Genomic DNA, 72089 nt, shown 5'->3' with positions numbered 1-72089 from the left:
TTACATTGATTATGTAAGATATCAATACATTTAGGACAGCAATTCAAAGCCTGATATTTGTACTTCTATGACTAAGAAAAAGGCTTTTAAAGGTTTTAATAATAAAAAATTCAATAAAAATGAAAACAAAACTTTTTTAACATTATTCTTAAACTGGTGGCCTTCTTCCTCCGCTTAGTTCTTCAGTTTACAAGGTCCGTTATCTAAATAGGGATTACGCACAGCGACAGCGCAACTGGCTTTTAAAGGGGATGATAGCTGAGTCTCTCATTGGTTTACTGCACGTTACGCCCAAAACACACCCATTACTCATTAGGAAAATATGTACAACCCTTTTCGACCCTGCGCTCGGCGCACAAACCATTTTTCCCGTTGTTAAAATAGCAAAAGTGGCATCGGACATGCCCATTTAGACCGTGCGCTTCAGACGATGCGCTAAGATCGTTAAAATAGGGCCCTAAAACTGTGGCATTCAAAACAAAAACAAAACTCCAAATCTGCCAGTATTCTGCTTGGGGAAGAATTCTTGCAAAACTTTAACTATAGATTCTTCAGCCTAAATATTATAGATACAGTACTTAAATCAGTGCTGGTTTTGGATTATGATTAACTAACAATGACATCTTTAAAAATAAACTCTCTGAGAGGTGCTGTATACGGGGCAGGTTTTGCTTTCTGATATTTCTGAAAATAAACCGAGAGAAGCTGACCAAACTATGTTTTGACTATCTCAAGAATGAAAAAGTATACACAGCAGTTTTATCCCATCTAAAGTGGTAAAAAATGTATATTTTGTAAAGTATTCGTTTTTTTTATTAATGTAACAAACGTGTACAGTATGTCTTTATTCAGACAGCTGTGTATATTTGTGTTTCAGGTGTAATATGTTCTGCGCTGTATTGATTTGTTTGCTTGCAGACTGAATGAATGAACTTGTATTGATTTCAGCCATTGCTCAATCAGTGTGACGGTGTGAGAGAGTGTGTGTGTCTCTAACAGTCCAAAACAAATCAATATAAAACAGGATGAATGTTTCATGGGAAAGAGATTAACTGCCTGCCACTATAATTGACACAAACACACACTTTCCCAGCGTCACCGAGAAGATAAACTATCACGGATATTTTGCAATCTGGAGCGTTCAATCATTCTTCTACATGGTCAATTTTTCGGCAATAAATATATGAAACATTTGCACAAGATGCACAAGTTACCCAAGTTACACATTTCTTTTGACAAATGGACCACAAGTCATAAGTCGCATGGGTATACTGTATTTTAGCAATAGCCAACAATACATTGTATGGGTCAAAATTATCGATTTTTTAATGCAAAATATCATTTGGATATTAATTAAAGATCAAGTTTGATGAAAATATTTTGTAAATTTACTACCATACATATATCATAAAATGTATCTATTATTAGTAATATATCTTGCTAAGGGTGATTTTCTCGATATTTAGATGTTTTGTGGCCTCGAGATTTTCAAATAGTTGTATCTCAACCAAATATTGCCTTATTTTAACAAGCATCAATATAAAGCTCATTTATTCAACTTTCAGATAATATATAAATCATCTAATTAAAAAAATCAGGGTCACAAATATCTTATAATTGTTTTTATTATACATAACATGAAGCTGTTTCCCCTTCATGTTGAGATAATATTACCAGCTCAATAACCCTTTCAATAATATGATCTTAAATTACACAATTTGGTAATAATGGGTGATAAAAATAAAGTCTAATGCATGAAACATTACCACATTAAATAATCCTTATATTTTAAACGTATACTGTACGACTGAGTCTAATAAAGTCTCATATTATTACAGTATGTTGGGCTAACAATAAATAAAAGTATAGCATGCAGCCATGCACAAACCCACACTGGGTTAATGAATTATTGAATATGAAGTATTGCATTTGTATTTGTATCCTATTTTTTACTCCAGGCCAGAAAATATTTATTTAAAGAGACAGAAACCAGCCTTCAGAAAATCTTTACAAAATCATTATAACCAATAACAGTTCACACATACAGAATGTGACAGCACATATTTCTGCTAGAGTCATATCAAATCATCTCAGTTAGATTTTTTTTAATCAATTGTTGCTGTGAATCTTTTTACATTATATTGCACATGCAATCTTCAAAATTTTATTTCAAACATATTCTCATGGGGATTAAAGCGATATGGCGTGTGTGTGTGTATGGTGTGGGAATGGGTCGAACGTTAACTCTCTAGTGAGTTTCTCACAGTATGTTGCCTATGGCAACAGCCGAAGAAATCATAGCAATGAGAAATGCAATATTTAGACACATTCATAAAACATTCACACAAACAAGCTTTGACAAGTTATTTGGTCATTTCATTTAACACACTTTATCGAACCATTATATAATAGCCAGTTCCGGTACTCGAATCTGATTGGATGAGAGGCTGTGGATGAAGTTTGGAGGTGTTGAAAAGTATTGGCTGGTATGGATTCAGATCAGAAAGCTGTGATTTTCGGAGAACTTTGATCGAATCATAGCTGCGCCAATATGGCCATAATGCATTCCAGCTCATGTGATATTTACAACAAAATCAGAGCGTTTTAATCAACAAAGCATGTGATATCAATATATAATCCATAAAAAAGGTCAGATGCTTACAGTCTAGAAAGGAGTTTATATTTAACTCAAACTTGAAAAAAGTTTAAATGAAAAAATGTAATTATTTTGCATAAGAATAAATATCTACAGCAGTGGTCTGCAACATGGTGCCCGCGGGCTATTAATTATAAATAGCCTCAATTTTAATATTTATCTTATACATATTTTTTATAAAAGCTCGGCTTCTTTTATGTATGTTAATATTTTAAACAATCATAAAACATATCAACAAGTAAAATAAAATTTCTAAACTTTTTTTGAGTAGACTATATTAAAAGTAGACTTTCCGATTGTTTTATCCATTTTGGTAGCCCTTGCTCACAAAAAGGTGGGAGACCCCTGACTTACAGAATATGCAATATTACGGTATTAAAGTAAAATAAAATAAAAATAATTATAAAGCATGAGAAAGCATTTTTGCAACATAGAAATTGGAATTTTGAGGGGGAATTTAAAATAGCATTCACCTTCTTTAGGCAAAATATACAGTACAGTGCTCAAGTCTTAGGCCCCTACCACCAGACTTGGTGTTTTAGAAGTTTTAATGTCCATCCATATTTATTTATTTATCTATTTTATTAACTCTTTCCCCGCCATTGACGAGATATCTCGTCAATTAAGAGAAAACGCTTCCCCGCCAATGACGAGATTTTCCGTCTTTCCGCAATACCGCTATTATCCACCAGGTGGCGCCCTTCCGCAACTTTTTAAAACCGGAAGTATTGCCCTATGGCAAGCTGCTGCATGTCTGTGTCTGTTTTAAAGATCGCTCTGAATGGGATCTCTATGAAAAGTCCGTCACAAATATGGAATTATTTTTGATTTTTGCTCAAAATATGGTGTTTTTGCAAAAACCTACCCATATTCAAAAGCTGATTGCAAAAGAACCACTAAAGGTAGGATGAAACGTTTTTTTTTGTTTGAAAGCAGAGGGTCTGTTCTTTCATTTGGTATATTGTATGTTTATTTATTTAAAGAAGAACATTTTCTGGAAGGCATTAAACTTTGGTGAAAATCATGAAAAACGCTGGCGCTGGCTGGCAACTTTTTTTAAAAACGCTGGCGGTGAAAGAGTTAAGATACGAACAGAAAATACAGGAAATATGTACAAAAAAATAAAAAATCATTTTCAGGACTAAATGTCTTCTTTAGGCATCGTCGATGTTTAGTGTGACCTCTCTTGATCATCTTGAACGTTTTTGAGCAGAAGTTAAAAAATGAATTACTTTAAAATTAGAAATTAGGATTTAATTTTATTTAGGTTTAAGAGATGCTGCAGTATCCTGCTATTGCTCAAGTGGAATGGAAGTTTACCCTTAAAACTTGACACATTAGTTTACATTTTGCAATTTTTAATACTACACATTTCCTGTATTTTCTGGTTGTATTCTATTAAAGAGACTGAGAAACAATTTTATATTATCACTATAACATTGCAAAAACAACAAATCTAATTCTGGCATGGTGGCCTAAGACTTTTGCACAGTACTGTACATTCAGTTTTTCTCTTTCGATTTCATAGTAAAATATGACATGTTTTTGGCAGATTTCATGAGATACATCCAGATAATGAGAGCGTTCCTGGTGTTGCGTCAGTTGCGGTGTAGACACAGTGTCAAAATCTCACGCACATTCACACAGTAGTATGATTTTTCCTCGTACATGTACAGGTTGGCACTCCGTATCTGAGAATCCCAACAGGCGTCCTGTCATCTCACACAAACTATCTCCTGTCCTGACAGCTTCACCCTGTACAATCTGGCAACCCATCATTGTGGCTCTGTGAGGGTTTAATTAGGGGATGGGTGAATATCTGGCAACTAGTAGATCTGAAACCTCTTGAGCAGAGAGAGGTGTCTAAACACACACAGTGTACATACACACATTCATATATAAATAGGTAAGCTAGATCAGTAAGCTGTTTGAAGACCCTTGTGTGAAACTGAGAATTGTTTATGCAAATTTATTTATAAACATCACTGTTTACATATTAAAGGGACCATTTCACAAGACTTTTTAAGATGTCAAATAAACCTTTTGTGTCCCCAGAGTACATATGTGAAGTTTTAGCCCAAAATACCATATAGATGCAAAATGTGCCATTTTGGGTGTGTAATTTAACATGCAAATGAGCTGATCTCTGCACTAAATGGCAGTGGTGTGGTTGAATAATGCAGATTAAGGGGCGGTATTATCCCCTTCTGACATCACAAGGGGGGGCTTAATTTCAATGACCTATTTTTTCATGCTTGTGGAGAATGGTTTACCAAAACTAAGTTACTGGGTTGATCTTTTTTACATTTTCTAGGTTGATAGAAGCACTGGGGACCCAATTATAGCACTTAAACATGGAAAAAGTCAGATTTTCATAGTATGTCCCCTTTAATGTCTTCTATCATGCTGTCACTGTTTCACACTGATACTAGGGGTAACTCTCTGTTGGATTATGTCTAAGAACACCTGCTGTAAAATCACTTCAACGCAGCCTATCGTGACTTCTTGCTTTCATATCCAAAGTACAAACACATGCTCTCCTCAACTCAAACTATTGTAATGCCTGAGGGTTCTTAAACCTGTTCTTTTATTTCATCAGTTTCTCTCTCTCAGTCTCTCCATCACTGACCTACATACAATCCAGACATTAATACTGCATACTGTATAGCCACCTGACACACATGCATGCACGCACACACAAAGAATGTAAAGCTTGCACGATATGACGATTTCAGACTAATCCATCAAAGCACAAAAAATAGTTTTATCAGTTTCACCTAGTAAATCATAGGAAAAGAAGACAAAGTGATTGTTGACATAGAGTACTGTAAAAAAAAGTTGATAAGGTTTTGAATCTTGATCTTGCGGCACATTTTCTTAAAAAATGCGATGGAATATGCAGGATATTTATGCAACTTTATGCGATGAAATTGCGGGAACTCGCAAAAACGGTGGGAACTTGCAAAAGCCCAAATATTTTGCGCACAAAAATCTGCAATTTTTGCTGCAAAAATGCGGCATTTTTGAAAAATGCGGCCCCCGCATAAATATGTGGATTTTGGCGGATTATGCGTTGAATCATGTGATCACATAATTGCGTTTTACTGGAAGGACTGACTAAATACCGAAACAAATATGAACAATCGGGGAAATTTAGCAGGTGTCATACTGCCCTAGATTCTTTAGCTTTGCACCTCACTGCAAAAAATGACTTTCTTGGGGTCTTGTTTTCAGTAGAAATATCTAAAAATTCTTAGATCAAGATGTATTTTCTTGATGAGCTAATGACCTAAGAAAATAAGTCTATTTTATAAACAAAATGTATCAAATTTAAGCGAATTTGTACTTAAAAAAGCAAAAAAATCTGCCAATGGAATAAAAAATTTTTTTTGTCGAATTTATCTTGTCCACACTGCAATATTTTTGTCTTGTTTTCAGTAAAAATATCTTAAAATTCTTAAATTAAGATGCTTTTTCTTGATAAGCAAAACAACCCAAGAAAATAAATCTAGTTTTTAGACCAAAAATATCAAATTTAAATGATTTTCTCCATAAAACAAGCAAAAAAATCTGCCAATGGGGTAAGCAAATTTTTCATGATTTTTTCTTGAATTTAGTGTTCAAGAAAAATTTTCAAGATTTTTAGATATTTTTACTGAAAACAAGACAAAAATACTAAGTAAGAAAGTCATTTTTTTTTTTGCAGTGCTGTCTTATAAAGTGTTTTAGATAAAAGCATCTCTAAAGTGTTTTGCCACTGATATTTATTTGCTAATAGATTTGAAATGTGATAAAATTCTGGGATAATGGCCATGGTTAAGAAACCTTTACTAAATTTGAATAACAGTTTAAAGACAGTATAAGAGTTTCATAATGAGAGACTCATCTTTGCCTTTACCTTAATGTAATGCAAATGCAGCATTCCAGCAACAGAAAGAAAAGCAATCAGTGCTTTATTTAAGTTCTGAAGAAATCTTGAATCTGTGTATGCTGAATTATGGACAAATGAAAATGATTGAGCTTTCTTTATAAAAAGATATAAAGAAAAACATCACACAAAAGTGCTGTTGTGCAGAATTGACTTCAGGTAATCACATATATTCAATACAAAAGTGTGACTGCAAATGTGATTTCAGTCCAAGAAACTGACATTTTAGACAAAATGTTATATGAAATACCAGCACTCATGGAAGGTCAGCTGTCTAAAAATTATAGTGGTTGTGACTGTAGAACATGACATCATATTCGATTTCCGAAAATGGCCCTCAAACAAGGTCCAGAATATCAGAAGTACAAATAGAAAGCCATTTAAAAATGTTAATAATGTTAGAATTCCAGAAAGAATCCCAGAATTCCAGAAAGAATTCCAGACACAATTCAAAAATTTCAAAAAGAATTCCAGAATTCCAGGAAGAATTCCAGAAAGACTTCCAGAATTCCACAAATAATTCCAAAAAAGAATTCAAGAAAGAGAAAAGAGAGAAAAGAGAGAGAGAAAGAAAGAAAGAGAGCATGTGGGGAAATACGTTTCAAAAGTGAATATAAAGGGGAAGCTCTGGAGGACTAAAGGGTAGGAGGAAAATTGGGCAAAATTGGTGTTGGAGGAGTAAGAGTGCTGTAATATGATGGAGAGAGAGCGAATGCTAAAAATAGAGAAAGACAAAGGAAGTGAGTGTCTTATGTAGGGCAGGATTGACGAATGAAAAGGAAGGAGACAGAGCTGATTCCAAAAAGATAAATCCACTTTCCAATTCCCAGACGTCATTCCTTACAATGTAATGATCTTTATGTTTTCTCCCCCAGATGTAATAACTACATTGTTCAGAGAGCAAGAAATATATTTCGCAGGGATATTTTTTGCCATGTCATGTCTCATGAGGGAGTAAAAGCAAGAGTTGAAAATACCGGGGGGCAAAAATAGATCTAGAACATTCCGGATCATTACATGGGTGCCAGCACACAGCCACTGTTAGTAGCGGTCCCATTTTCCCCATAAATAACAGACGTGAGTGATTGAGAGTCATGTCAGGTGTGTTTTGGACGTTTCTTAGCACTGTCAGGGTTTTACATGATCCTGACAAGGTGATTGGCCTCATTAGGATCTCATTAGATGTGTGACGTTCCCGAGAGGCAGTCGCTGCATCTTCTAATCACCAAGGTCAAATACGACACACTTAGATTGTGTAGCACAGCTGATGATTGACAGCTCAGAATTGAATAGTTCACCTAAAAATAAAAATCCTGCCATCATTTACCCTTATGTTGAGTTTATTTATTCAGTTGAACACAAAAGGAGATATTTTGAAAAATGATGGTAAGCACATAGTTGACGGTACCCATTGACTTCCATAGTATTTGTTTTTCCTATGGAAGTCAATGGGTATCGTCAATTGTGCGCCTACCTTCATGTAGTAAAAAAATCTTCTCGTGTTCAACAATATAATTTTTCACCATTTGTTTATATTATAGTCAGCATTAGTTATTTGTTAATTTTAGTCCTGTGTGCTTTTACTAATGTTAATTGATGCCTTGGAAATAAATGCAGTAGTATGTCTTTGCATTGTTAGTTAATCCATTAACCAATGTTAACAAATACAACCTTACTTTTTGTAGTGTTCCCAGATTATGAGTCTGATCATGTAAGGGTTAATGTATAGGTATGTATAGGCTGCCTGTAAATTATTCCACTTATTACACAACTATTTGCCAAGTAAGTAAGTAAGGTAAGGAGCATTAAATATTGATTTGAAATATTTTATTAGCTAATTTTTAACGAATGCAGATCTTCCGTGATGAAAACCTGTTTATTTTTGGTTTTAAGATAAGACAAAATATAATAATATTATATAATATAATTTAATGTTATTAAAAGACATATTGATATTTAATTTTGTGTAATATTAAACTGTTTCTGTCAAAAAAAAAAGATTTACAGCATCCGGGTTACCATTGAGCGGTTGTTATCTGACCTGGAATAAAAAAAACTGCAAATGTTGCGACTGGCAAATCAGAATCAAGCATTCCAATGAAACGTGTAATAATAAAAAATATTATCCATAAATAATATTATAATAGTATTTATATCTGTACCACAAATAGTGTTCGGATAACGTTACAGATTGCAGCTTTACATACAGCTTTTTGGGTTTTTTCACATTTGGAAGGCAGAAGGAAGCCTGCTGCAACAACCGATTAAAATGATAAATGCGCTTTGATAAGCTGTAAACATCTGCGTTAGTCTTTATAAGTTCACAGCAAACTAACTTCATTTGAAATATTACATGCAGCTCTACATATGTCAGTGGATTTGGGAGTATCAGAGCGATAAGGGGTCTGCTAAATGTGACCTGAAGTGACTTATAAAAAATAAAGTTGAGAATTATAGGACAATAGCACATTCGGCCACCAATCAGAAAGCATACTCAGTTATGTCTGCTGTTGTTCGAAGGAAAAACTTAAAGATGCACAAAGGTTTGTTTAAATTTAGGATTAGGGGAGAAAAAATATTATTAGATCAGTTTAAATTTAAGTCAATGAAAAGTTGCCACCATCATTAACAAATAAATGAGCTGGCTGGTATGATAATCAGGTCTGTTTTTATGTTTGTATATCGATCTCTCTATTGATGTGTTTATTTAGAGTGATAAAGTCTAAATGTGTGTGAAATTGTATGCTGGTATTTGTTTATGTAGTGTGTGTAAGTGTGGTGAGCTCTGAGATTAGTTTTTAACGGCAGGATTGATCATCTTTTCAAAGGTCAAGACTCAAAACAGACACTGTTGTAGTTGTGAGCTTTCTCTTTTGCTCTTTCGAGAGTGAGAGAACATGTTGTCCTGTTTTGTGCTGTCCCTCGCTCTTTTCAGTGCTTTCAAATAGTTTTGCCGTGATTTTAACGGAAGCGTGTTAACTTTACCTAGGTCACCACTTCTCAGGATGTCTGTCAAACTGTAATTAGAGATATTTTGAAATCTGAGGAAGGAAATGAAGCTCCTGACAGCCACGGCTGAACCTGTAATTGATCTAATTGAGGAAATGCTTCCCACTGGAACAAATATAGGTTGATGTCTAACAAGGATGTAACCACATATTCGTATCAAGTATTAAATTAGGGTTCATCCTGAAAACCCGATTTATGTCAACCACTAACATTAGGGGATGTCCTTTTTAGTGTCTATGGTTACAGTTTTGACCCTGATCTCTACAATTTTTTTTTTTTAAAGGGGACATTTCACAAGACTTTTTAAAGATGAAAAATAAATATTTTAGCTCAAAATGACATATATATATATATATATATATAATTTATTATAACATGTTAAAACTGTTACTTTGTATGTGTGAGCAAAAATGGGCCGTTTTGGGTCCTTTAAAATGCAAATGAGCTGATCTCTGCACTAAATGGCAGTGGCATGGTTGGATAGTGCAGATTAAGAGGCGGTATTATCTCATTCTGACATCACAAGGGGAGCCAAATTTCAATAACCCATTTTTTACATGCTTGCAGAGAATGGTTTACCAAAACTAAGTTACTGGGTTGATCGTTTTCAAATTTTCTAGGTTGATAGAAGCACTGGGGACCCAATTATAGCACTTAAACATGAAAAAAGTCTGATTTTCATGATATGTCCCCTTTAAATCAGTGATGCCTTGGTTGTTTAAAAGGATCACTAAATCTTAGAAACCAATAGGGGTGTCACGATTCTCAAAATCCTCGATTCGATTACATTTCCAATTCTGAGGACACGATTCGATTTGATACTTTTTTTTGAAAGCACAAAAAATGCTATGCCATTTTTAGACTAGACTTTGAAATATTATATCTGACTTTGAACCCGGAGCCGCCCTTGTTAGTCGTGCTGCCAGTGGAAAAATATGTGACCAGTCACGGAAAGTAGGGACACAAGTCGGATCTGGGCATTTTGAGTTATTCACAGATTCTGAAAGTGCAGTTTCTAAGCTTTCCAACGATGTGTAACACATGGAAATCTGATAAGATTTGGAGAAGTTGTGGCCATTTGAATATAGGAACTCAGAAATACTCAAACCGAGAAAATCGAGACGAAAGGGACTCTTCTTTTCAGCTGGGGGAGACAATAGGGCTCATTTACATCTCATTTAGCTAAGCCATGCCCCCTGTAAAACCCTTTTTGAGATGTTCTAGCATCATATGTAGTATTTTATGACCAAATGACAACCCGCAAAAATAAACATGACTCTTTTACCTTTGTGGGGATCACAAGTCGAATCCAGTCTGTTTCAGATTATCCAATGTCCATATTTGTCCACAAATGCGTATAATCCGTGAAATATAGATTGTTTACATCAGATTTCGCATGAATGTCTGGTAATACAATATAATATATAATCTGAAGGCTATTTAAATCGTAACATGTAAGGGTATATGAGCTTACATTCCGTTAAACACATGAACCCGCCTTCAAAGTTTGTATTTAAAATAGGGAAGTAGTATAATAGATCATCCAAACAGCGCCGTCGAAAACGTGACATCCTTTAGAGAGGTTACCAATGGCTCGCTCGTTCCTCCATCAGCCAATGACTTCATGGAAAATATTGATAGACAAAACATGTAGCCAATTATATGAAGAATACAACTATATCTGTGTAACTTCTGTGTGTTTGGACTCATGCTGCGCTGCAAGAACTGACATACAGATGACGTCAAAGTACCGCGAGAGCGAGTCGAAATTAAACTACTCCGTAAGATTTCTTGAAGAGCTCTCGCGGTACTTTGACGTCATCCGACTGCGGCGCCGCATAAAGTCAGTGACGCGGCTGACGTACGATGCGGCTGACTGTTATTTGTTCCGCCCCAGCTTCTTTTATTTTTCTTTTGTTTTGTGCGCCCGAGCTTTACAGTCTGGGGAGACGCAGGCTATAAGTTTGAAAAAAAAAAAAACTTAGCAAACATGTCTGAGGAACAGGGCAGCGCGTCACTACAGTCACGTGACTTCACGCTCGAGCCGGAAGAGAAGACAATGCTGAATAAAGTCGTAATTCTGCTATTTTTGGACCAAACTGTATTTTCGATGCATCAACACAATCTTACTGACCCACTGATGTCACATGGACTACTTTGATGATGTTTTAATTAACTTTCTGGACATGGAAACCATACATAGATTTTCAATGAAGGGGAAAGCTCTCGGACTAAATCTAACGATAAAACATCTTAAACTGTGTTCCGAAGATGAACGGAGGTCTTCCGAGTTTAGAACGACATAAGGGTGAGTCATTAATTACATTATTTTCATTTTTGGGGGAACTATCCTTATTTAGTAGTCACGCTGTTCCCTTTGTGGGCGGAGGCGAAAACACAAGCTTATACAGTATGTAAATATACACACAGACAATGACGCCCCCCGCTGCACGCTAGAATCTCCGGAAAAACAGGCCTATTTTAACAGCAAAATGTACGCTTTTAAATATACAAAAACTGCTATCTCAAACATGGAGAGGCTTCTTCGTGATCTCAACTAACAGATTCTGCAATAAAACGAAAATCACAAATTTCGAAAAAAAAACTTTGTTTCTCATTTTCTCGAAACTTGTGCTGCCGACTTGAGTCCCTGGTTTCCGTGACGGGTCACATATGGTACACCCACATACCTGATAAAACTATACTTCCTGTCAGATGAACATTCCTGTTAGTACTTTGCACCTTAAAAACTTGCTTTTATTACCGTCAGACGAGTAAGTCACGAGTACCCCAATAAGTCATGTTTAAATGCTGTTTTCATAACTCTTAAGCGTGTAATGTTGCTGTTAGAGCATAAATTATACCTGCAAAAGTTCACTGCCAGGCGATATATTTTCTTTAACAGAAGTTACCTTTCAGCCTACACCAAACGGTCGGTGTGGACTACAGCCCTCTACTTCCCGATTGAATGACATCAATAAAACAGTTTTTGACAAAACTCCGCCCACAAGAATACGTCAGTCGCCAGCTAAGCTGCTATTGAATCACAATACACTAAACAAACTACACAATCAGAACTCGTTACGTATTTCTAAAGGAGGGACTTCACAGAACAAGGAAGACATCAGCCTGTTTTGAGGACAGTGAAAACCGCGATATAAAGATAAGTAAATTGTGTGAAAAATACAGTGTTTTTTACACGTGAAACAGAAACATGTTATATTGTGCACTGTAAACACAGTCAAAGCTTCAAAAACACAGAAAAAACGGCAACTTTAATTAAACCAACCCCCCCCAAAGCGCTTATGATGTTCCCTTTAAAATGACACCTATATACAGTATTCTGTAGAGAATAATGCATACTTTCTATAATAAACAACGGTTTGTATACCATATCTGAATATAACCCATGCCTGTGTCTGTCTGAGTCACTGACCACACAATCCATTTGTAATGTCTTTCCATATCTGTTTCTGGTTTTTAATCAGTGTTCCCATTAGCAAGAAAGCCACCCGGTTTTAATGTGATCTCTCTTTGAATGTCTGGTTAAACAGAAGAACATTAATCTTCAGACGTCTTTTAGAAGGAGAGACACACTTTGTGGTTAAGTATGTATGTCTGTGGGTGACCAATTAAGCATGGCATCAAACAGACCTTCATTACATAATGTCAGACGTTACACTTTTACCAAACAATCAGAGAGAGAGAGAGAGAGCGCGAGAGAGCGAGAGAGAAAAACAGAAAAAATGGGGAATAGAAAAAACAGAAAATGGGGAATACACCACACCCTTAGGATGCCCTGCACACAAATAACACAAGCATGTACACACACAAACACATTGTATAATAATGTAACACAAAGGGTTCACTAACACACATGGACTTACAAACCGATGTAAGAGGAAAAACAGCACAGCACATATTTGTGCTCAAGAGAAATGTAATTCAGCCTCCTTTATTCACTCCATTAAAGCAACCTATATGCAGTTTCTCAGCTTGATCAATGCTGCTTACACTGGGTACAAAAACACACACGCATAAAGATATTTTATGACAGCTAATGTACATAAAACTGCCTGCTGAGATGAAACCAATTAGATTTTGTTCCCACGAGAAACATTCCCACCCTGGAGATTGCCACACACACACACAAACAAGCCAAAATGTACAGTATAAATATAATAGCAGAGAGACAAGCCCTATTTCCTGTGTGGAGTTTTCTGCCAGTATCAAATAAACTGCAACAGCGCAGAAAGATCAGAGATACTTCGTACCCAGAGAACTCATATTGATATTTCTGCTGGGAAAAATCGGTTTTACAGCCACAGACAAAGATCATTACAATTTTCCCATATCAAGGTGAGAAATCAGGGGGCCGAACAGGTACAAATAAAACGATAGCCATCATTACTGAGAAGTTCATTGCCATGGTTACCAACCTCACGAGGGTTATAAAGTTACAATGCCTATACATTTTAAATGATATCAGTGAAAAATGTACTATACAAGAACATTTCGATCAACAAGTTAACAAGACCCAAACCTGTTCTGTGCCATGTTAAATCTATACTCCTCTAGACATTGCAGATGAATTTCAGATGGTGTTGCGGCCTTTAAAAAAAGGTTTTAATGGGTGGTCACACTATACTTTGAGCATGGACAAAACATTTTTTGGACATTACCGCAAATATGGGCGGGGAACAGTTTGTCAATGGCTTCGTCCATTTGTGCTTTTAGAATTAGAAAGGTCATGCCGTGACGTACCAGTTTTTCTTGGTCACATACACTCACCTAAAAGATTATTAGGAACACCATACTAATACTGTGTTTGACCCCCTTTCACCTTCAGAACTGCCTTAATTCTACATGGCATTGATTCAACAAGGTGCTGAAACCATTCTTTAGAAATGTTGGACCATATTGATAGGATAGCATCTTGCAGTTGATGGAGTTGCACATCCAGGGCACGAAGCTCCCGTTCCACAACATCCCAAAGATGCTAAATTGGGTTGAGATCTGGTGACTGTGGGGGCCATTTTAGTACAGTGAACTCATTGTCATGTTCAAGAAACCAATTTGAAATGATTCCAGCTTTGTGACATGGTGCATTATCCTACTGGAAGTAGCCATCAGATGATGGGTACATGCATGGTAGTCATAAAGGGATGGACATGGTCAGAAACAATGCTCAGGTAGGATGTGGCATTTAATTGATGCCCAATTGGCACCAAGGGATCTAAAGTGTGCCAAGAAAACATCCCCCACAACATAACACCACAACCACTAGCCTGCGCAGTGGTAACAAGGCATTATGGATCCATGTTCTCATTCTGTTTACGCCAAATTCTGACTCGAGAAATCGAGACTCATCAGACCAGGCAAAATTTTTCCAGTCTTCAACTGTCCAATTTTGGTGAGCTCGTGCAAATTGTTGGCTCTTTTTCCTATTCGTAGTGCAGATGAGGGGGGTCTTCTGCTGTTGTAGCCCATCCGCCTCAAGGTTGTGCGTGTTGTGGCTTCACAAATGCTTTGCTGCATACCTCAGTTGTAACGAGTGGTTATTTCAGTCAAAGTTGTTCTTCTATCAGCTTGAATCAGTCGGCCCATTCTCCTCTGACCTCTAGCATCAACAAGGAATTTTTGCCCACAAGACTGCCGCATACTGGATGTTTTTCCCTTTTCACACCATTCTTTGTAAACCCTAGAAATAGTTGTGCATGAAAATCCCAGTAACTGAGCAATTTATGAAATACTTAGAACGGCTGTCTGGCACCAACAACCATGCCACGCTCAAAATTGCTTAAATCACCTTTCTTTCCCATTCTGACATTCAGTTTGAAGTTCAGGAGATTGTATTGACCAGGACCACACCCCTAAAGCAACTGCCATGTGATTTGTTGATTAGATAATTGCATTAATGAGAAATTGAACAGGTGTTCCTAATAATCCTTTAGGTGAGTGTATGTCCACGTGATACGAATTCACAGGTCAGAGTTCACCACCCTTGAACTTTGGTACGCAGCGAAATCTGGTCTGACGCAAGTTATTGGAACGAAAATAGTAGTGTGACCGCGCTTAAGCCTCAGATTGACAGATGCATATTGCATACTGGAAAATATAGCACTTCTGAAAATCTCATTTGTGTTTCCTGTTTATCTATTTGCCAAGACCACTGCACCATAATTTGAATACTTTTGTTTCAGATGGTGTTGCGGCCTTTACAAGCAGGAATCGGATCAAATCGATTATACCTTCATATATTTTTTGAGTGTTTTTTTGCACATGAAACAAATTCGCAGGTTAGAGTTCACCACACTTGAACTTTGGTTCGCAGTGAAATCCGGTCTGGCGCAAGTTATTGGAACGAAAATTGTAGTGTGACCACCCATAAGCCTTAGCATACTGCGAAATATAGTTCTTCTGAAAATCTCATTGTGTTTTCTGCATATCTATTTGCCAAGACCACTGCACCATTATTTGAATGCTTTTGTTTCCCAAATGTTTACAATAGCATTCTGGATTTACCCGCCCCTAAATTGCACGTACCTGTTGTTGGTTGCTTTACATGCTGATGGTCTAAAAGATTTGCCTCCTGACGCACAGCAGGATTTGTAAAGCACAAAATGTTTTCAAGTACACCACAGGAAATCCCAGCAGGAACACAGACCTTCTGCAGTATACAAGGTCTTCTGTGGGAAACAAGGTTGTTATTATTCCCTACGTGTTGTTCAACATTGACATATTCACCTTGAATTTATAGTTAAATTCTTCATTGGGTATCAATCAAATGTACATTTTAGCTTTATTATTATACAATAAATATCAATAGACAATCTAATGAGCATGTGTGTTGCTGAGCAACAAAAACCCAAGTCATTTTTTAATTAATTGAATCAATGCATTTGCTGCCAAATGTTTAAAAGGTGTTTACACAAAACATTTTGGCAAGAAGTTAGCAGGCTAGCTCAATCAAGAAAACTAATAACCACCAGACTAATTTAATTAAGCACATTAGCTTTGTGGCTAGTTGTGGTCATTTTTTTAAAAAATGTGTTAAATGCATTTTCAGAAACCTTGAATTTAAAATTTCCAACAAAATTAATCTCTGTTACACAGCTTAATTAGATAAATGCACAGTCTTCCTCACACAATAAAGTTTATCCTTCTGCAAGAGCCATAAAGGCATTGGTTTACTTAGTTGAACTAATTCTTTCTTTACAACTCATTAGAAAAACATTAACCGTCTAAAGAAAAAGAAATTGCGATTGCATTGACAAGCGATGCAACCAATTTTCAACCAAACTGTGACATACACCCATAAACCTCTTCATGATTACACTCAGCATTGTGCTCCTTAAATAAGTCACGTTAATATTTAATCTTATTTTTAAACTCCTCAATATATTATCCTAACTGTGGGTATCCTGAATTTCTCAAACAGGTTGAAACCATTACTGAAATAAAGGCATATAAATTTCACATAATGACTTCCACACACCAATCAATAATGCATAGTCCTAGAATAATGCTGCTATTGATAATATAAATCTTACAAACTGACCACATCTTACAATCACTTCCTCTTTCTTTGTGCACGCACACAGGGCCTTCAAAACGTATCAGGACACTTTTAAGACCCACTTTTAGCCCTGGAGAATCCAAGAACCCTTCTCTTAGCATCTATTAACATAGGCCAAATTTGACCCGTGGGTTCTCCAGGGTTAAGAAGTGCTTTGTAGGAAGTTGGCTCCTCCCCTTTTAAAGTATAGCTCAAAGCCTGTAATGTGATTAGAAGCTGAATGATGTCATAAAAATTATTGATCCATATACGCTGTGAGAGACTGTAATTATGCATTTTGAATGTATATATATTTTTTAATGTAAATTTTGTCAATGTTTTGGAGCAAACTCTTTTAGATGTCGGTAAGGTCAACATATTCATATAGCAAAATACTTTTGATAGAAAAATGTATTATAACCAAGAGGTATCTGCAATCAAACACTAAAATAACTTAGTTAAATAGTTAAAGGGGACATTTTTTTAAGATGTAAAATAAATATTTGGCTTCCCTAGAATACTTAGTGTAGTTCTAGCTCAAAATACCATATAGATAATTTAATATAGCATGTTAAAATTTTACACTTTTTTAGGTTGATACAAGCACTGTGGACCCAATTTTAGCACTTAAACATGGAAAAGGTCAAGATGTTTATTGTCCCCTTTAACCAAGGAATTAACTTCTGATCAACTGGTCGCAAAGTATTTTAGCCAAAATGAATACCCTAGTAGTCTAAGCCAAAAAAGTACTTACATTTATAGTATTGAAGATTTTGAGGATCCCTTTGACTGTCACTGGACCCTAGCAGCCACATAACAACTCCCAAACAACCACACAAAACACCTCAGCATTGTGGCAGATGTTTGCATACTGTACAGTAAGTAGGAAGCACTCACATTTACCTCAGATACAAATGTGATTTCTTTAGTTTGTTTTAGTCGACTAGTTTGTGTGGTTTTCGTCGCTTTAACTAAACGTTTCAACGCAAATGTAATCTGACTGTTTTGACGCCTCGCATACTTCGACCAATTAGCTCGTTCGCTCTCCTCAAATTTCCCACGCGCTCTACATGTCACATCCGGTTGCACCTTGGACAGCTCCCGCTCGCTCAGCCTCAATCTTTTCTCCTCACGCTACGAGATACACTCAAACTTTCGGGTGTTTTCAGACATTAGAGCTCGTTTCCTCGTGAAACCGACATACGATAATCGGGAGTCGACACTCGGGAGGCACGAGACGACGTTCTGTGCGCGAAATGACCGGAGACGGCGCGAGACCCATTTCTGTTTCTCTATCATTCCGTTGCTGAGAGAAAGAGAGAGAGAGAGAGAAAAGTGAGAGACTGGGAGACCGGGGACAGCACCAGCGAGCGGGTCTTAACGAGCCACCGGACCGGATCTGCATGCAAAGGCGAGCCCGAGCGAGCGGAGGCGCGAGATGCAGCGCGTGAACAAGCTCCTGAGTCTCATCGTTCTAGTGCTGATGGGCACGGAACTCACGCAAGTAGGTCTATCGCCATCTTTACCTCCCACACACACATCTAACAGAGATAAGACTGCGGTGAATTAGCGACATTTGTATGCATAAAGAAAATTATAGAGACCAGAGATACGTACAGTCCAGTGGTATGTGTCTTTGGTGCGCGCACACCATACAAGCAAAACAATCTGTGCGCATCCAAGTAGCAAGCAAAGCCGATGATTTACATATTTATCAACACAGACCTTATGCATTAAAGAAATCGTTAAGCAAAGTCAATGCATTTATGTTACAAGTACAGTATGTAGCCCCCCAATATTGACTTTACATTGTTTTTGTTTGTGAATCAAGAGACCTCATGCTGTTCCTGTGATCTTGACATTTACTCGTCTTTATTCAAAACCCATTTAATTTAGCATTAAAAGCTCTACCCCTGGACATTTCAGATATATGAGTGTGTTATAAAACAGAAAACATTACATCTGAGGTCAATAAAAGATGTGGAGTGCACTGCTCTACAGTCTGTACCAATCAAACAATTCATTCATTCAAGTTTAATTCCCAAGGTCTCTGAGACCCAAACATTAATACTGCAATATTTGATTTTGACATTTAAAAACTGTTGGCGGTTGATGTTTTGTTTATAATTTGTTTATAGGAAAAGCCATGAAGCATCAAACTATTATTTAAATGTCAAGTGTGTCTCTTAAACATATTTTTGGCCTTAGGGTCTCTTTTAGAGAGCTTCAGTGTCATTTACTGTTAATAGTTATAATAGATGCACTTGACTTTAGGGTAGATGCCATTTTTCAATTATGCGTTAATCAAAATGGCTCAAAGTTTATGTATTATGTCATAAACCTTCGTAATGCTTATTTAACTGACAATATATCTTCCCAAAAACACTGGATATCATGCCAACAAAAAGCATTTCATTCACAGACTTGTATTCTTCAAATATGGCATCAACCCAGCTAGTCTACCCACATTAACTACAATACTATACACTAATATTGTACATTATAGAAATTCAAGCTATACTCTAAAGAAAAAACATCTGTTTGGTCACTCTGTGGCTGCTACACAGTAATCATCGCTCCTCATGATTGCGTTATCACTTTAACCAGCGCATCGGTGTAGCTGTATTTTCATATTGATTGGAAAGAATGAGCATTTGAACAGTGCAGCCTGTGTAAATGTTGCATTAGGATCGCAGTGGGACAGCATGCTTACTCCGCATGTGCACGCACGTAAATCTCAACTGACTCTGCCACACACATCAATTACCGCAGTGTGGCTCTGTTCAACTTCTCATCTTCGAGATTTACGGCCCATTGAATTTTTGACAATTTGCCATTTTCTTCTGCCTTACCCTGGCTACACACACACAAACATAGAAAACTGACAGCAAAATGCACACAAATGCAACTCTATTCATACTTTATAGTGAAAGTCACATTATTTCACAAGATTTCCTATTTAAAAACAAATAATATGCACACAAATATGTCATTTGGAGGTTCACGGTAGCCTTAAGGGATTTGATTTGGCTCTATTGTCAGTGTTAAATTAAACATATTAAATACTTGAGGGGCGCAGGTGTGCTAATGCATGCCAAGACAAAGTGATACGCTCATCACAACGCAAATACAATTACGCAGATTCAAATGAGAAACTCTTCCACCTCACAAACGTTAAATATCTGCTATTGTTTGATCATTCTGGTATGCAAATTGACTTGGGTTCATGTACCATATAGTGGTCTGCTTGCATGTTTATAAAAGGGGTCGTGTTCTGTTTCTCTGGTGTTGTGTTGTTTTGGCTCACACTCTTTATTAATGAACATAATGGCTGGCACAATAAAAGCCGGAGTGACACAAGGGTGAGCTCTGCATCATTAAACACAGTGTGCACTTAAAAGCAACAAAACACCTCTTAAACAGCAACAGAGGTTTTATGGCCTGATGTTATAGGAGAACCCATTCAGGTTCCACTAATATTTTTTTCCACTAAGTGCAGTGTTTCTTTAATTAAGTCAGTGGTTCTCAAACTTTTATGAAAAGTTGTGACATTTTATAAAATACATAAATTTATCATAAATTCTGTGAAATGAAACCTCAGAAAAATAAGGCTACTAACCAACAGCAATCGTTGTATAATTTATTATGTTTTGTTTCATTAAAATTTTACGTTTTAGTTTTATGTCATAAACTTTTTCTAGGGGGGGGGGGGTGAAGGGATGCACCATATAAGGTTTGAGAACCACTGCTTTTAGGAATGTACAAACCAGTATAGTTATTATAAGAAGGTTTATATAATAAAACATATGTGTGTATGAGTATAATGAAACTTCGAGAATTTTTATCTCTTAAGAACAATGTAGTTATTTCAAGAACCCTATACACTTTAAAAAATACAAATTGATATAGATTAACAAATTTTGTCTGTATGGTTTCACAAACAGTTCTTTAGAATATTAAAAGTTATAAAGAAATGTGACCCTGGACCACAAAACTATAAGTCACATGGGTATATTTGTACTAGCCAACATTGTATGGGACAAAGTTATACCTAAAATCAGGATATTAAGTAAAGATCATGTTCTAAGAATATATTGTGTATATCATACAGTAAATAAATAAATAAATAATATTTATATATATGAAGAGTTTGATTCCAAAATGCGATAAATGCCATTTTAAAAAAAGAGTTACCGCCAAAATCAGTATTGTATCAGGTCAGTATTAAAAAGTAAATTCTTAATTTTACGCAAAATCCAATATCCGCCGTGTTGTTCTATCATCTTTTCTCCCTTTTTCCCATCACAGCGCACCATTCCACGGATTGTAAACAACAATGGCGTCGCGTTGAATACACACAGAGTCCTAGTTTTCCTCATCTACTTTGTACTTTGTGATCAACAAACAAACAAAATAATACTTTGATGGCATTGATAAACCTGTGGTGGTTTTCTGTGGTGGGGAAGAAACGCAAGTAGGGATGCTTAACAATTAATCGCGATTAATCATTAGCAGAATATAAGTTTTTGTTTACATCACATATGTGTGTAAACTGTGTAAAATAAATATGTATATATATAAATATTAACACATTCATGTATAATTTTAAGAATTTTTTTTATATATTAAGTATTTATATTTATATATAATATAAATTATACATAAACATACAAATGTATATACACATTTCTAAAACATATACATGCATGTGTGTACATTTATTTATACAAAGTTATTATACACAGTTCACACACATATATGATGTAAACAAAAACTTTTATTCTGCTAACAATTAATCGCGATTAATTGTTAAGCATCCCTAAACGCAAGCCATTAAAATCGAATAATTTACGCAAGAGGCACTCAAGAGACGATAAAATGCCGGCTGTTGCTTGTTCTCCCGACAGCATCAAGCTTATGTCATGTTAACACATTGACCCCAGGTGATCTTATGAAAAACTTTACATTATTTTACTCAAAGTCAACGAAAATTAAGCAGGACCAAACATTTTACTGCTGATTGCTTTAAAAAAAGTTCAGTGATGACGTCCTAAGAATCAATGACAGTGTTCTTATTATGACAAAGTTAGTGTTTTAATTAATGCCATTAATGTTCATTTTTTATCAATGAATACCACTAGTCAACTAAATGAATATAACATGGCAAAGATGAATGCACATTTATATATTGATTCAATAGATTTATAGCATTTAAAAAAAAAACTTGTCATGGATTTATTATATTAAATCTTTGAAAATCAAATGATGGATTTGAATTTGTAATCTTATTATAACCTAAAGATGCTATGTGAAAGTTTGTAATTGAAAATAGTGGTTTTCATCTTGTTACTTTCTTGGTATAGAAAACACATTAGTCAAAATGTATTTATATTTAACTAAATAACAGAACTCCACCACAGCAGGCAGAACATTACCAACACACTCACTGAACACCACCCACATAACAAATCCAAAATACCACTGAACACATCTTACACATCAGTCGCAAAACACCCACAAAACACCTCTCGACACCACCCACAGAACAGCTGATACACATCTCAAAACTCCACCTTCAGTTCACCTACACAGCTTAATCCTGGCATTCTGCTCACAACAGCCAGTTTAACTCGATGATGTAAAGGCATTGCACAGAACAGGGTCTAAGTAAGGGATAATGTAGAGGCAGCCGGTAGTTATCGGGAAATAAGCCCCGACAGTGTGATCAAGACCCGACGCGAAGCGGAGGGTCTTGTATCACACTGAAGGGGCTTATTTCCCGATAACTACCGGCTGACTCTACATTATCCCGCTTATTACACGGCTACTTGTCACATAAGAAAAAAAACTGGACATGAATATGAATTTGAAACATTTTATTGGCATATTTGTTTTAAATTAACATTTTTATCCTTCCGCGAAACTTTGCACAGATGCATAAAATGATCGTAATACCTTATTAAGATCCTCTGCTTCATACTTGTCTGTCTTCATTTTTTTCTCTTTTAGCCAGTCTTTGAGAAGTTTTAATGCCCATTCTGTATTTTTTTTGTGTGTTGGCTTCGTAGCTGTCATGCTCTATTTTGTCAAGTTCAGTCTCAGTAAGCTCTCTGTGTCTTGTCGTGGTTGTCCAGTGTTTGTCACAAGATGGCGCCAAACAAACAGTAATCTTTATTGGCGCGGAGCGATCTTACTCGTAAAAGTAGTACCGGCTATGCGTTATTATTTTGGAGCGGTTATTATTCGAAAAGAACGAACCTGCAAATGTCTCAACTGACCAATCAGAATCAAGCATTCCAGAGAGCCGTGTAATAATGTGAGTTATTTTTATGGTCAGAACCATAATTTAGGTCAGAATGTAAGATAGACTAGTTTTGTGCCAAGCATCCATGGACCCAAATCAATCAGACTGCAATCTAGATTTATATCTTACAGTTTTTGTATAGGGGTGTAAAAATACATAGTTATGGATTAACGATTTTTTTTTTTACGATACGATGCATCAATGCAACACATACAATATTGATATGAGGTACCTTTATTTTGACACTCTCCTCATTTCTTCACGTAACATCCATCTATGCATTTTGCATTTTTATATGCATAAAATTCATCTATGCATATGCATTTTTAGTTTTTTTTCATCTGTTTGTGTAATGAAGAGAGCAGAGTTATTTTTATATCTCAGTGATTGTCACCATTGCACAATTTGGCACAAAATAACAAAACGACTTTGACTGTTGCCATCATAAGATTCATTTTGTGTGACATTTTTTCTCATTATTTATTTTTTTATTTTAAAAATTGTATATAGAATTAAATGTACATGTTATATATTTTGGTTGCATTTGCAAATTATAAAAAATGTTACTAGTTGTCTAGGCACATAATATAAAAATATCGATAAATTGTTTGAATCTCATCGAATCACAATTCTACCGAGCCCCTAAGAGGACATGGAGAAAACATTTAATAAAGTTTAGTTTCGCGTGCACACGTGAAACTATCGCGTTTAGTTTCGAGTGCGCACGTGAAACTATTGCGCTCGCATGTGAAAGCGAAAGTTTCACGTGCGCACTCAAAACTAAACGCGATAGTTTCACGTGCACACGTGAAACTAAACTTTAGATTTTTTTATTCCAATGACACCTTAGGGGCTCGGTACAATTCCATCGAAGAAGTGTGTGATGTATCGGCAAATATTGCATCATGGTGGAAAAAATTGGTATTGTATCATATTGTAATGAACTGTCCGATTTACACCCCTATTAAAAAGTCAAAAAATAGTAATTTATCGAAAATAGCAAAAAAGCATCTTTCTCATACAATTTAAAATGGTTCACTGTCGACATGCATGTTGCATTTATAAAGCGTGCATGCCTCTCCACGCTGGTTGCTATTTGATGGCGTCATCACATACATTATTGTTCGGTAAAATGTATTCAGTCTCTTTCGTCTGAACACCGAAAATAGGCGTATTAGTTGCGAATAATCCCTAAACTAATCCTAGATTGTGTGATGTGAAATGGCATTGATTCGAATAAGACGTGGAATTTGTTTTACAAAAATTTTCAGGTGTGTGCCGAGAACAGCCTCTTGTTTCGGGACTGCGATATCCAATCTTGTGGTACCCGAGGCGCTCTTGCTGTCTTTTCAATTTGTGTTAATGTCCTAATTGTATTTCAGAATGTAGCCCAAGTCCAAATGTAGAATTCATTCAAAGCTCCATTAACGAGAGAGAGAGAGAGAGAGAGAGAGAAAGAGAGAGAGAGAGAGAGAGAGAGAGAGAGAGAGAGAGAGAGAGAGAGAGAGAGAATAAATCCACATTGTAAATGGTTACCTCCTCAAGCTATAGAATGAATGAGATTATTTCTTGATTACCACGGTACAGATATGCGTTTTTTACGGTCTTATCACCTTCATGGAGATAAAGGTCACCAGCTGTCACACACAATCGAATGATCTTTCTTGTGGATGAGAGAAGTTATCACATTAGTAACAGCTTTGTGTTTTATCGATTGTGTCTGGTTTTCTATGAAAGGCAAATGAACAGTGTGTGTTTTAAGAAAAGACAACTTGTTGTTTATAATATGATAGCATTTTACTTTCTTTTGGCAGTTGGCATTTTTTGTGTCTTTGTAACGTAATCCACAAATCAAACACACACTTTTTTGAAATGTCCAATAGATTACTAGACGGATTACTAGTACAAACTCAATCTTTATCCATGTTGTCCTTCATATATTTCAGCTTTCAGCAGTCTTTGAACCGTGAAAGGGCAAGCCTGTGTGTGATGATATGGGAGAAAGTGTGTGTGTGTTTGTTTGTGTGTGTGAAAGAGAGAGAGAGAGAGAGAGAGAGAGAGAGAGAGGGAGAAAGAGAGAGAGAATTAGGGCCTGTCCCATTTCTACCCCCTAAAACTTCCACTTGATTTTGAGTGCCCTCGACAGTAAAGTCCCCTCAAAGAGGGAAGTGGGGTTAAAATATTTCCCTATGAAATGGGACGCCACTATATGGAAAGTAGCTTAGCGTACGTGCTCACCTACGTCGACGCGTCTACCAGTTTCGCAACGTATTCTGGGTAATTTCATCCTGACTATATTTTGAGGGTTGATTCTAAGGAGAAAATAGCACTCCGTTTTTGCTCCCTAAAGTAATGGGACGCCGTACCCCTACACGTGCACGTGTAAAAGCGAGGGTTAGGGCAAACATGTAGGGGAAGGGGAGGTATTGGGATGGGCTCTTAAACTTATTTGACTTTTTTATTTGATAAAGATGTGATGTTACTTATCCAGGTGACCACACATGATTTTTGTATGGATGATAAAAAATTTAATATCTCATACTGTATATTATTGAAGGAGGGAGAGACTGAAATCTGACCCTGTTTGTGAATTTTAGGCTAAAGTCTTATTATGAGATTAGCAGCTTTAAATTATTCAGGAAGTGCTTCCTAAACATTGATTTCTGTCTTTGACATGACCTTACTCGGTCAATATTAAAGATATCAAGCTTGTTTTTTCACAACGTTCTTTACATTATATAGACGGTTTCAGCATTAACAACATAAACAAATGGCTTTTGAGTAACAAACGTAACTTTCAGTAAAGTTCCACAAAGAATCAATAACAATAGAGTACTTTTAGGTAGTTTATTTCTGATAACAAGCAAAATAAATAACAAGTAGATTACCTTAGTTCAAATCATAGCTAAAGTGTTTCAAAAACTACACTTAGCTAACATTACTGTGTAAAATGTGTAATTTATAATGTATACAGTCTTAACTACAGATTGGCTGCCAAACCATCAAAGTGATCCATGATCGTCTTTCGGAAACCAAAACATTTGTTTTTTAGACAAGTTTTTTTATTCAAAAATTGTCTGACGACTTTTTCTATAGTCAACTTCGTGTTCACATGTGGTCAAGATCGCTCTAATCTGCCGTTAGCACAATTTTCTTATTTTTTTATTTATTTATGCAATACAACTTTGTTAGGTATGAATGTTAAAAATCATTATTTTGCACAAAATAGACGAGACAATAGCGTGTCTTTTGATACTTTAGCTGACGTGCTATGTTGAGCTTACCCTGAGATTTAGCCAATGTCAAGCACATTAGCACACATGTCAATTTGGGGAAAGTTGTCACAGGCTTTTCACACTGGAAATAGTTAACCGCGGGTTCTTAAAGCAATAAGCCCCAAGAAGCAGTGGGTTACCAGTGCATTTTATAACAGCTAAGGGCCGTTGTTAGGCACAACGCGAAACGGATTGCCTAAAATCACCTTAGCTGTTATAAAATTCACTGTAACACCACTGCTTTGCAGGGCTTATTGCGTTTATAAAACGGTTACTTCATATGCATAGCAGAATTTCATGAAATGAAACACAAATAAGTTGTAATTATATTAGTACAAATATTACTCTTCCGCAAGCTCCCAACCAACACAGACGCAGCAAATACACAAATCAACATTCATCTAATTTATACATTCATATTTATAACGTGCAACTGTTGAAGTGATGATCAAATATGCTTGGAAGCATGCTTAACTCTTTCCCCGTCAGCGTTTTTTTTTTTTTTTAGTTGCCACCCAGTTTTAGTTTAATCCCTTACAGAAAAATTATCTTCTTTAAATAAACATAAAATATCAAATGAAAGAACAGACCATCCGCTTAAAAAAAAAATTTCATCCCAGTGCATAGCGGAAATATGAATTTGAGGTAGAAACTCCTCAGGGAATGTTTTCTCTTTATTGACGAGATGACGCAAAAATATTTATTGTTATTTATCTGGATATCGCCATCAATTGTGCAATTGTAGACAAATAAAAAATATGATTAAAGACTGTGGTGTTTATTTTCATAAATCAGTACGCAGCAACAGTGCGCAGTGTTACTTATGTAATGCGGTCTGAACCGTGGGTTTACTGGGGTATTTTATCACAGCTTAGAACGCGTTTCAACCAATCAGAATGAAGCACCAGAACTGCCCGTTTTATAATCTGCATTTGGCACTGCAATGCGGTATAACACCGGGTTTCATAACACTGGGTTAATTTCAGGGATAACCCTGCTTCTAAATTACAAGTGTGAAACGATCCTTACCCTAGGGTTATAAGCAGGGTTTTAGAACGAAGATAACCCAGGATTAAGCGCAGTGTGAAAACCCCTCGACCCAATCTAGTGTGACAACTTACCCGCGGATGGGGCAAGTTGTCACAAGTAAACATTCTCTATTCAACAGTCTACAACTCTCTAATGAGATAAGATATGAAAATGTAATAAATGCAACATATGTGCGCAAGACTTCCTACTTTCATTTGGTATGAGATTTATACCATTGTGATGCATGGGGCTCAGTAATGTTAGACAGTGTGAAAAGTGTGACAACTTACCTCACTCCCCCACACCCAGATGACCTACTACTTCCGGCAAGATTTTGACGTGTGCATTCGACACTTTACTATCCTGTGAAGGAGAGGTTGTCATATACATAAAAGCCGGAAAGTGTTTGACGCAGCTCTATTTAAATGTAAATGCGTAAGGAAAACAACTGTGCCTTGTGGTTTAATTGCTCATCTAATTTAACAGCTCACTTGTTGTTATGACGATGAATGTCACGTGATGTTTCAACATGATGGATGTAGTATGTCCGAATTTTATTCACACTTCCCATATTCATACTACATAGAAAGGTCAATCATTCAATTTGGTATGTACTGTCGCAGTATGCAATTTCGGACGCAAGGCAAAACAACTACATAGCAATGCAACCACTCGGAGCACGTTGCAACCGCCAAGCAACACCCTGTGAACCATCAGGTTCCACCTTAACCACCTAATGCACAGCACAATGTTGTGGGGACGTTTAGATTGACATGCACCAATTTTCTACAGGAAATGTAAAAATCTAGATTTACATTTTCACATACAAGCACGCACCTCCTTCCTTTTGCTGAGTCATAAACAACATTTCCACAGAATCAGAGTAAATCACTATGTTTGGCTGTAATAGTACCTCAGTGGGGACGCATATTCAATAAAGATGCAATGCAACCAGAATAATAGGCTGCTTGCAAACGCAGAAGAAAACGCAAGTGTAAATGTTCAAAAAGCAGGGCTGCTTTCCAAACACCTCTGCAGTACACCGAGGCAAATCATTTGAAGTTTCGGCAGAAAGAGTTTCAGAAACATCAACTGCTCTTCCTCTACATACTGTAACATCTACACAGTGAGAACTGTTAGTTGGGAGGTCTCCAATGCTTTAGTTCAGACCGATTGGTAAATCACTCATATCGTCTTGGAGGTTTTTTGTACATGCAGCCTGCAGCTGAAAGCTTTACTGTAGACCGTTACAGATGAGTTACTGCCGGTCTCTCTTCTGTACCAGAGCTCATGGCGCTTCTACGGGTACATTCACCCAGCCTCTTATTCTGTGGGATGTTATCGTTTTGCTGGGGGCTGCAGAAATTGTACAGCCTACATATGAATTATTAAACATGAGAAAAAAAAGGAATCCCAGCTTGAGATTTTGGTTTTGCTGCTCACTCGTTGATGAAAGTAATATTGATTGTTGTTCCCTAAGAGAATGTTGCTTGAGTATAAAACATTAATATGAGATGTTAACTGCAAACTTGTTTTCAGAATTATTGCTACACAGTCTCACCCCATGGCGTCAATATTTGACGACACTTGACCATGTGTCAATATGTTGACGCGGAGGGTATACCTTTCGCGTCATTTTTTGACGAACTGGGGACTTCAATACTATTACGTCCGTTGCATTCTCTTTCCTATTTTCTTACCATTTTCGCGTCGGTTTAGGGTTAGATTACGCAAAATTAAACAGTGTACGTGAAATTAAACAGTTGTCACCTGGCGTTGGGGTATCGGATAGGCTCCGCTATTAAACTGTTTTACAATAGTTTGAAAAAAATCATTTACTCACCCTCATGTCATTTCAAACCTAATTGACATTCATGCTTAGATCAAATACAAAAGGAGATCAAAGCATTAACAGTATGATGTATACGGTGCTAACAGAAGGTGATAAAAGAGGTTTTTGGATACACTGTAATAAAATATTTGTTGGTTCAACTTTAAAAGTAAGTTACTTGCGACCTCATTTATAAACAGTGTTGGGGAAACATTAACAAAGATTAATAAATGCTGTATAAGTGCAGTTCATTATTAGTTCATGTTAACTAATGTAGTTAACTAATGTTAACTAATGAACCTTATTGTAAAGTGTTACCAAGTAATTATTAAAAAAGTAACTTATTGCGTTACTTATTTACTTTTTTAAAATTAACTCAAATATTAATGTGTACATAAAAAGTAATGCGTTACTTTACTCGTAACTTCAGAAAAGTAATATTATTACGTAATTCACGTTACCATCCTACATTTGATCTTACAATCATTTATCAAAAATGTGTACATGTGTGATTCATAAAACAAACGAATGCACAGAAAATGCGCCTACCCCTTTCTTTCTAATGTGAAATCTATAAATCGCAAATTATCTTGAACTTGTGCGCAGCTGAGCAGTTTCAGATCTCCGCCTTTAAACGATGCCTAATTAATGTCATAGACATAAAAAAGAGCGCTTGCCAATGTTTACACCCATTTCGAGCAGCAAGAATGGCTTATACTTCCAAAAACCTGCAGTTATTGGACAAGCAAAAGTGCGTAGGTCTGCTCAGAACCTGATGTGGCGCAAAGCACTTTTACGTCAAAGATTTTATAAATATGCCATGAATTTTTGCCTACGCACACTTCTACGATAAAATCTGTGCTTATGCACACTTTATAAATGAAGCCCTAGGTTGCCTTAAAATTTTGAGTTAATTCAACTCAAAAATATTTGTTAACGTAAAAAATTGTTTAAAAACCAACCAATTCTCATGAAGTGCGTATAAATAGCACACAGTGTGAAAAGTCGTGCAAATTACAATTTTGCGTACATGTGATATGCCAGTACTTTCCATTTACTTAATATGGCGCATGTTTTTGTGTCGATTTATGTATTGGTTATTGTTTGTTGCTTGGACTGTCAGTCATTGTCTGTGGGCGTGGCTTTATGGAAGTAAAAGTGAAAGTGACGAATCTGCCATTGTATGGTAACCCATACTTGGAATGTGACCTCTGCATTTAAAGGGATAGTTTACCTCAAAATACATTTTTTATCAAAAATCACTTACCTTTCTGTTCTAAACCACCAAGTGCTCAGATTAAATTAAAAAAGGAGTGGGTGGATTTTTTGCATTGGAGAGTAGAAGTGTTCACACACTGCCAACACACATTAATGTCCAAACAACTTGTAAAAGTTTATTTTACATAATAGGTGTAATTTAATAAAAACGACATTAGCTTTTATTCAGAGGAAGAAAGAAAGCTAGGTTGAAATATGCAAAGAGTAAAAATCTTGCAAAACTAATATGACCATATGAAACGTGACTATTTGTAGACGAGTGTCAGTAAGTGTAAGGCGCTAACACAAGATCAGGCCAACATGCATAGATGCAGTTTTACCATAAACCTAGTGCTATTTTTATGCAAATCATCACCCTAGAAAATTGTTCAGATATGATGCTTATTACCTCTTAAATATAAACAAGCAAGCAAGTGATTCATGTTCAATTGTTCATTCAAACACTCAGATTAATATCCCAAGGCCAAACAACCCGTAGCACAGTGTGATTTGTGCTGAAGTGACCTTCTGCTGCTATGGCTCTATCATTCACATACTTTATTTCTCTTTTATATCTCTCTATGTCTCCTCACACACAAAATACAAAGTAGCGGCAGAGCCGGAAAGAATATATGCCCTAGATTCAGGGTTTTAGATGTTTGCTGTGTGATGTTTTATTGAAGCCAAGCTGGATATACTAAGAGACACGGGATGCCTGACGCTCCCTCTTATGTCTCAGTAATGTACCTTTGACATATTCATGTTATAATTTAGAAGTAAAAGTTTATGATGGACTAAGATGATTTATTTATGAAACTTAGTTTTTAAATAGGCAACTGCTGTAGTTTAACTAAAAAATAAATTACTAATAAAAATTGTGACCCTGAACCACAAAACCAGTAATAAGTAGAACGGGTATATTTGTAGCAATAGCCAAAAATATATCAATTCAAAATTATAAATTTTTATGCCAAAAATCATTAGGACATTAAAGAGTAACTAAACCCCTGGTCAGAGCGTGACTCCACCCACTGGCAATATTTGAAAAATGCAAAAAAAGTGGGCAGATCCCAAGGAGATAGAGGGGACGAACTAAGTGTGTGGTGAGATCGTAATAAGGGCGTGGTGATCTTGAACTTGCTTACATCACGAGTCATTTTTTGGACCCACCATCCAATAGGAAAATTCAACTGCAGTTGCCACCGTTCAACCTGAAGAGGGCAGCACTCAGACGTTTTTACACCATATATTGTAGTATTGAAACACTTTATATCCAAATGTCAAAAAACTTACTAAAATCAATGAACAGCACTAATAAAGCCCCATTCGTACAGATCATTAACTAAAAAAAGTTGGTTTAGGGTTTAGTTACGCTTCAAGTAAAGATATTATGTAAATTTCCTACCATAAATATATAAAAATGTACTTATAATTAGTAATATGTGCGCTAAGGCAGTGGTTCTCAAACTTTATCCACGTGCTGCCCCCCTTGTCTTCGGTGCATTCCTTCGCGGCCCCCCTCAAAGAAAATTTATGACAACAACTGTTCTAAAATGTAACATTTTAATTAAACAAAACATATAAAACAAAGTAGTGATGCTGGTTAGTAGCCTTATTTTTTATGTTTAATTACACAGAATTCATGATAAATGAATGTATTTTATAAAATGTCATAAAACTGGGCCCCCCCCGGCACCATCTCGCACCCCCCTGGGGGCCCGGATCCCAGTTTGAGAACCACTGCGCTAAGGACTTAATTTGAACTTTAAAGGCGATTTTCTCAATATTTTGCACTCTTAGCAGATTTTCAAATAGTTGTATCTCAGCTAAATATTGACCTAACGTATCATACATCAACGGAAAGCTTATTTTTTCAGCTTTCAGATGATGTAATCTTTAAAATTATCTTAATCCAGGGTCACAAATAATTTTTTTTTATAGATAAATCAGGTAAACTGGGACACTTTTTGACATTAAAGGCGGGGTGCATGATTTTTGAAAAACACTGGAAAAGGGAGTCAGGCCGAGTACCAAAACACTTGTAGCCAGTCAGCAGTTAGGGGTGTGTCTACTAACCGACATCTTTGTCTGGGTTGCGTATGTGTGGGGCGGGTCTATCAAAAGAAGGTCCAGATTCTATTGGGGTAGGGGCGTGTTTGTTTAGGTGATTTCAAATATCAGCATTGGCTTTCAGAGATCATGCACCCTGCCCTAATCAACCTGAATTCATTATACTACATTTATGTACATTACATTCAGATGCTTTTCCTAAGTAACTATATGTGTGTGTGTCATGGGGATCGAACTCGTGGTATTTTGCGCTGCTAATGCAAATCTGTAACAATTGAGCTACAAGAACATCACATTTATGTCCTATATGCAGTATATATAGCCTGTATTTGTGTGTGTGTGTGTGTGTGTGTGTGTTTGTGTGTGTACTGTGACAACATGCCCCACTACTAATATACAAATCATTTTTACCCAACAACAGTGAAAATGGTGCATAGCTTTTTGAACCCATGACTTCTGTATATACCCATGTGTATAACAAAAATGGTCTTTTTAAAGTAAAAACATTAGTGTATAGTGCATTGTAAAACTTGTATCGTCAGTGTGATGTGACATTGTGACACTACAATGCGGTTTGCACCTCTCTGTGTCAGGATTACTCACTGACTCTGTTTGTGTATGAGAGGAGTTATACCACTGATCCACCAGACAATACACTTCTCATTCTGCCATATGGCCAGGGCTGGATAGAATGCATTATTTTACGGTATGGCACCGGTTAGTGGTGGGTGTAATTGCATTGCGGTACCACTGACAGCAGCACGGGGGCGCTCGAGTCATTCTAATGCAAACTGATTTAATGCACTAATCATTATGGACGTCTGCGAGCACGCAGGGCGGCTCTACACCTCTTTTACAGTATATTTGACATTTCTCAAGACATTTACACACTGTATGTGTTTTATTTTATAGTATTTTATGTGGGTCTTTGTTTTCCTTTATGTAATCAAAAGGCTTCCTGTGTTACTGTACGTAGTCATTTGCTATCAATTTCTCAAAATCACTTTCTGTAAGAAAGTAACAAAAGACATTTCTCCAGTGATATCATCATAGGGTGACATCACAGTGGGAAACAACAGCACAATATCAGTCATTGTTTGCAGTGGATTACATTTTGTGATGTTATGGTTTTAGTCTTCTAAAAGATTATTTATCAAAATAAATTTTAAAATGGCAAAAAAATTGTCTGCTGAGGTCCAGTTTCTCTCTCTGTCTGTCTGAGCCAAGACTTAATCTATATTTTGGTTCCATCTTATTAATTTTCATGCACTTGTAAATTATAATCAATAATTTTGAAGTGCCTGAGCTGAACCAGAGTAGCTATATTTCTGAAAGTCTGCTATATGCTCTTACAAATAAAGGTTACAAAAACATTTGTTTTTTAAACATCCATAGGACCTTTCTGTTGCATGAAAGGTACTTTGTAGTGAAAAAGGTTCTTCAGATAGAAAAGTGATTATTCAACTGCAAAACCTTTATTTTTAAGAGTGTACCCTTCATTTAATTACAAAACTATTTTATAAAAAAACTGTACAAGGTTACTGCGTAACAGGAATGACCCGCAATAGAGAATGATTGCAATATAAAGACATTTCTACCAATGACTTTTAGTGTCCCTCATTTTCCCAATGAAATAGTGATGGATGTCTTGTGAGAGTTAATTAAATGATATTACACAAAGAAGGTTGTAACCGGGCGCATTATGGCAGGGTGCTTGTTAAATTAACATCACTTGGGATCACCGAGATCATTTTTCACTCCTGTTGACCCGTAGTGGGGCGTGACATTGAGATGTTCAGTTTACGACCCTCCTGGACTCGTGACCATGACAAACGGCGGGCTATTAATGCGATCGGTCGCCAAGCGCAAATCCCAAGTGGCGCGCAAAGGGCGTCTCGTGAGCGGAGAAGCGCGCAACATCACGCGCACACCTATATAGGAGAGCGTGGCACCGCCTCTTCTCTCATCCACGGAGAAGCAGTCGGTGCGCTCGGTCCCGAGTAAATCAGTTGCGTGGGGAAAGCGGACCAAGTAGGGCGTGAACGCACACAAAAGAGCCACGAATAACGGGATAGACGCCAGTAAAACGAATTTGTACTACTCAAACCTTACAGGACTCCATTCAGCATCCAACAGCGCCGAGATGAACACCTTGATACCGTTCGGACCGGGACCGTTAGAGGAGATAACAATGATAGTTATGATGGTGATGCACGAGGCGCTCACGGGCAGCGATGCTCGCCGTTCCGGTTCCCCGGTGGCTTTTGTAGAATAATGAGAGTTTGGGTCCAAGCGCAAAGATGTCGGTGCCTTTGCTGAAGATCGGTGTGGTGCTCAGCACCATGGCAATGATCACCAACTGGATGTCCCAGACTCTGCCATCACTGGTGGGGCTGAACACCACCAAACTCACCGCAGCGCAGAGCGGCTATCCAGATCGGAGTATAGGAGTAAGTGTGGAGCTACAGTATATACACGCCTAAATTAAGATAAAAGTTTGGATATATATATATAATATTTAACGAAATGCCATATTTTATGCAACTCCGCGTACGGAAAGGCTTGCGCAGCGGACGCGTACTTGCGTTCAAAACGACTAGAACGCAGTGCATTCAAGACGCGTTTTTTAAAGTTCAACTTTTTTTTTAAACTTGGCACGACGCTTTAACGTGACGCACGTGACAAAATTGTATAATTTCTTACAACTTTATTGGTAGAGTAGTGCATTGGGAACGCAAAGGTCGTGGGTTCGATTCTCATGAAACGCACATACTGATAAGTTAAATATGTAAATGTAAATTTATGTCTGTTAATATGTGTTACACTGGCACATTATACCAATGTTTTAATGGTTTCAACTCATTATTTACTCATCTGTTTAAAATGCAATGGTTTATCTGTTGTACAAAGGTGCGAAATATTTCCAGGCAAGATTCAATTAAAATATTCATTGATTTTCATTGCAGACAATATGTTTGATTTTGACATTGCTGATCATGGCTTATGAATTATGATGAGACGGACAGAAAGATGACAGTTTATGCTGAGATAGATAGATAGATAGATAGATAGATAGATAGATAGATAGATAGATAGATAGATAGATAGATGGATAGATAAATAATACAAAAAATACTGTTTATGTTTTATAGTTCATTGCTGAGATGATGGATAGAAATGATAATGGAGTTTACAACGGGGCTGATATAAAAGCTAAATAAAGCTATAAAGACTGCAAAATAGATCAAACAGAAGTATGTTCGCAGTGTTGTAATCCTCTATAAGCCCGCTTTTGGTTTGGCTATTTTGTCGAAGCGATCTGAGAATCTGGATGTTCATCAGGCTGCCATCTGTGTTTCACTCCTGCCAGTATTAGGCAGACTGTGATTGGATCTGTAGCTCAACAGCACTTCCAGATTGACAGAAAGGTCTTTTATATCTAACAGCTGTCAGTCAAATACAACTAAGGAATTGCGTGTTTGGATAAATGCCATTGATGTTTGCCTTACTGATTGAGGTGGTAGTAGATGAAGAGGTGCTGGGTTTTGATTGGTGGTCTGAAAGTGGGGCGTGACCTGTCGTGACCGAGCAGATGGGGCTTTGCATAATCTTGTGTGAGTGTGTTATGTCAGTAAGTGTGGGATTATGACTGAAACTATAAACATCGTATGACAGTGAGATTAATTTCACCGTTCTCGCCCTCTTTCACAGGTTTTACCTGCTAATCCAGAAGAGTCCTGGCAGGTGTACAGTTCGGCACAGGACAGCGAGGGCAGATGTGTGTGCACGGTGGTCGCACCTCAACAGACCATGTGCTCGAGAGATGCCCGCACCAAACAACTCCGACAGCTACTGGAGAAGGTGACCGAACCGTTGCATCCAGTGACCTTTCAACTCCTCACCTATCCCGTGTTAGACACCAAGTTCATCCTCCTGAGATTAAATTGACATAGGGGGTTGTGCTTAACAACAGCTCACACACAGTTAATGAGTTCCTCTGGAACAGAGATGCCACAATAACAAACATGTTCCAGAAATATAATAGTTTTTCCTGATAATGGCAATGATGCAACCAGGGACAAACAGCATGAGCATACCGAGTCATGAACAGAATGTGAAATAGCTGTTGATGATCTCAGCTTTCCTAAAAACAACTAGTTTATAAACTATAGCCTAGAGATACCGTAAGATCTCGATGTGAAGGTCATCTGTGTTTTTGACAAAATCAGCATCATTTATGATGAAATAGATGACAAATCCATCCATGTAGGGCCGAAGGGAAGACTGGACTCGATCCCAGATTATCTCAGACCAATAACAGAAGAGAAGAAATGTCAATGTTTTAATTTCATAAAATTTATACAAAAAGTCTAATTTAATTACAATGTGCTATTTTAGCCAATATAAGTTTTACATGGTTATGATGTCAAACTCAACCGTCTACTTCGTAGGAAAAGCACAATTAGTCACTTTTTAATTTGACACTGAAGGCTGGAAGCATTAGACAGCAATATTTTTAAAACAGATTTTATATGTCTGGCACTTGTGTGTGTGTGTTTGTTGTAGGTGCAAAACATGACGCAATCAATCCAAGTATTGGACCAGCGGACCCAGAGGGACCTGCAGTATGTGGTGAAGATGGAAGATCAACTCCGTGGCCTGGAGACCAAATTCAAACAGGTGGAAGAAAACCACAAACAAAACATCGCCAAGCAATACAAGGTACACATGCACGATTATACGCAAACAATGCACAGTTTCGAAATGTGCATTTATTAAACATTTAATCTGATGCTATTCTTTATGTCTTAAACAAATAAAAATAGTAAAAAAAAAATGGATGCACATTTCGTCACAAAAAATGTGGTCGCTATGCAAATATATATGCAATGACACACATACCACAGACTACCTGGCACATGCATGGAATGATGTTATTTTATTTGCACTTTTTAACACAACAGTGTGCGTGTGTGAGTTAAAGAGTCTGTGTGTGAATGTGTTAGACAGGTTAGTGAGTTAGCTCCCTGTGCTGAGTCTGTTGTTTCTTGCTTGCAGGGCTAACTATAAAGACATGATAGGAGAGCCAGAGGCCAGAAGAGGCAGGTCTAACCCACGATTGGCTGAAGTGGGCGTCAATCACGCTGTTTATGTCACGATTCTCATATTCGATACGACATTAGCTGTAAGAATCACTCCTCCCCCTTCCTTATCCAACCACCAATCAGATCTCTTCCTGCATGCTTTTCTAAAGAATTGTTACTTTTTATTTATATGATTATTTAGCTACATTGATATTGATATTATGATTATTATAAGCATTATTATTATTATATTATTTACATCTTTGCTAGTATTGCAAAAGTTTTTTTGTTTTGTCACTTTACATCTTTGGTTATTGGAGTAATATGCGTTTGAAGTAGAAGAATTAAACATCACTTTGTTGTACGTGAGTTGTAATTTCAGCATGTCTCCCTTCTGCTGTTGCATTCTAAACGATAACTAATAAAGTCTTTTCCCAATTGTTTACCGTGTTCAGAGCGCTTGATTTCGTTGATCAAATCTTAGTAAATTTACTGCCGTTTGGCCTCTGGACTCTCGATGGCTCTGCAAACACAAAACACTATATTTACAAACATAAATCTTACAAATAAAGGTTCTTTTATCAATGTTTTATTAATTAGCATTGTCACTGTATAGGGGTGGAGTTGGCCAAATGATATCATTTTATAATATTTATACATTAGTTTAAAATTAAAGCTTTCCTATGTTATATAAAGCATGTGTACATGCATAACAGTGCAAAAGTATGTGTGACTATTTTAACCACACCTATTGCTAACAGTTGCATTAAATGTAGCCGTGCAATATAATCTTTAGTAGAATAAGGTGTACATACTCTCATCCAGAACCACAATGTGTCTGTTCAAATATGAAATGGGGCCTGACCTCACTGATGGTTATGTCTGAATCAAAGCATCAAATCTCAGCATAGTGCTTCAACATCTATTGGAAAGCTTTCCAGAAAGTGGATTTTAAAGGTCACCTAATATGAGAAATTAATTTTTGTGTGTACACAACCATCATGTATTGATAAAAAATATTATTAAAATATTTGTTATGCCGTAAAACATCAGCAGTCTGATGGGACAAGCTGTTGACTTTTTCTGAGCAAACTGATGTCACTTTGCGGAGGCCCCACCCACAACCATCCAAAGACTATGATTAGTCCTATTTTCAATCTTCTTTACCAAATTCATTACCACACGTAGTTACCGCAAGGTAATATATTAACTCTTTCCCCACCATTGACCAGTTATCTCGACAATAAGGAGAAACCGCTTTCCTGCCAATGACAAGTTTTTATGGCAATCCATATTTCCGCTATTATCCACTAGGTGGTGCTCTTAACCAACTTTTAAAAAACTAAAGCATCCACTGATCCAAAAACAGCGAAAACTCCTTGTGATCATCGCTCTGAATCTGATCTCTAACAAAAGTCCTGTTAACAAAAATGCAGTTCTCAACTTTTTGCTCAAAATTTGGTATTTTTGAATAAACCTACTTTCATGAAAATTTTAAAAATGCTGGTGCTGGTTGGCAACTTTTTTTTAAAACGCTGGCGTGGAAAGATTTAAAAATGGTGTATGTTCACTGCAAAAAAATCACTTTCTTACTTAGTATTTTTGTCTTGTTTTCAGTAAAAATATGTAAGAATTCTTAAATCAAGAAGTTTTTTCTTGATGAGCAAAATGACGTAAGAAAATAAGTCTAGTCTTTAGACAACAAATATACAATTTAGGTGAATTAAAACAAGCAAAAATATCTGCCAATGGGGTGAGAATATTTTGCTTGAATTAAGTGTTTAAGAAAAAAGAAAACTTATTTTAAGATTTATTTTTTCACCCCATTGGCAGATATTTTTGCTTGTTTTAAGCACAAATTCACTTAAATTGTATATTTTTTGTCATAAACTAGTCGTTTTGTTCATCAAGAAAATACATCTTAATGTAAGGATTTTTAGATATTTCTAAAAACAAGACAAAAATGATAAGTAAGAAAGTCATTTTTGCAGTGTTTTTGGTATACACTGCAAATACTGATTTTCAAGAAAAAAAAATCTTAGTATTCGTGTCTTGTTTTCAGTAGAAATATCTAAAAATTCTTAAATTAAGATCCTTTTTCTTGATAAGCAAAACGACCCAAGAAAATAAGTCTAGTTTTTAGACCAAAAATATCAAATTTAATTGATTTTGTGCATAAAACAAGCAAAAAATAAATAAATCTGCCAATGGGGTAAACAAAAAATCTTGAACAGTTTTTTCTTGATGAGCAAAATGACGTAAGAAAATAAGTCTAGTCTTTAGACAACAAATATACAATTTAGGTGAATTAAAACAAGCAAAAATATCTGCCAATGGGGTGAGAATATTTTGCTTGAATTAAGTGTTTAAGAAAAAAGAAAACTTATTTTAAGATTTATTTTTTCACCCCATTGGCAGATATTTTTGCTTGTTTTAAGCACAAATTCACTTAAATTGTATATTTTTTGTCATAAACTAGTCGTTTTGTTCATCTAGAAAATACATCTTAATGTAAGGATTTTTAGATATTTCTAAAAACAAGACAAAAATACTAAGTAAGAAAGTCATTTTTGCAGTGTTTTTGGTATACACTGCAAATACTGATTTTCAAGAAAAAAAATTCTTAGTATTTTGTCTTGTTTTCAGTAGAAATATCTAAAAATTCTTAAATTAAGATCCTTTTTCTTGATAAGCAAAACGACCCAAGAAAATAAGTCTAGTTTTTAGACCAAAAATATCAAATTTAAGTGATTTTGTGCATAAAACAAGCAAAAAAAATCTGCCAATGGGGTAAGCAAAAAATCTTGAACATTTTTCTTAAACACTAAATGAAAGAAAAATTCTAAATTGATATTTTTGGACTAAAAACTAGACTTGGGTCGTTTTGCTCAGCAAGAAAAAGCATCTTAATTTAGGATTTTTTTTATATTTTTATTGAAAACAAGACAAAAATACTAAGAATTTTTTTTTTGAAAATAATTTTTTATCAGTGTAGATAACAATAAACATTTGCATATAAAGACACACACACAAAAACAGCACTTTTTCCTGAACACACAAAAAGCGACCTTTTCAGCATGGTATTATAAATGACACGTCATAGGTACATTTTGTGGACACCTGTGTCTAATATTATGTCTTAAAAAAACATACCATATTAGGTGACCTTTAATATCAAATGTTGAACCAGCATTAATGCTTGGTTGTCCACATACTTTTGGCCATGTAAGACATAGTCAGCATACAATACAATAGTCAACTTGAAGTTGATCAAAAAAGTTGTCTTAAGACAAAAACTGTTAATGGTTTTATGAAAAGTTTTGATCCACTTCGAAAGTTGACTAGTATAGTTTAAAAATAATAGATATTAAAGGTGCAGTGTGTAGATTTAATCGGCATCTATCAGTGAGATTGTGAATTGCAACCAACGGCTCAGTCCACTGTTCACTGAAATGCATAAAGAAGCTACGGTAGCCGCAACAGGACAAACATGTTGTATAAAGACAAAATACAGTAGTGACAAAACACGCTCTGTTGTCCCTTTAGGGCTACTGTAGAAACATGGCGGCACAAAATGGCGACTTCCATGTAAGGGGACCCGCGGTGTATGTAGAAAAAAACACCTAATTTTATGGTAATAAATACATAATAGTTCATTATGTAGGGTCTTTATACACCACTAATAATATAGTTATGTATATGATATTGCATTTCTGTCAAGAGATCCTTCTAAAAGTAACACACTGCACCTTTTAGACAGTTCTCCAGTGTCTTTAAAATGGGACTATACCAGAACCTTTATTTATAAGTGTGTACAAATGAACAAACACGCTCATACAAGTAGACTCAATCATTATAGACAGAGACCAATGTTGTCAGATTAGACAGAATGCCTATCTTCAACAATCTAAGAGGGACTTGAACTTTCCCATAATCCCTCTTTTCCCGCCCGCCTCGCACCTGAGCAACTCTGTTGCGTATTTTCAGGCCATAAAAGCAAAAATGGCAGAGCTGCGGCCGCTAATTCCCGTTTTGGAGGAGTACAAAGCCGACGCCCGGCTGGTTCAGCAGTTTAAAGAGGAGGTGCAGAACCTGACGTCCAGCCTGAACCTCCTCCAGCAGGAGATGGGAGCGTATGACTACGATGACCTCCACTTGCGTGTGGTAAACCTGGAGGAGAGGCTGCGTGCATGCATGCAAAAGCTTGGTACGACACACACAGACACGCAGTAAACATATACAGAAGCTATGCACAACATCATCTAACCAAGTCAATGTTTCTGGACCTACGAGGGTAAATAAATGATAAATGAATAGCTGAGCATGAAAATAAAACTTGTGCCATTTAATCACCTGCATCACGTCAACGGGGACCTGAGACAAAAATAAGGTACAAAAATATGACAACTGAGATATGAAAAAGCAACATCTCAGCAATAAAATTGGTTATGGGACTCTCCAGGTCACACAAACAAGATTACACATTCACCGTCTCCAAACACACACACATACAGCTGCATACATCTCTGGTGTGTGTATCATCTTTCTCCTTCACACTGGTTTTTACAAGAGAAATGTGGGCCAGACTCAGTGTGCGATCAATTGGTTTTAAAATGAGTTCATTTATCTTTTGGTTTCAAATGCACACTTGGGTTTCATTCTTGTGTATCACTATGGAAAACATGTATTTCATATGCAGACAACTTTTATTGCTGCAAGGATTAAACAGGGTGCATAACTTACTGTTTGCATTTTTAGACATAAATGAGACCTCAGAACAGGTGTGCTGTTAAATTTTATAATATTTTTTCGCGATAATAAAACCTCCAGATTTATTTTGAATTGTAAAGACTAAGGGATGAGGGACCAATAAGCACTAGCATATTACCAGTGGCGGCTCTTCCGAGGGGTGCAAATTCAAAGTATGTGTTTCGGAGTGTTGTGTGTTGCTCCTGTTTTCAAAATATGTGTCTGTCATGTGAACCATGTGCATCACTTGTTTTTTTCAAAATAAGTGCCTGCTGCACATGTGTCAAAACCGTTTATGATAAAAGAGACGCTCACGTTCACAAAAAAATGCAAGACACTCCCTTAACAGTAAACTCTGATTACGTATGAGATTATGTGAGTATATCGCAAACGCTTTTATCATAAACCCTTTAGATGGGTTAGCAGCATGCACTTATTTTGACAAGACACGTTTTGACACAGGTTTCACTTGACGCGCAGAACACATATTTTGAAATTACAAACCACACCCATGATGGGCTACATGCATGTTGTGATGAACCTTGGATCGTGTGCCCTCGAAAAATGAAGTCACCAGCCGCCACTGCATATTACTTTATATTCGTCAGACACTTATATTCTACCGAGCCCCTAAGGTGACATTGGAGTAAAAAAAATCTATAGTTTAGTTTCATGTGCTCACGCAACCTTCATATGCAGAATTTTTTTTTAAGTTTAGTTTCGCCTGCTCGCGTGAAACTATCGCGTTTCGCTTTCACGTGCGTGCGCGATAGTTTCAGGTGAGCACGTGATGGTTTCATGTGCTCGCGCGATAGCTTCACGTGAGCACGCGAAACTAAACATTAAAAAAAATTCTGCACATGAAGGTTTCGCGTGAGCACATGAAAGTTTCACGTGAGCACATGAAACTAAACTTTATTTAATTTTGCTCCATGTCCCCTTAGGGCCTCCGTAATATTCAAAGTGCCTTACTGTATAGCGCAGACGTGCCCAAACTAGGGCTAACTTGGCCCGCAGTGACCTTTAATTTGGCCCGTCATGCCACGTGAGATAAGGAGAAAGGAGAAATGTCACTTGACGCAGATGTTCATATTTCTAATTAAACATTTTCTAAAATGTAAAATTTTTTGTTTTATTTGTACATTACAAAACATTTAATTGAAATTAAATGCAAGGAATTAAAGTAAATACTTTTTTTAATGTACATGCATACTAAAAGGTGTATGGGATGCATCACGAAACTCATTGTACTTGGGTACTATAAAGGTAGGGTGGCCATTCGTGCCAGTTCCGCCGGACACGTCCCGAACATGTTTTCGGGTTCGTTCTCCGGAAGTCACGTTGCTCGACCGCATACGTCATTACATTTCATTTAAAATACATTAGAAAATTACGATTTATTTCTTTTAAGACATACAATCATTGTAGTTTCATTCTTACCTTGAAATGTAATGGTTGCTTTTCTGAAATTAAACCCGAAATATTAAACCTTGATGACGTATGCGGTCGACCAACGTGACTTCCGGAGAACGAACCCGAAAACATGTTCAGGACGTGTCTGGCGGAACTGGCACGAATGGCCACCCTACATAATGGAGAAGTCGAGGCAGTGACACACAGACAAAATGAAATTTTAAAATGATTGGCAAAATGATTTATTTTTTACAAAAAATACCTTCGAAAAGAAAACTGCATTAGTTATGCGTAAACAGAGTGATGTTTGCTTATTTATTTTTTTAAATATAAGAAAATTATAAATTAAGAGAATCAGGGCAACATTAATTTTACTTTTGACTCACGGCCCTCAGTCAGGTTTGATTTTTGGAAATCAGGAAAAATTTGTGCACCCCTTGTATAGTGCATTCAAGCTAAACATATTGGCGGTATCTGTGTGTTCTCTGGGGATCGAACTCATGTTATTTTAGCTGCTAATGTGATGCTCTACCAATAGAGCTATAGGAACAGTTACCCTAACAACTACACAGCAACTGGAAACCACAACACCTTAGCAACCACATAATAATGCCTTGACAACCATTCAGAACACAACAGTATAGTGGAAGATGCTTTGCACAGGCAAACATTTACAATTAGGGCTGCATAACGATTAATCGCGATTAATCGTTTGCAGAATAAAAGTTTTTGTTTACATCATATGTGTGTGTGTACTGTGTATAATAATTATGCATAAATAAATACACATACATGTAGATATTTAAGGGCGTATTTACATGTGTATATAAATTTTTATATTTATAAATAATTTATATTATATATAAATATTTAATCTATAAATATTTTTTTCTTAAAATTATACATGCATGTGTGTATATTTATTTATACATAATTATTATACACAGTACACACACATATATGATGTAAACAAAAACTTTTATTCTGCAAACGATTAATCACGATTAATCGTTATGCAGCCCTATTTACAATGTAATGACGATTTACCTTAAACAATTATCAATGCGATCATATGTGTTATATATTGTGTGAGATGGATATTTTATCTTTTGTTGCTACATAAATGTGAATTTGGGTCTGTAGGATGTGTGAAACAGGGCTTTAGTCTAAATATAGCCATGTAATAATTTAGCCTGAATCTCCCTGCAGACACCAGATTAAAGCAAGGTGTTTTAATCTGAATAATCTCAAAACACATAACAGACCCGCAGGACAACACCACATATTGCTCATCAGGTTATATAAGGTTTTATTCGTATATTTTATTCAATTCGTGTATAGCATTTTTCACAATATGCATTGTTACAAAGTAGCTTTAAATAACTATTTATATATGTTTTGAAATAAACATTATAAACATTTATATAATATAGATTAAACAAGTGCATTCAACAGCAGTCCCCCATTTGAATTTTTTAAATATATATTTTTAGAAACTTAATCCTGGTTTTATTTAACATTTTCAACCCCTCCTCTCCATCCACCACATCATCTAGACAGCAATTTACATGATCAAATAAGTTACCAATGAATAAAGTGTATTTTCTTACTGAATATTTAGTGTCACAAAGACAAGCTGGTCTCTTTGCTTGGTTTTAGCTGATTAAGATGGCGGGTTTAGAGGGTTTTTGGACACTTTTTACCTGGTCAGGATAGAAGACCAGTTGGCCCACCAGCTAAAGGCTGGTTTAGGCTGGTTTTAGCTGGTGTTTTCAGTAGAAATTGCAAAACTAAAGTAGGTTTCATGTTGACTTCAAAAGAAAACTATACGAACAAGTGTTATTGGTTTTGTGAGTGAATTTAATAAAGGTTTATATGACACAACCTTTATTAAAATTTCAGGTTAATGACTTGACTTTAATTTTAACAAAGTGATGTAGATTTAATTTTAAGAGACTATAACATTAAATCATTAAAGTAATTTGTATTTTTGGTCTGTGCATGATTTGTTCTCCAGCATGTGGGAAGCTTACCGGCATTAGTGATGCGATCACCATTAAAGCATCCGGCTCCCGGTTCGGATCCTGGATGACAGACCCACTTGCTCCTGAAGGAGACACAAGGGTGAGTCTAAACGCACACACTTAAAAAAAAGTTTAAATGCAAAACCAAGAACCTACACTAAGAAATAAAATTGTCACTGGGTCAGTACCACTTATAAATATAAAATTTTTTTGGTACTAATATGTACTATTGAGATACTAATACGCACTCTTTGGTACCAATATGAACCTTGTACTATTATGAACACTTTAGGTACAAACGTGTACTACTGCTCCAGTAACATAAGGACCATTTTGTCTGACTTTTTGTCTTATGTTTGAGGCTTGTAAATGTGTACATACTTCTCAAAGATTTAATTAGATTAATCTAGATTGAAAGCTGTACATTTCGGTTCTTGATACAAACAAGCATGTAGGTTTTCTTCATTTTAAGCTTATTAACATGCACAAACAGTTGCCTGCAGTTACACCCTGAGGATATAGCTGCTGGCCGCAGATTTATGTTAAACGTATAAACACTGAAAACCAAAGCTCAAGGCCGAGCTGTCACTAATCCAAAAACAGGGAACAATAACAGTAACATATTGTATTCTCATGTGCACGGACATTTTTTGTGATAATGCATTAAAACAAAGGGATATAAATATTAAAAATACTCTGGGGAGAAGACTTTACATATTAAAGCAATAATATTCATATCACAGTCATAGGCGGAGGATGAATCAACTCCAGGTTAAGACTAAAAAGCGATTCACTCAGAATGTGTTTTTTGAATTCCACTTTGCATTAATTTTATTGTTTTTCTTTATAAACACAAGCTAGAGTGACATGATTGGCACTTATTTTTTAAATGCAGTGTCAAGCTCAATGTCAGTTCTAGAACAGTGGACCAATCAGAAAAGCCCGAAGGCGGGGCATCCGTTTCAGGTTTTCTCCCTTTTGTGCTGTGCTTTAAACATAATTCACGAATGCTCTCACATTTAAGAAGTAAGCACCCGATACAGAATCAAACTTAAAAAGCAAAACCACATTTAAATTGTTTTTATTTTTTAAAACCTGCAGGGTGCCACCTGCCATGTAGCAACAACCTTCACCTTCAAGCATACACGCTCCCCATACATTTATTTAAAAATAATTAAATGCTTGAAATTGTAAATGCTTAAAATGTTGGCTGCCTGCAAAAGCTAATACTAACCTAGTCTCATTACCCCGCGTTTTTTAAGTGTGTACGGATATGTGGCATAAATAGGAATTTAATAATTTTTAATATAAATACATTTTTAATTAACGTAATCATAATTAGATTTAAGTTATTAATTGTACAATCTTTGTCTATTAAAAAAAATAATAATAACATCTTATTTTTTTGCGCTTGCCCACAGCATTCAATTACTTTAGTACATTAGTGATATACGTGAAAATATTTTAATATTTAATCACTAAGCCTTCCCCGCCTTACACACGTTTCGCCCATGGTAGACAGACAATAATTTCATCTGCTCACACAAGCAGGATTCAGAGCCCATAACCTTGAGGTTAATGGATTGTGATTTATGCTGTTGTATAGTGGTTAAAGATCAAAGGTTAAGGTTTAAACCCCACAAGGGTTGATCAATGAGCTGTCACCACTGAACAAGATCCTGATTGTTCCAAGGGGAATGTTCTTCGTAATAAATTGACTAGTAGTGGAATTAAAGTGTTTGAAACTGTAAAAAACAAATTAGTCATCAGCATCCCGACGCTGCGTGCTGCATATGGAGCAACTGTTGGACATTTCTGAGCGAGCACAATTCAGTTTTTAAGGCTGCTTTCACCTCAGGTGGATGGAGTTGAGCTACCAGGTGAAGTTGCACGGCACCCTAGAGACCTAATACTGAGCTTAGTTTATAAACTTTTAAAAATTGAAAGTTTATAAATGGTCATTTTCAGGCTGAATGATTTCATAAAGAACCTTTAACACCCACTGAACATTTTGTTGCACTAAAGGTCCTTTGTAGTGGATCAAGTTTCTGCAGACTATAAAAGGCAAAAAAGAAATGGTTCTTTGATCCTTAGGTTCTTTGGGTCAGTGCTTCTCAACTTCAGTATTCAAGACCACCCTCCCAGAATTTCTCCCTGTTAAAAAACTGTTGTATGTCCAAATTCATAGTTTTCGAAAAACAGTAGGCGAAAAGTACCCGGATGACTATTTCCGCCAAAATTTTGAAGTGTGCATTTGGTAGACACTTTACTATATCACGTGAGCCCCCATAAGAGGAGTTACCCAACAAAGAAGAAGAAGGAAAGAGGTCGACATAATCGAAAACGTTGGCAGTAACGCGGCTTTATTCAAATGTAAAAACGTAAGAAAAACAGCTGGTTAAATTGCGCTTGTTTAACATCATCGAAGTTAACGGCTCACCTGTTGTTACAAAAGCTGTCAAAGCTGTCACATTTGTACCTAAAAATACCGCAAAGATACATATCTGTTACTTCACAGGTACCTAAATCTGTACCTAAATGGTACCATGCCAGTGACATGTTTTGTATCTTTTGTCTGAGAATGTACATACACTCCTGCTAGATATATGATAAGCACTACACACTAGGGCTGAACGATACATCGAATTTTCATCGTCATCGCGATATGAACTCAAGCGATGAACACATCGCAACAGACAGCCTTGACGCGATGAATGAAGGGAAAACGGTAAGCGCATGTAATAAACGTTTGACCTATCACGTTTAGTCCTGAAGACATGCCCTGCGTCCCAAACCGCATACTTCCATACTATGTAGTAGGAGAAAAGCACTACTTCTCTTACTCTTTGCATACTATATAGTATGGAAGTAGGCAGTTTGGGACGCACGGATGGTTTGCGCGTTCATGCTATTAGGCCAATCAGGGGAACCCCCAAGTCAGCTACGCTCAGATTGATTTGTGAGGTGTCAGTTGCGACGCTGTGCCTGTTAGCAAAAACGATGGCGGAGAAAGGAGAGAAGAGTGAGGAAAATGTGTTGTCAGACGAAGACCTTGTAGTGAAAAGGAACAGCACTTCAGCTATATCATGGAATTATTTTGGATTTAGGAGAGATGACGCCGCAAACACAGGTACTGTGGAAGCAGTGATTCACATATTGCGTCTATTGCGCGCTCAAGTTCATTATTTCAAATGTATGTGCGCTCTGAAAGCGCCGCGGTCGCGACTCGCACGTGGTGCGACGCGCTCGTTATTTCCAGGTATCTCAAAAACATTTTTACTTTTCAGAATGACACAAGTGCAGCGTGCAGGTCATGTCACAATAACCTACGTATCTAGCGTTTTCCACGCGTTTTTAGGTGCGACATGTGAATGGCCCCTAAAACATGAAAAAATATAAAATATTTATCGCAACTCACATCGTCATCGCAACATCAAAAAATGTCATCGCACATCGCAACTTTTCCTCACATCGTGCAGCCCTACTACACACTCCTCTCATTCTGTTTTTCTCACACTTTGGGTTGGATGCTCCCGTTGTAAAAGATTGATGAGACCGTAGGCTGTATGAGAAGGGCAGAATGTGTGTGTGTGTGTTGTGCAAGTATGGTAGAGAACGATGAGAAATATCGCAGTCAGAATGACTTTTGGCTCTTTAAATATAACCCGCTAGCATCATGTTGCTCCCAGAGATACCAAGCTGAGAAGGTTCGAACCAAAACTTGGTCTGTATTTGAGACCAAAGATGTTGGAGATAACAAGATTGAGCACTACTATTACTATGAATAAGGGACAATGCAATGTTTTTTTGGTGGGTTTAAATGAAGTTTTGAAAATAGGTTCGGGAGGAGCCTAAACATTCAGTTCCTGTCAATCATCCTGAGAGCCTATTTAAGTGAGTCAGTCTCCACGCCTTCCCAGTGAAGATGCAGATCTTCCTCCCCAAATCTCCTCCTTTGTTTTGCTCATTTCTCTCTCCGCACATGGGGGGGGGGGTGGGGGGGGGTTGGATTTGAACGAGCTCCCTCTGAGGGCAGCAAGCCAAGTTTTATTTTACCATCATTCAATAGACTGAATGCTAGTGATGGGGACGAGCCTATGCCAAGTCCAAGTCATCCGAATCAGACCGAATCCGTTGGTTTATAAATAGAGTCGAGTCCGAGTCAAGACCGAGTCATTGAAAGGTCAAGACCGAGTCCTTTAGGAGTCGAGACTGAGTCGAGACCAAGACCATAAAAACATGTCAGTTTTCATATTCATGATTTAATATAACCCCAGTTAATAATCCACAGTTAGGCCTACAGACTAAGCTAGATTGGGAATTGTTTAGAGGAGCACACTGCAAAAAATGATTTTCAAGAAAAAATGTCTTAGTATTTTCAGATTGTTTTCAGTAGAAATATCTAAAAATTCTTAAATTAAGATGCTTTTTCTTGATGAGCAAAACGACCCAAGAAAATAAGTCTAGTTTTTAGACCAAAAATATGAAATGTAAGTGATTTTGTGCATAAAACAAGCAAAAAAATCTGCCAATGAGGTAAGCAAAAAAACTGAAATTTTTTCTTAAACACTAAACATTAAATTCAAGAAAAATTCAGATGTTTTGCTTGTTTATGTACAAAATCACTTAAATTTGATATTTTTGGTCTACAAACTAGACTTATTTTCTTGAGTCGTTTTGCTCATCAAGAAAAAGCATCAAGCACAAGACAAAAATACCAAGAATTTTTTTTCTTGAAAATAATTTTTTGGAGTGCAGTCCACTAGTGGACTATGCTTTTACGATCATTAAAAAAATCCCTACCACATGCATCATCTTCTGCCTATTTTTCTAGAGATAAATAAACGGCTCTGATGGCTGTATCTTTTCATTGCACTATGGAATGTCATTTTCAAATAATGCCCGTCAACATTGCATTTATTATGTTGGCTTGAGAAAGCCAACATACTGTTGTTGCACTTAAACTTATTATGTTGGCTTGACAAAGCCAACATACTGTTCTTCGATCTAAGCTTATTATTATTATTATTATTATTCTTCTTCTGTTCATACTTTTTACCAATTGTAACTCCTCCTAGAGCTTTCAAGCTACACCCACAAAACTTTACAAAACTTTTAAGACTGGTCCGTAGATGGGTGCTATGACTTTTCTAACTGATGGGACCTACCGAATTCCTAAACGGGGCGCTCAAACACCCCAAATTTTCCATTGACTTAACATTGCGACAAACTTTGACGGGTCATAGCTGCAAGCGAGAAATTTGTAGAAACTTGTGGGTTACCACATTTGAAGAGGCTGGCAGACTGTGTAAGAACATACATCACATTGGGGTGTAAGTTTCACCCCTGGGGCGTAAGGACCACCCAAATTTCCCCATTGACTTATAATGGGGGAGGGAACATGCCCATATAGGGAATAAAAGCGTCCCAGATGGAATATCTTCACTTTAGAGTGTCGTAGAGACATGGGGGTGGGCTCAATTTAGTCAGGCATCCAATCAGTCTCTCAGGATCGCCCCATAGCTATTAAGCCACGCCCCTAGCAACCATTTTTGGGCACCCTAGCAACATATCCCATAGACTGCCATTATAAAATGCCCAGATGGATATCTTTGCAGCACAATGTCACAGAGACATGGGGGTGGGCTCATTTTACTCAGGCATCCAATCAGTCTCGGAGGATTCTTATTGAGGTATTAAGCCACGCCCCTAGCAACCAAATATGAGCACCCTAGCAACATAATAAACAAAGCCTTATATCTCTGGATCCGAACATCATAGAGACATGGGGGTTGGGTCTTTTGGTCATGTTAGCCTTATGCTAGCTCCATGCTAAGTCATACTAGCTTCATGCTAGTTTCGTGCTAGCTTTATGCTAATTTCATAATAAATCTTGCTAACTTCATGCTAATCATGTTAGCATCATGCTAGCTTCATACTAATTCATGTTAGCATCATGCTAACTTCATGTTAATTCATGTTAGCTTCGTGCTAGCTTCATGCTAATTCATGTTAGCTTCGTGGTAGCTTCATGCTAATTCATGTTAGCTTCGTGGTAGCTTCATGCTAATTCATGTTAGCATCGTGCTAGCTTCATGCTAATTCATGTTAGCACCGTGCTAGCTTCATGCTAATTCATGTTAGCATCGTGCTAGCTTCATGCTAATTCATGTTAGCATCGTGCTAACTTCATGCTAATTCATGTTAGCATCGTGCTAGCTTCATGCTAATTCATGTTAGCATCGTGCTAGCTTCATGCTAATTCATGTTAGCATCGTGCTAGCTTCATGCTAATTCATGTTAGCATCGTGCTAGCTTCATGCTAATTCATGTTAGCATCGTGTTAGCTTCATGCTAATTCATGTTAGCATCGTGCTAGCTTCATGCTAATTCATGTTAACATCGTGCTAGCTTCATGATAATTCATGTTAGCATCGTGCTAGCTTCATGCTAATTCATGTTAGCATCGTGCTAGCTTCATGCTAATTCATGTTAGCATCGTGCTAGCTTCATGCTAATTCATGTTAGCGTCGTGCTAGCTTCATGCTAATTCATGTTAGCGTCGTGCTAGCTTCATGCTAATTCATGTTAGCATCATGCTAGCTTCATGCTAATTCATGTTAGCATCATGCTAGCTTCATGCTAATCATGCTAGCATCATGCTAGCTTCATGCTAATCATACTAGCATCATGCTAGCTTCATGCTAATTCATGTTAGCATCATGTTAGCTTCATGTTAATTCATGTTAGCATCATGCTAGCTTCATGCTAATTCATGTTAGCATCATGCTAGCTTCATGCTAATTCATGTTAGCATCATGCTAGCTTCATGCTAATTCATGTTAGCATCATGCTAGCTTCATGCTAATTCATGTTAGCATCGTGCTAGCTTCATGCTAATTCATGTAAACATCGTGCTAGCTTCATGCTAATTCATGTAAGCATCATGCTAGCTTCATGCTAATTTATGTTAACATCATGCTAGCTTCATGCTAATTCATGCTAGCTTCATGCTAATTCATATTAGCACAATGCTAATTCATGTTAGCATCATGCTAGCTTCATGCTAATTCATGTTAGCATCATGCTAGCTTCATGCTAATTTATGTTAGCATCATGCTAGCTTCATGCTAATTCATGTTAGCATCATGCTAGCTTCATGCTAATTCATGTTAGCATCATGTTAGCTTCATGCTAATTCATGATAGCATCATGTTAGCTTCATGCTAATTCATGTTAGCATCATGCTAGCTTCATGCTAATTCATGTTAGCATCATGCTAGCTTCATGCTAATTCATGTAAGCATCATGCTAGCTTCATGCTATTTCATGTTAGCACAATGCTAATTCATGTTAGCATCATGCTAACTTCATGCTAATTCATGTTAGCATCATGTTAGCTTCATGCTAATTCATGTTAGCATCATGCTAGCTTCATGATAATTCATGTTAGCATCATGCTAGCTTCATGCTAATTCATGTTAACATCATGCTAGCTTCATGCTAATTCATGTTAGCATCATGCTAGCTTCATGCTAATTCATGTTAGCATCGTGCTAGCTTCATGCTAATTCATGTTAGCATCGTGCTAGCTTCATGCTAATTCATGTTAGCATCGTGTTAGCTTCATGCTAATTCATGTTAGCATCGTGCTAGCTTCATGCTAATTCATGTTAACATCGTGCTAGCTTCATGTTAATTCATGTTAGCATCGTGCTAGCTTCATGCTAATTCATGTTAGCATCGTGCTAGCTTCATGCTAATTCATGTTAGCATCGTGCTAGCTTCATGCTAATTCATGTTAGCATCGTGCTAGCTTCATGCTAATTCATGTTAGCGTCGTGCTAGCTTCATGCTAATTCATGTTAGCATCATGCTAGCTTCATGCTAATTCATGTTAGCATCATGCTAGCTTCATGCTAATCATGCTAGCATCATGCTAGCTTCATGCTAATCATACTAGCATCATGCTAGCTTCATGCTAATTCATGTTAGCATCATGCTAGCTTCATGTTAATTCATGTTAGCATCATGCTAGCTTCATGCTAATTCATGTTAGCATCATGCTAGCTTCATGCTAATTCATGTTAGCATCATGCTAGCTTCATGCTAATTCATGTTAGCATCATGCTAGCTTCATGCTAATTCATGTTAGCATCGTGCTAGCTTCATGCTAATTCATGTAAACATCGTGCTAGCTTCATGCTAATTCATGTAAGCATCATGCTAGCTTCATGCTAATTTATGTTAACATCATGCTAGCTTCATGCTAATTCATGCTAGCTTCATGCTAATTCATATTAGCACAATGCTAATTCATGTTAGCATCATGCTAGCTTCATGCTAATTCATGTTAGCATCATGCTAGCTTCATGCTAATTTATGTTAGCATCATGCTAGCTTCATGCTAATTCATGTTAGCATCATGCTAGCTTCATGCTAATTCATGTTAGCATCATGTTAGCTTCATGCTAATTCATGATAGCATCATGTTAGCTTCATGCTAATTCATGTTAGCATCATGCTAGCTTCATGCTAATTCATGTTAGCATCATGCTAGCTTCATGCTAATTCATGTAAGCATCATGCTAGCTTCATGCTATTTCATGTTAGCACAATGCTAATTCATGTTAGCATCATGCTAACTTCATGCTAATTCATGTTAGCATCATGCTAGCCTTATGCTAATTCATGTTAGCATCATGCTAGCTTCATGATAATTCATGTTAGCATCATGCTAGCTTCATGCTAATTCATGTTAGCATCATGCTAGCTTCATGCTAATTCATGTTAGCATCATGCTAGCTTCATGCTAATTCATGTTAGCATCATGCTAGCTTCATGCTAATTCATGTTAGCATCATGCTAGCTTCATGCTAATTCATGTTAGCATCATGCTAACTTAGTGCTAAACATGCTAACATGGTAACTTTTGGTATCATGTTTACGGAAAGTTATAATACTAAACTAAACTTGTTTTAAATTTCTCTCAATCTGTTTTAAAAGTTCAGGCTAGGCTTTGTCAAGCCAACATAAAGTTTGTCTTCAAACTTTTCTATCTAGTTATTATTCCCTCTTCTTTTCTTCTGAGACTAAAATTTCTAACTCTAACTCCTCCTAGAGCTTTCAAGCTACAGCCATCAAACTTTGGACAGACTTTCGGTCTGATCTGACGAGGTGTGCTATATCTTTTCTAACTGATGGGACCTTCCGAATTCCTAAACGGGGCGCTGAAACACCCCAAAATTTCCATTGACTTAACATTGAGACAAACTTTGACGGGTCAAAGCTGCGAGTGAGAAACTTGTAGAAACTTGTGGCTTACCACATTTAAGGAGGCTGACAGGCTGTGTAAGAACATACCTCACAATGGGGTGTAAGCTGTACCCCTGGGGTGTAAGAGGCCCCCAAAATTTCCCATTGACTTATAATGGGGCAGGAAACATGCCCATAAAAGGGAATAAAAGCGTCCCAGATGGAATATCTTCACTTTAGAGGGTCTTAGAGACATGGGGGTGGGCTCATTTTACTCAAGCATCCAATCAGTCTCTTAGGATCACCCCAGAGCTATTAAGCCACGCCCCTAGCAACAATTTTGGGTACCCTAGCAACATCTCCCATAGACTACCATTATAAAAAGCCCAGATGGATATCTTTGCACCAGAGTGTCATAGAGACATAGGGGTGGGCTCATTTTACTCAGGCATCCAATCAGTCTCTTAGGATTCTTATTGAGGTTTTAAGCCACGCCCCTAGCAACAAAATATGAAGACCCTAGCAACATAATAAACAAAGCCTTATATCTCTGGATCTGAACATCGTAGAGACACAGGGGTTGGACCGTTTTTCTTGTGGTTTGACGTGTAATCATTATGGGATGCCAATTTTCTCCCTAGCAACCAAACTTAGTACCCTAGCAACGGAATAAACAAAGCCTTATATCTCCGCTTCAGAACATCATAGAGACACGGGGGTTGGACCGTTTTACTTGTGGCTTGAAGTGTGATCATTATGGGATGCCAATTTTCTCCCTAGCAACCAAACTTAGTACCCTAGCAACGGAATAAACAAAGCCTTATATCTCCGCATCAGAACATTGTAGAGACACGGGGGTTGGACCGTTTTACTTGTGGCTTGAAGGGTGATCATTATGGGATGCCAATTTTCTCCCTAGCAACCAAACTTAGTACCCTAGCAACGCAATAAATGTTAGCTTCATGCTAGCTTCTTGCTAATCATGCTAGCTTCATGCTAGCTTCATGCTAATCATGCTAACATCATGCTAGCTTCATGCTAACTTCATGCTAATCATGCTAGCTTCATGCTAGCTTCATGCTAACTTCATGCTAATCATGCTAGCTTCATGCTAGCTTCATGCTAATCATGCTAGCATCATGCTAGCTTCATGCTAATCATGCTAGCATCATGCTAGCTTCATGCTAATCATGCTAGCTTCATGCTAACTTCATGCTAATCATGCTAGCTTCATGCTAGCTTCATGCTAATCATGCTAGCATCATGCTAGCTTCATGCAAATCATGCTAGCATCATGTTAGCTTCATGCTAATCATGCTAGCATCATGCTAGCTTCATGCTAATCATGCTAGCATCATGCTTGCTTCATGCTAATCATGCTTGCATCATGCTAGCTTCATGCTAATCATGCTAGCATCATGCTAGCTTCATGCTAATCATGCTAGCATCATGCTAGCTTCATGCTAATCATGCTAGCATCATGCTAGCTTCATGCTAATCATGCTAACATCATGTTAGCTTCATGCTAATCATGCTAGCATCATGCTAGCTTCATGCTAATCATGCTAGCATCATGCTAGCTTCATGCAAATCATGCTAGCATCATGCTAGCTTCATGCAAATCATGCTAGCATCATGCTAGCTTCATGCTAATCATGCTAGCATCATGCTAGCTTCATGCTAATCATGCTAGCATCATGCTAGCTTCATGCTAATCATGCTAGCATCATGCTAGCTTCATGCTAATCATGCTAGCATCATGCTAGCTTCATGCTAATCATGCTAACATCATGTTAGCATCATACTAGCTTCATGCTAATCATGCTAGCTTCATGCTAATCATGCTAGCATCATGCTAGCTTCATGCTAATCATGCTAGCATCATGCTAGCTTCATGCTTATCAAGCTAGCTTCATTCTAAACATGCTAGCATCATGCTAGCTTCATGCAAATCATGCTAGCATCATGTTAGCTTCATGCTAATCATGCTAGCATCATGCTAGCTTCATGCTAATCATGCTAGCATCATGCTTGCTTCATGCTAATCATGCTTGCATCATGCTAGCTTCATGCTAATCATGCTAGCATCATGCTAGCTTCATGCTAATCATGCTAGCATCATGCTAGCTTCATGCTAATCATGCTAACATCATGCTAGCTTCATGCTAATCATGCTAACATCATGTTAGCTTCATGCTAATCATGCTAGCATCATGCTAGCTTCATGCTAATCATGCTAGCATCATGCTAGCTTCATGCAAATCATGCTAGCATCATGCTAGCTTCATGCAAATCATGCTAGCATCATGCTAGCTTCATGCTAATCATGCTAGCATCATGCTAGCTTCATGCTAATCATGCTAGCATCATGCTAGCTTCATGCTAATCATGCTAGCATCATGCTAGCTTCATGCTAATCATGCTAGCATCATGCTAGCTTCATGCTAATCATGCTAGCATCATGCTAGCTTCATGCTAATCATGCTAACATCATGTTAGCATCATACTAGCTTCATGCTAATCATGCTAGCTTCATGCTAATCATGCTAGCATCATGCTAGCTTCATGCTAATCATGCTAGCATCATGCTAGCTTCATGCTTATCAAGCTAGCTTCATTCTAAACATGCTAGCATCATGCTAGCTTCATGCTAATCATGCTAACATCATGCTAGCTTCATGGTAAATCATGCTACCTTCATACTTAAACATACTAACAGCCAGATAGCCTACTAAACTAAACTTATGTCAAACCGTTTTAAACGTTCAGGCTACGCTTTCTCAAGCCAACATAAAGTTTGTCTTCAAACTTTACTATCTAGTTATTATTTATTATTGTTATGTGTTATGTGTGGTTTTTTATATAAAAAATGCATAAATCGGTCTCGAGCGCGTACTTGAGTACTACATCACTACTGAATGCGCAGGCGGATAGTGAACTGTAGTAAAACCATGGTTAATTTTCGTTACGGTATTAACTAAAACAACATTGCATAAAGGTGATTTTGGCACATTTTCAGCTTAAGAAACCAAAGTTATTGTATGGTTGATGGTTGTCATGTTCAACTGTTTTTTTTTACAATTGTAAACCGCCTATAGTGGCGCGACTTCTCTAAAGGGACTTTGTGGAGACCTTGTGACCCGGCCTCTGCTCAAATATTAATGCAAAGTTCTTCTCAAAGTTGGATGTGAGATGAGATATTTTTTTTATTTACTGACCATAATGGTTTTGGCAGCACTCAGGAGATACAATGGCACTGAAAGCATGCGAGTGCTGTTGGCCAAAGATGAGTGGGAAATTTTTCACATCTGTGCAATGCTATGAATCAGTTTGAATTGTAAAAACCTCCATTAAAAAAATCTAATAAATTGAAACATTCAATAAAACTAAATTCTGCACAAACATGTAGACTTCAATAAATTCACTTAAGTACTACAAAACAACAAAATACTGTAGGCGGATGTGTTTATGTGTGTGCGCTGTATATAAAGTAGATGTTGTGCCTTGTGCCTCGTATAGTGAGCACACAGATTTTCCACTGGGACTCTGGAATATTCCATAAGCGTGACTACTCCATTTCCATTCTACCCCTCCCAGTCGGAGAAAGAGAAGCTTTAGCCATGCTGGGAAGTCTCAACGGAGAGTCAGCTTTTATCCGGAATGATGTGGAATTATCCCCATAGGGTTCATAATGCCTGGCACACAGCATCATCCTGGCTGTCAGTTTTTACTGTCTGCATTCTGCCACATTCTCCGGTCTCCAATTTAATTAAGACGCCATTGAAGGTCTGCTGTAGTTTACTGATCGAGTCCCTGCTGTGCTGGCAGATTCTTGCAAAAACAAAAATATTAAGATGCCAGCATAAGATAAATAAAGAGCAACTGACCTAGTTAGTTAGCATTGAAGAATGATTAAGCGGTCGGAGGTTGTTGCAGAAGTTTAATGGGACTTTTATTTAAAATTTTATATATTTTCATTGTTCTTTTTATACTGTTCAAATTGATCCAAAGCAGCTTTATAGGTGATGGCACGAAAAGAATTTGAATCGATTCCCTAAAACGGCCAGTTCGAAAGAAAATCTGATTTATGTGACTTTCTCTCTTGCTTTTCCAGGTGTGGTACATGGACGGTTACCATAACAACCGCTTTGTCCGGGAATATAAATCTTTGGCAGACTTCATGACGTCGGATAATTTCACCTCTCATCGGCTGCCCCACCCCTGGTCTGGAACAGGTCAGGTGGTCTACAACGGCTCCATCTACTTCAACAAATTCCAGAGTAACACAATCATAAAATTCGACTTCAAGACCTCCACTATCAGCAGGTCACAGCGTCTGGACAACGCCGGCTTCAGCAACACCTACCACTACGCCTGGGGCGGTCACTCGGACATCGATCTCATGGTGGACGAGGGAGGTCTGTGGGCTGTGTACGCCACCAATCAGAACGCGGGAAATATTGTCATCAGCAAGCTCCACCCGATTACCCTGCACATCATACAGTCCTGGACGACCAATCACCCGAGGCGCAGCGCCGGAGAGTCATTCATGATTTGCGGAACGTTGTACGTAACCAACGGCTATTCGGGACCGACAAAAGTCTACTACGCGTACCACACCAACTCCTCGACGTACGAGTACATCGATATCGTTCTGCAGAACAAATACGCCCACATATCCATGCTGGACTACAATCCGCGAGATCGCGCGCTGTACGGCTGGAACAATGGACATCAGGTCCTCTACAACGTCACGCTTTTCCATCTCATCCGCTCGGAGCAGTTATAACCGTGGAGACTTGGAAATTGGAAAACTATCAATGGTGGATTGGATTGATACTTTGGAATTAAGTTAAAGGAACCTGAAAAGAGACCTCAACTTTCCCAAGACGATCCTTCGGAATGTTCTTTCATAGATTAAATGTTATGCTGAATAAAAAACAAAAGTTATAGACATGTGTATGACCGAATCTAAACCATGAACAGATGCCAAAAATAACAACAAATACATAATGCCACGCCTTTCTTTTTTACATACAGTAAGAACGTCTCTCTTTGTAAAAAACTATTTCCAGTAGCACCAAAAAGATGTCCGTCCATGCTTTCTTGCATAACAGTGAAGGATGGGCACAATGGAGTTATTCACTAACAGTCAAAATGGAAAATTAAATTCGTTCCTCATTAACCGAGTGTGTGCAGGAATATCGTTGGTGCTTCTTTCATCGAACTAACACGGACAGCTATCAGTCTGTCCGATATCACAGTCAAACTTATGTGTGCTTTGCAGAGCTAACATCTTTAGATAATGAATATTAAATAAAAAGTGATTGCCTGAAGGCGCTGACTGTTGAAAGCTCTGTTGTTGTTGTTGTTGTTCAAAGGACTTTCCTGAGATTTTACTTGAACTTCTCTGTGATTAACATCTCTATACACGACCACGTGGTCACTCCATGTCATGATATTTTATGATGACCTACTGTATGTAGCAACTAAGATCAGACCAAAGCGTGCTATTGAAGTCAATATGAAATCATGAAACCCAAAGTCATTTTCTATGGAGTCCTACGGGGACGTGAGTAAAAAATTTAATAAAGTTTAGTTCCGCGTGCACACGTGAAACTATCGCGTGGGCACGTGAAACTTACGCTTTCACATGTGTATGCGACAGTTTGTGCTCACGCAAAACCTTCATGTGCAGAATTTTTTTTCTTTACATTTCGCGTTCGCACATGAAACTGAAAGTTTAGTTTTGCGTGCGCACGTAAAACTATTGGGTACGCATGCAAAACTAAACTTAAAAAAAACTTTTGCTTTCACATGCGCACGCGAAAGTTTCATGTGCGCATGCGAAATTAAAAGAAAAAAAATTCTGCACATGAAGGTTTTGCGTGAGCACATGAAACTAAACTTTAGATTTTTTTACTCCAATGTCACCTTAGGGGCTCTGTAAATTTCAATGTCCCCGTGAACTTTAGGAAATATGTCCGAATTTTTGCGTATTTCCGCATGAAACGAAATATCACACAAAAAAATGGCGTGACGTGTTTTCCGCTGTGAATTGATTGGATATAGAAAAGTGTGCGTTTCATTTAGAATTGGATCTCGCAGCAGACTGACAAGTTGGAGGGGGCGGGGTTAACAGATGCTCTGCCCAAGCCATCTAGCTGACATCATCAGAGAAGGGCCACCACAAGAGGGCGGAAGTACATTTTCAGATCTTGATTATTTTATGAGGGCACATTCATAAAAAAATGGTCCAGACAAATAAATTGTTTGAAATGAACATTGCAATATTCTATTACAAAATAAGAATTGTCAGTTTTGATTTCATGGGGAATTTAAAATATTTACTTCTCTTAATATTTTCTAAAATAAGTTTCCTTTTTGGCAGATGCCATGAATTCCGCAAATTTTTCCAACCCCTTCAACCAGAATTCCTAGTGAATAAATTCAGCCCCCCAGCATTTCATATTGACTTTAAATATTCTGTGGTGAGAATTTCACCCATTTAGGAAATGATCCACTGTTTGTACATAGACTTGAATCGTACAAGCCGTTTAACAGATGTGTGAGATATTTCTGACAGAGAGTTCAGGTAAAATCAAATTTTTGTCTTTGTGTTGGTGATAGTGAAATGTTTTTTCTTTGCATGAACAGTTTCGACATGCGCTCAAAGGAATGTTGACCTCTATGATGCTGTATATGACTGATGCAGGATCAGGGCTGTGGGTGGGGAGGGGGTTAAACAGGCAAAGAGATTTGTGTTGGGTTGGTAGTTTCTAAAAAAAAATGCTTGATTGGATCTTGTCTGTTTTGAGTAGCTTATTTCTAAACTCCCATTTTTGATTTTTGTAGATTTATAGTTTGATGTATTTTTGTAATATAAAACCGTATGCTTGAGTGAATTTTCAATGTCCTTGTTTTAGTTTGATGGCACTAGAAAAGCATTTCTCTAACAAATAAAAAAAAAACATTATGATATCAGAATGTAAACACTTTACAATAAGGTTGTATTTGTTAACAAGAATTTACAATGAGCAATATTTAGATTTACATTTAGGCATTTTGCAGATGCTTTTATCCAAAGTGAATAGTGCATTACAAGGTATACATTTTTATCAGTATGCTCATTCCCTGCGCTTAAGACCTTTTACGCTGCTAACGCAAGGCTCTCGGGCTGTCAAAAGATTAAAAAATAAAAGTTTTTGTTTACATAATATTTGTGTGTAATTATTATGTATATATAAATACACACATATGTATAAATTTAAGAAAAAAATTATTTATGTATATTTTTATTTATTTATATATAATATATCAAAATCTGAATATATATATATATATATATATATATATATATATATATATATATATATATATATATATATATATATATATATATATATATATATATATATACACACACAAAATAATTAATTAAATAATTAAATAATAATTAAATGCACACACATTTATTAAATGCTAGCAAAGTATTTTTCTTTGTTAGTTCATGTTAGCAAATGTATTATCTACTGTTAACAAATACAACCTCATTGTAAAGTATTACCAACATCTCTAAGAGAATTTAGAGGGCAGCAAAAATATGATCATGAAAATGTGATGCAGGCATTGTAATAAGCTCAAACTGTCTTATAAAGCGAATTAGTGAAAGGCTAATATCACCTTTTATTCTTTTTGCGCTTAGCTGGATGTGTGTTGTGTCTGTAAATCGATGATTCTTACCAATAAACAAAGGATCTATCCTAATGTCATCCTTAATTTATGTCTGAGCATTTCATACTCAAATCTTTCCTGGTTGCCGATACTACTAATATAATTACGCATAGCTATAGAAGTCAGTCACACGTATAATGTTTAGCAAACTTGTAGGATGTTGGTTTATCACATTCTTCAAGCTGTCAAATAGTTTGATTATAATGAAGACCATATACAATAGCAAGATTTAACAACTAGGTTTGGTTAGTGCACTGTATGGAGCCTGGAGTTGGTTAATCTCTGCTTTTAGCAAGAGCACTGAGTGAGTTTATGAATGCATGGATGAATGATGAAAACAATCTTACCATCATATCTGCTTATGTAACTGCTCTTCCGGATGAGTGGTCCATTATATTAAATCTATATATTAAAAATTCAGATACTGTCATGCTGTATGAAGCACTACACATCCTAAATGGATCACAGAATTTATAGTTTGTACATATTAAATAATAATAATAATTCAAATCCATGTCCTCTGGGAGTGAATGAGATCTCAAAACTGCAGAGAATGATTAAACTGGCATTGGTTTTCTGCTATTTTAAAAAGAAAAGCTCTGTCCTATCCCAAATGAAGATGCTAATGTTAAGCCAGAATATTGCAGAAATATATGTCTCTGGTAAATGTGTCTTGGGATTACAGTAATTACATTTTGCTACTGTATGTGAAAAAAGCTATAGCTTTATTCTGTTGTATAGTAATACTGTATACTGATTACACAATGTTATTTTGTCAGCAGTTCTTCTGTCACTTTGTGTTAACTTAACAAATAATTTAGATGACCCTATTTACCATTTTATACATCTGGTCTTATTGTGAAGCATTTTGAAAAGTCATTTATTATAAATCATGCCAAGACTGATAGAAGATTTGATTAAAATCAGAGTTATTCCATCAAATATTTATTTTTCAACTATTCCTAAAATAGATATACAACACTTCTTGCTACTTTTGCTCTCAAATGTTTAATGTGGGGTTTCCAGCAGATTTTGTGATCAAGAATCACACCCAGAAAATATTTTTATATCTTTCTATTTCAGTATTATTAATCACAATTTTTATTTGTATATTAATTTTACAATTTCCAGACAACACACATTTTGTTTTTTCTAGGTTTATTGATAATTTATTTAAATCAAACCACGCTTTTACCCTGTGTCATCAGCAATCATTACAAATGTAAATATAAAGTATAAATAATACTGGACCCAAGATCGAACCATGAGGAACCCCACAAGTGATCTCTATAATTTCTGATCTGTAAACCCCCAATTGTACAAACTTTAAGCTATTACTTATATACCTTTTCAAGCAATCAAGACCAACCCATCTAATACCATACATTTTCAACTTATTTATTAATAATTAATGTGATCAATCGTGGCAAAATCTTTTTTAAGATCTATAAAACTCCCACTGCATATTTCTTGTTGTCTATAGATCTTGTAATACAGTATCTTAAATTAACTCCATTAAAGCCATGAATGTCGATATACTGTATTTGACTTAAATCCATACTGACTATCAACTAGCAGATTATACATCTTTACAAAAATTTCCAAAATTTTAGAAAACTGAGAGTAAGGACAATGACCTGTAGTTAGTAAATTGATTTCCCCCATCATGTTTGTATAGTGGAATGACTTTTGCAATTTTCATTTTACTTGGAAATACACCTGATTTGAAAGACAAATTAAAAGCATAAAGGACTAACATTTGCAACAATGATTTTCTTGATTAAGCCAGGTCAATGTCATTCCAATCAGTGGACTTTTTATTCTTCCAGTGATTAACAATTTCAACAATCTCCTTTTCATCGGTTGGTTTAAAATATGTTGAGTTTGGATTACTATTTATAAAATCCACCGCCTTTACCCTTACCTACACTACTTGTTTCTTTTAATTTTAATTTCCTCTGCCAGGAAATTTACAAAAAAAATTTACAGGAAATTTCTTGGCCCCACATTTACAAAAAAATATGAATCCCATTGACCACTTCACTCCTGTTGTTCAGAGTCCTCCCATTGTCCTTAAAATATTTGGGATATTCGTACTTTGTTGTTCCCTTCCTGATAATATTATTTAATACATTCCATAAGCCCTTAATGTCATTTTTATAACCATTTAATTTTTTATTGTAATAATCTTTACTTGTCCTAATGATACCAGTCACTTTGTTTTTATCCCTTTTATACTTTTATACGTTTTCTGCGTCAGTAGTTCTATACAAGGTATGTTTTACATGCATTTTGTAAACCCTTTGTCATCCATGGTATCCCACTATTTTTTTTTATTTTCATTATATTGTTTTAAGGGGCAATGCTCATTATAATAATGATTTGAATAATGTCAGGAATATTTAATTTGCTTTATCAGTATCAGTTTCATCTGCAAGAAGAGGTCTCTACATATGGCCGTCCCTCACCTCTGTCCTGTGACAGATTTTGCATCATCCCTCCTCCACCCCATCGCCACCCTCCACCACAATTTGTTTCATCTGAAAGCCCTCATACCTGCCTCAATGTTTTACTAAAATGTTTATACTCTATAAAAATATGAGACATTTAGTCAATTAGCATGATAAATTACCTGTATCATATTAAACCAAACATGCAGCATACATGAACCAATAATGGATCTTTGGACCTTTGTTTTAAATAAAACTTGTGCGCCAGAGGAACTCACAGTTCTACAGATGAATAATGGAAATTCAAATCAGCAGCAATGCAGCGCGCCGATCCAGAAACGCATGAATATAGTAAGAGACCCTCGGTGACCCCTCAGCACTGATAAAAATACGGCAGGATTTGAGTAAAATTCATAAGACAGTCTCAACCATGAAACCTCTCTCTCTTGCCAGCAAAAGCGCCCTGAAAAGTCAAGTGTTTCTTTCTGTTTTTCCACCTCTATTTTTCATCTGAGATCCCATTTTCCCTCTTCATGCTAGCTGGGTTTCCAAAGCCCTCTTATCGCTCTCAAGTGGGTTTTATAGTCTTCCTCAAAACAGAAATCATAAATCTTCAATCTGTTAATTCAGCCCTTCCCCCCTGGTCTCATACTTCTGTCCGTCTGCCTTTTATAAGCCATAGTCTCTCTCGCTCTCTCTCTCTCTCTCTCTCTCTCTCTCTCTCGCTCTCTCTCTCTCTCTCTCTCTCTCTCTCTCTCTCCAGGCTGTCCATCCTCTCATCCTCCTATTTCTCTCTCTCATTGATGTTTCAATCGATGAATAAATGATTGTTTCTATTTTGAGCTCCTCGGTCTGAGAGAGAGAAAGAGAGAGAGAGAGAGAGAGAAAGAGAGAGAGAGAGAAAGAGAGAGAAAGAGAGAGAGATGGAACAATGCAGAGTGAGATAAGCGTGTATGTGGAACAATGTGCTGTCGTTCGGACTGAATCAATCTAAATTCTAAACAGGCTGAAGATTCAGCTTTTCTTTCCGCTTCATTTGCTCGTCTCTTTACCTCTGTCAGCGGCAATGTCTTCATCAATCTCTCTTTTTCTCCCTGCCAACCACTTATACTGAGCACCCATTTGCATCTGCCCTACACAGTACACCAGATCAAGATTAGTGCATCTTAACAACAGCATGCTGAAAATAGCCCGATGTATAGTGTATGAAAATTGTAAACACAAAAAAAGGTATTTTGGCAGAATAAAAAAATTATAATTTATGACAACAGTTATATATGGTAGACACTTATACATTCAAAAAAATGCTGCCCAGAATTGGGTCAAAAATGGACCAACTCGACCTGTTGGGTTGTAATTGTAATTTAACCTATGCTGTTTTTTTCAACCCAAAATGCTGGGTTGATATGAATTTGCCATTGTTGGGTCAAATATATACATTTTTGGTTTTATTTAACCCAACGGCTGGGTTTGACCATTTTTGACCCAATGCTGCATGGATTATAAAGAACCCAGCATTTTTTACAGTGTACTTGCTCTGTACCCCAACTATGAAGATTTGATTTTTTTAATATTTCACTGTAAAAAAAATCTTTACATTACAATTTTTTTACAGTGTCGGTTAAAGGCAGAGTGCACAATGTTTGAAAGCCAATGTTGACATTAGAAATCACCTAAACAAACACACCCCTACCCCAATAAAATCTGGACCTTATTTGATAGACCCACCACACACATACGCAACCCCGGCAAGGATGTCGGTCAGTAGACACGCCCCTTACTGCTGATTGGCTACAAGTGTGTTTTGGTAGTCGGCCCCACTCCCTTTTCCAAAGCGTTTTTCAAACATTGTGCACTCCGCCTTTAAAATAAGTATTACATATTTGGGTTTTTTAAATAATTATTTAAACAATTTAAATAACACAATATTTAATGTGTTTCTATCAATGAATTTTAGTAGTTGAAGGCAAACACTGTAAAAATTATTTTCTGCATTTAATTTTTTGTTGAATTAACTCAGATTTACAAGTCATGTCAACTTACTATTATTTATCTTGACAAGAGATGAGTTGCTGCAACTTATAAAATGAAGTTGACTTTTTCAACTATATTTTTTAAGTTATAACAACTCATCTGTAGTAATATCAACTCATCTCTAGTCAAGATAAATAATAGTAAGTTGAAATGACTTGTAAATCTGAGTTGATTCAACAAAAATGAATTTTGACAGTGTTTATATTTGCCGTCAACTGCTAAAATTCATTAATAGAAACATATTAAATATTGTAATTATTAAAAAAAAAACATGTAATACTTATTTTAACCTACACTGTAAAATAAATAAATAAATCATGTTCTGAAATTAATGACATGTAATGGTTGTTGTTATATATTACTACTGTTTACTATAGTAAATACTATGGTATCTTCTATAGTTTTTCATGTGCACTGTAAAAAAATTCTTTGCTGCATTACATTTTTTGGACATATTTCAACTATATTTTAGAAGCTGTAACATATAATAAATATTTTTTTAATTAATAAAAATGTAAGGCTGCAAAGAATTCTTTACAGTGTGAGAATTTTGTATTTCCCACTCACACATTTTTACCTCTCAGGTCGCCTTTATTTTAATCTTCTCTTATTAGTATGTTTTCTGTAGTATTCTTTATTTATGTTATGCCTGTGAAAGCAACCCATTCTCATAAAATGCGTTTAAAAGCATGCAATGTGAAAAGTCAAATTTTGGGTGCATATGATAAGCCATTGGTTTCTCAATTTTGTCTGTCTTTTAAACCATTGTAACTTGGTTTGGGGTTGGAATTGGCTTTAGGATGTTATTAAATATAAAGGTTTCTCCACGTTTTTGTCTATTTTTAAACCATGGTACTCCCCAGAGTTGGGGTTAGAATTGGGATGTCATTTTATGTAACAAAAAGTTGTTCAAACCCCAAACCCAAGTGAAAATGGTAAAAAAACTGAAAAAAAGAAAGAAACCAATACATAAACCGACACAAAAAGAAGCACCATATTAACTCTTTCCTTGCCATTGACGAGTTATTTTGTAAATTAAGAGAAAACATTTCCCTGGCAATAAAAACTTTCCTGATGAGTTTTTACCGTAATCTGTAATTTTGCTATTATCCACTAGATTGCACACTTACCCAATTTATAAAAAACTTAAGCAGAAACTAATTTACCATCATTTTAAACTCTGTGTATGTTTTGTTTATCGTTCTGAATCTGATCTTTAACAAAATTCCTTTACAAAAATATTTCAGCTTTTTGCTCAAAATGTGGAAATTTTGAAGAAACCTACCCATATTTAAGAGGTTATAAAAAAGAACAAATAAAGATAGGATGAAAAGTTTTTTCCCTGTTTTGTTAGTTTGTTTGAAAGCAGAGGGTCTGTTCTGTCATTTGTTATATTTGTATGTTTAAATTTTCCTGGAAAATTTGGCAGCCTTTGATTAAAAAAGGGCCTCAATTTTATTTAAACTATGACATTTGTATTGTTTTTGTTTTTACATTCATATTGCCAATCCCAGTAATCTATTAAACCACACATGTGTGTATAACTGTTATACCTTTTGAGATTTAGGCATATTCATCACAGTGTTCTGATATGCTGGTTGAACAGCACCTGGTCTGTGCATTATTCATCAGGACTCCAGATTGAGTCGATTTGTGCACCTGCTGAGAAAGATTTTTGGCTCAAGCAGAGAGCAGATGAGAGCTGCTAAAATATGGAGGATGTTTATGCCACATCTGGAAAAAAGCCATGGCCTGAAATGATACAACACACCTGTCACCTCCAGTAACCTTTACTGCATAATACCAGAAAATATTTAAAAAAAGACGTTACAGTACATTGAGACTTAACCTTAGATAACACTAATCTATTATTAGTAACAATGAAGTGTGATTGGTCATTTTTCAGCCCAGTCTCACGAAATTTCGTTATATAGTCAAATATTTTTTTTTATTCTTTTTTCGTGATATTATCACGAATTTCCGCATTTTTTCGTGATCGTATAACGAATTGGATAAGGTTGAAATAATGTTGGATTTTGGTCTGAATCTGACGTTGGATTTTGGTCAGAATCTGACGTTGGATTAATGTTGGATTTTGGTCCGAATCTGACATTGGATTCATGTTGGATTTTGGTAAGAATCTGACGTTGGATTAATGCTGGATTTTGGTCGGAATCTGACGTTGGATTCATGTTGGATTTTGGTCGGAATCTGACATTGGATTAATGTTGGATTTTGGTCAGAATCTGACGTTGGATTCATGTTGGATTTTGGTCGGAATCTGACGTTGAAATAATGTTGGATTTTGGTCGGAATCTGACGTTGGATTTTGGTCTGAATCTGACGTTGGATTTTGGTCAGAATCTGACGTTGGATGCATGTTGGATTTTGGTCAGAATCTGATTTTGGATTAATGTTGGATTTTGGTCAGAATCTAATGTTGGATTAATGTTGGATTTTGGTCGGAATCTGACGTTGGATTAATGTTGGATTTTGGTCGGAATCTGACGTTGAATTAATGTTGGATTTTTGTCGGAGTCTGACGTTGGATTAATGTTGGATTTTGGTCGGAATCTGACGTTGGATTAATGTTGGATTTTGGTCGGAATCTGACGTTGGATTAATGTTGGATTTTGGTCGGAATCTGACGTTGAAATAATGTTGGATTTTGGTCGGAATCTGACGTTGGATTACGTTGGATTTTGGTCAGAATCTGACGTTGGATTACGTTGGATTTTGGTCGGAATCTGACGTTGAAATAACATTGGAGATTTGTCTCTGACAATTGATATTCCTTGCTCAGACTTGATTGATAAATCGAGTGTTTGATTGCTTTTCCTTGGGAAGTGTTTACCTGCGGGGGAGGGGCAATGCACACTGCTCAGAGAATACAGAGAATCTGATGGTGAAGCAGCCGCAGTGTCTTGTGTCTTCATTACAGAGGTGTAAAGAGTAGCTGAAAGCCATACTTGAGTAAAAGTACAAATTCCTTACTGTAAAAATTCCTCCACTACAAGTTACAAGTCACCAATTTAAATATGACTTGAGTAAAAGTATTAAAGTAACCCAATTTAAAAGTACTCAAGTATTTTTACTCGTACTGAATGTTGGCTCAAAGATGCACTAGTCCTCAACACAGAGACATTGTAGGTCTGGGCAGTGAAAACTAAGAAAGTTTATTTATGAGGTTTTATTTCCTAATATAGAAAAGAAATCAAACACCTCAAAATTTTTTTAAATTTTTGACCTGGCAGAACAAACACAGATTAAACATAGTCATAGTCTTTTGACTAAAATGTAATTTAGTTTTAGTCATATTTTTGTCATCTGAATTGATTTAGCTTTAGTCTAATTTTATTCAACTAAATGCCATGAGATTTTGGTCTAGAAATCTACATTAAATTTAAATGTGCCATGCTGAAAAATATATAGCCTAACTTTGTGATATAAATATATGGTAACACTTTACAATAAGGTTCATTAGTTAACATTAGTTAGCTACATTAGTTAACATGAACTAATAATGAACTGCACTTATACAGCATTTATTCATGTTTGTTAATGTTAATTTCAACAATTACTAATACTTTATTAAAATCTTGTTAACATTAGTTAATGCACTCTGAACTAACATGAACAAACAATTAAAGCTTAAATTTTTATTAACTAACATTAACAAAGATGAATAAATAATGTAACAAATGTATTGCTCATGGTTTGTTCAAGTTGGTTAATACATTAACTACTGTTAAGTAATGAACCTTATTGTAAATTGTTACCAAATATTCTTATATAGGCCTATCCTAAAAAAGATATAATTTTAATATTTTAAAAAAATCCAGTAAACTAAAATTACACCAACAGATATATGATAATGCATATTAAAAACGTGAAGTTGTTCATTTGAAAGATTAATTGTAAACACATGTAGTACGTAACACCACTCTCTCACATTAAGTGCACTATTTCTTCCGTCATGCATCCCTCTTTACAGTAAATACATTACAGTATACTTGATTAAATGTGAGGACAGTGAAATTGTACACTTATTTTCAATCTTATAATGTACTTAAGTTACTTGGGCAATCAGTACAGGACCTCGCTGGTTTATTTTGGCTTATATAGTAAGTTATATCAAGTTACAGTATGTACCAGCTCAGGTTAGCTGATAAAGTAGCATCAGAGTATACAAACATTTGTGCTTGCCTTTGAGTTGCGGGATGACCCTCCTGCAATCGCGCATCACTTTTGTTTTGATTGTACCATCGCATGTTTAACAAAGGGTCCCTTGACTGAAGCAAATGTGATATGCATCCATATGTTTGCTCTTTATCTCTTCTCTCAGTCCAGACGCGAACTTTTCTCTACAGTTTATGACATACGCAGCACGCAGATGTCCCGCTACGGTGGCTCAACGCAAGCCATTCAG

General features: G+C 36.5%; 1 protein-coding gene across 3 annotated transcripts; it reads left to right on the top strand.

Moving 5' to 3' along the window:
• Positions 1-18212: 18212 nt before the first annotated feature.
• olfm1b (olfactomedin 1b) lies at positions 18213-63221 on the top strand. 3 transcript variants are annotated; one of them, XM_065243895.2, is made up of 6 exons: positions 18213-18655; positions 36629-36778; positions 37484-37639; positions 41989-42208; positions 46181-46287; positions 59557-63221. In XM_065243895.2, exons 1-6 carry the CDS (start codon positions 18590-18592, stop codon positions 60229-60231), a joined length of 1374 nt encoding a protein of 457 aa, XP_065099967.1. In that variant the 5' UTR covers positions 18213-18589; the 3' UTR covers positions 60232-63221. The 3 variants fall into 3 exon arrangements, with proteins under 3 accessions (XP_065099967.1, XP_065099966.1, XP_065099968.1); XM_065243894.2 differs by lacking the exon at positions 18213-18655 and adding an exon at positions 34753-35367; XM_065243896.2 differs by lacking the exon at positions 18213-18655 and adding an exon at positions 36006-36531.
• The last annotated feature ends 8868 nt before the right edge of the window (positions 63222-72089 follow it).

This window comes from Paramisgurnus dabryanus, chromosome 18 (assembly GCF_030506205.2).
Source record: "Paramisgurnus dabryanus chromosome 18, PD_genome_1.1, whole genome shotgun sequence".
In the NCBI taxonomy this organism is placed as follows: Eukaryota; Metazoa; Chordata; class Actinopteri; order Cypriniformes; family Cobitidae; genus Paramisgurnus; species Paramisgurnus dabryanus.
The sequence above is the reverse complement of the archived record's forward strand: the minus strand, read 5'-3'. Positions and strand labels throughout refer to the sequence as shown.

Coding starts and splice junctions, on each gene's coding strand:
- olfm1b (XM_065243894.2), top strand. CDS start 35,218: ATGTCGGTGCCTTTGCTGAAGATCGGTGTGGTGCTCAGCACCATGGCA. Junction 37,640..41,988: donor ACATCGCCAAGCAATACAAG/GTACACATGCAC, acceptor GCGTATTTTCAG/GCCATAAAAGCAAAAATGGC. Junction 46,288..59,556: donor CTCCTGAAGGAGACACAAGG/GTGAGTCTAAAC, acceptor TTGCTTTTCCAG/GTGTGGTACATGGACGGTTA.